Below are 70,984 nucleotides of genomic sequence, written 5' to 3' on the forward strand. Positions count from 1 at the left end.
TTTTCAGATATTTTTAATTTTTTCGACAACAAATATCATTACTAATTATATATGGTATTTTATATGATTGGGATAATCACTGTAGTTGCGGTGTGTCACAGAATAAGTTATTATAAGATACCAAGCATGCACAATATAGTTATATTTACTTTTTTTTCTATGGTAAAGTTTAAATTGGTCTTTCTGTACTTTTTAACAGTTTTCATGTCTTAATTATTCTCTAAATATTATTGTTAACTATGATTTGGTACCAAATATAAATCAATGCCTGGGTACCAGTATTTATTGTTTCCGTTTTCTCTTCATGCATTCTGAAGACGGCGCAACAAAGTTGGGGTTGATTCTCTACCATCGCTGACCTCGTTGCCCATTTTTCGCAGTAATTCTCTGCAACTTGTTCTGCTCTCATGCTTTTTGGTGTTTCTTGGATTTTCTTTCAAGAACAACGAAAGAACCGTTTCCTTCAAAAGATCAAGAACTTGTCTTGGTTCAGCATGTTTCCCCATTAATTTTTCCTTAAAGGAAATAGGCTTAACCATCGATATAAGAAGATAACGAAAAGGTCATATTATTACAGATACTTATCGAGAAGATTTCTCTGTGATAGGTTATATATTTTTTCATATATGGGTTATGGTCATGGTTATAGTCATCGAGAGATTGTGGTTCTATATAGTTATATGACATTAGTCTTACCCATATAAGATCTTAGACACCACTTTAACTCCAAAACCTTAAGGCAATGTTGTTATGGGTCTTTATTCTTATATAGTGTTTAATTTTGTCTTTTATATTCAATGTGGGACTTTAACTCACACTTGGACTATTCCCAACAATCTCCCCTCAAGGGTGAGTCCCTTGTTGTTTTTTTCATATGGTATATTTCCCTTCAAGTATATGAGTGACCCCTTTTTGGTTATGGTTATGCGGTCAGTCACTCCGAACCATCGGCTCTGATACACTGATGGGTTTATATGTTTTCATATATAATATGGTTATGGTCATAAGCATGTTTATGGATATTGAGAGATTGTGATTCTATATGGTTATATAACATTAGTCTTACACATATAAGACCTTAGACACCACTTTAACTACAAAACCTTAAAGCAATGTTGTTATGGATCTTTATTGTTACATAGTATTTAACTTTGTCTTTTATATCCAATGTGGGACTTTGACTCACACTTGGACTATTCCCAACACTCTGTAACCTACTAATACTTACTACCTCTATCGTCATTAAACTTCACGTAAAATATATTTGACATACCTTTTTAAAATATAATTACTAATTTACTTCTTTTATTAATACAATAATAACAATTTTATATCTCAATTACATTTATTTATGTTTATTATTATTTTATCAATAAAAGGATTTGCGTAACTTTTTGGGAAAAAAATCGATATAAAAATACTCTAAACTTTATAAAAAAGACTTACAATATCAAGCTTTTTGCATGATGAACGACGTCAGAGGACAACCTATACAAGGGACGTGCATAAGTTCAGCTGTTGATATAACATTTTATGAATAAAGCAGCAATCGCCAAACGCCTTTTTATTCATAAAAATGCTCTCAAACATTGACTGGGTGCTACATATCAAGCTTTCTTGCAGCAAGGTTTCACTCTGCAGCATTTATTTTCCCTAGTTGAGAAATGAACAATCTGCTTGCTAATGTGCTTCTGACTTGAAAGGGGTCGTAAAGTCGCCCACGAGCCATAGAATGTTTCCGCAGCTTGTGCAGAAAAACCATTATTGCTAAGGTCTAGTAATTGCAAGTTCTTTGCCTTACCAATAGCAATTGCAAACTGTTGCACCAAATGGCACTCGGGAGATGAATTTCTTTGACATGAACTGGCACAGCTGTCGTCAATTCCAGAAGCAGCAGCTTCCACAGGAATATCTTCACTATCAGCAACTTCCAGCTTGTAGTTGGCTGCGTTTAAAGAGCAAAGGACCTCTTGATTATCATCAACTTGCATAGTATCTAGTTTCTGCTCCTGGTTTTGTGAGCAGCTTTTTACTGATAAATCATATTGTAGAGCGGAATTTTCCTTTGGAACAGAATTATCAGCAATATTAAGTTCTTCAATGCAGCTGTTCTCTGATAAAAGAATAAGTATATTCATAAAATAGTGGTAGCTTTAAAAAACGAATTAACCAGATAAAATTTAATGACTGACTACCTGCAAGAGCCTCAATTATGTGAAGGATTCCAGTAAGCCCAAGTTGACACTTTCTAAGAACCAAAACTTTGAGACAGCACTGGGGGTTTACGAGAAGTGAAAATAAAGTATCGCTACCCTGTATTTATTAGAGAATTTAAACAAACCATGAATAACAAGACTGATTAAAGTCACAAAATTATCACTAAAACAGTCACAACTATACACCTAAATCAATAAATTGCAAACCAGTAGGTAATGAAATAGTATGAACAGCCAGATTCTGTTGACTGTTGTAGCAATACACAAATAAACTAGCCAAGGAAATATGCACTACAATGATATTAGCAATAGAGATCCAGTTACAGGCAACAAACCTCAGGCATGATAGGATTTCCTTCTAGGTTTAGCTCTAGGATGGAACAAAAGAAATTAACACTGGTGTTTAAAACAAAGTTACATGTTAGACCACAATATGATAGGTCAAGCTTCACAAGCTCTTCATTCCCTTTGAGCAAAGAATCTACTAATTTGTTCGCCCCTTCCTGCAGTGTATTGCCTTTATCATCAGTAGACCATGTGGGCAAGGCAAACTGGATTAAACAATAATAGTATAATAACGTGAAAGTGCAGTAGTAGGAGATAAGTTTTACTCACAGTTCCAATGCCCGTGCCTCCAAGCATTAGTCCTGATAAAGTTAAGCTCCCTGCAAGCTTGCAAAGGGTATCGACAACTGGTTTGCCTAGTTTTAGACCACTCATATTCAACTCAGAAAACCTACAATGGGCAAACTTATTTAAATTTATGTATGCTCTAAAAAAGTAAAATTTATTTAAGGATGCTGCTACACGGAGATGGATGGTGACATTGGTACCATTGATTTTACCTCTTCAGAGTAGAAAGCTTGCACAGAAGATTAACTGTAGCATTTCCTGATACAGGGCTGTTGTATCCTGTCAAAGTTAGATCATCCGTTACGCTGGAAGACTACTTGTATCGAGGATTTGAAGATAATGATAGATTCATCATACCTATACATAGATGGGCAAGGGCAGATCTGGAGTCCAATGCATCTGCTACTTTTTGAATTGTTCTGGATGTGACACAACAGTTCTCTATGTTCAAGCTACAAAGAGCTGCAAAACATATAATGTAAGTAAATAGAAGTAGAGGAATATCTACGGCAAGAATCCACATACAAGCACATTTGAGAGACCATAAACACTTCTCAGCATAAATTTGATATAAACATTTTCACAGCACAGAGCAAAACCATGTACACTAGAAAGGACAGAAGGGACAGATACGGCAATGATTATATTTTTAGAGATGGCAAAAACATTATTAAAATTGCCAGAGGTTTAAGTCATGTAGCTTACCTGTACAGTTTTTTAAGATTGTCGAAAGGTATGATCCACATGCATCAGTAAGACGGTTTCCAGATATGTTAAGAACTTCTAGTCTAGCAAATAGCAGTGAACACTCGCAAATCTGACAGAAACAAGCAAAGTCAATATATTAGTAAATTTGAGATTACTCGTGCAAAAGAAGAAAAGTGTTCTTTTATTCTATTAACCAAGAATTATAAATAGATTATTCATGTGTAAATACAAAATAGAATGATTTGAAAATCATTGAAAAAATGGCCTTTGGTTGGGACAAGGCAGTGATGATATTTTGGTGATTAAGACCTAATCATTCATTTTTTTTTTCAGAAAGTATCATAACTAACATCAAGCGTATGCATCCATTATATTTGAGTTCAAATTCGGGACATATTTTTCTTTTAATGAAACAATCATTTTAGACCTCATACCTAAACATCAGATTTAACAAGAACCAACTTTAGAAAAAGGAACAAGTGGACAAGCAAGGATCAGAAGGTTGCAAGTAGTATCATACCTGAAACAAGGTTGTCGGGCCAAAACGATTACAATGCAAATCCAGAGTTAAGCCACCATAAGATTGTCCCGATGCTGCGAACACTTTCTGAAGTTTTTCGATTGTTCCATTTCCTAAAAATATAATCAACTCAATAAAGGTTTAATACATTTCTCTCGTTATATTTTTATGTATTTTAATTCTTTCGTGGTTTTAGTTTCAAATATTCATTAATCACCAACAAAAGAACTTGTTACCAGATCTAGTCGATCTATAGCAAAACCTATAGCAAAAAGATCACAATCCAGAAAAAATGTACCTAACAAATTGTGAGAGAGGTCCAGCATCGCAAATGACTTTTGGGAATGCAGTGCATTTATCAATGGTGTAATTGACAAATCTTGCAGGTCGCAATCAGACACAACAATTTCGTCATCTGAAACCTGTTAAGGATAATAAGCCAAAACCAATTGTACATAAAAACAAGAAACATATTCAATCAAACATCTGAAAATGAGAAGGCATATCACTGTGCTGTGGCCATGAAAGAATCGAAACAGATAACATCCATCTTACCTCTAAATTGTAAAGCTTCGTCAGTACCTTGATGTTCGGTACCTCAGACAACTCCTTGCAGCAGTCTACGTACATTTTTATCAAGCGCTTGTGAATCCATCCTGTAAAGGATATAAAAATCATGCGTCTCACTTGGAGATAGATGGTGGAAAGCTAAAAGCTGATGTTAAATACAGTTTCAATACAGGATAAGCCTATAACTGTCTTCCGCTATCAACTCCCCATATTTATTGCTATTGCTACCATAAATTGCAAATTGCAATGATCAATGTATATCAAGTGATGAGTCAAATTAATTTTAATTTTAATCAATAGACAACAACCGATCAATTAGTCTAGATTTTCAAATATTTATGTCAACTGACCTGCAAGTAGTTAAATATCTTGAATGTGAAGTTCTTGACGAGAAACCAGATCAGAAGAAAAAAAAAATACTCGAGGACACAGCATAAAAAATTTAATGGTGATAATATTGAATAAACAAAGAATGCTAGTATCGACATACCATCAACAGAAGCTTCAACCATGTCATTTCCCATAACTTCTTTAAGATGTTCAACAGTTTCCAGGGATTCCATATTTCTTCCAGCACATTTCATATGCTCAATAATGGGCAACAAACCTATTCACAAAATTTGTAAGTACACCCAGTTGATAAAACATGGGAGTTGATAAAACTGCAACTTAATAGTAATAGACTAATATTGAAGAATGGAACTAGTTGCTTGATAGTTTGGTGTGGTTTCACACATTGGACACCGAGTATTTATTATATGCAATATGAATGCTTCCTGTGCCTTCTGCTAGTGTCGGATAAAATTCCATCCAGATCCATAAAACTCAGCAGGACAAGATTTGTCATAAACATGTTAGGCACAACCAAGTTATATATAGCCACATTTTTTGAACATCTATATGTTGGATCTTGCTGTGTGATTGCTCGTTTCTATAAGACTTATTGTTAGGTCACAAATTATGCTCAATATGAAGCTTAAAATAATGTAAGATATAAGACTACAATCAAAACATAGGCAAACTAAAGTCGTCATTTGGTGACACTAGCTACTCTTCCTCAATATCCGAGTTAGGCCAACCAATTGCTGCACCAAGATTAATTAATCCAAAATACTGGAAAAAAACATTCATAGTAAAACTTCCAACTAGCTAAGAAAGAAGAAAAACTCAACATATGCCAATCAAATAAAAAAAGACTGATCACTTAGGAAAATATATTGAAAATGCATCTATATTCACTTTGGGAAGAGTTAACCAATCCATGTTGAAAGTAGAGGTTAATCCATGTTTAAAGAATACACAATGGTAAATAAGAAAGCAACAGTAAATCCAAGCTTTGGTTAAGCAAACACTAAAAAATTGTACAAATTGTGTACCCTCTGATCTCTTTTCCGACGGAAATTGTAGATAATATAAGCATGCAACTACAGCCTTCAAAGAGTCAATGTTTAACTGATCACCGGTGGTACACAAGGTTGCTTCAACGTGCATTATATCATTCCCAATCCGACATGCAATACATTTCTGGGACTAGAAAATAGAGGCAGCAAGTTAGAAAAATTGCTATTAGATGAGCATAACAATCTGTAAATGGCATGAACTCCCAAATATATTCACACTCCACTCATAACAATAAAACTCACGTCATTTTGGGGATGATGCAACCTGGGATGGGAAATATCATTTTGTTTGCCAGAGAAATCAGTGTCACATTTAGAACCAGTACGGAAATTGGCTTCAGCAACTACATCATTGCTCAAAGACCTAGAATGTCTGCCAGTTTTTGTGGCTGTATGTGGACTTGAACATTTGAAAGAACTACTACTTTCTTCAACATTAATTGCACTCTTAGATCCGTGCTCGGAGATAACCTGCCATCCCAAAAATAGAAAAGGCTAGGCGTTCACATGGACATACTTGAGCAAAGGTCGCACACATTCAACTAAGTGGAGATATCTTTACCTGAATTTTACAAGGACTGGCTTTACTCTTAACTGCAATCACGACACCATCAATCAGAATACATTCTCGGTATAATGGAATATTTGCATCACAGCAAAGCAAACAACAAAGAAAACATACTGGCATTATAAGTAGGCAAATCATCTACCAGGCAATCATGATCTTTTCTGCTTGAACATTTCACCTCATCATCATCATCATCATCATCATCAGAAAGAATCACATGCGGACGTTTTCGACTAACAATTGTCTGATGATCACTGGTTTGATTTTTCAGACTACTGGGTGACTGCTCTGCTTGCTTGGTAGAGTTGAGAAGACTTTCTTTGTAGCCTGTTTTATTTTTGGATGAGCTTTTTATGGACTGATATAGGGACATAAGTGGTGCGTCATCTTCCGATTCTTCTCCAGTAGTTAGAGCTTTTGATCGAGAAATTGTCTTTGGAAAGCAAATATTATCAGACCCACTGTTAGACAGATAATCATCTGCTTCAGTATCAGTTTCATCTGCTTCAGTATCAGTTTCGGAGCAACAATCCTCTGACATATTTTTTGCTGCTGCCTCTTTTTCTTTGGATTTTTTTAGTTTATCAATTAGAAGTTTCAACCTCCTATAAAAATTACAATTGATCAGCACTAAATAACATGCCCATCAAAAGGACCCATGATAGTGGAAACAATAAAATGGACTCAGTTTGCATAGTACGAGATTTTTGCTTTCAGGGGTTTTAATACTAAAGGGGTCCAGTAGTAATTCAACAAAACTGCAAGAAATGTATATATGAGGAAACAGACTTCCATGATCCATTTACCTGGTCTCATCCTCATCATCAAATCTTATCATGTTGCTATAATGCATATTTTCCAAGGCAGAGAGTTGCAAATCAGGCAGATCTGCTTCAACAGCAATACTACACAAGATTGCAAGCAAATAATTAATTCAAATCATCAAAAGGAAGCCAATACTCAGATTCCATTATAGATAAAAAAAATTTCCTATTCCATCGGTTTTCTAATTTCAGGAAATAAAATCTTCCAGTAAAATTAAATGTATCGATATTATTACCTGTAACTCTCTTGAAACGCATCCAGTGCATCTCTCCAATTGTTTGTAGAATCCAAAACATTACCAATGTTAATTTTCCCCCGCGCTTGCCCCTATAATCATTATTAGCAAAGTAAAAGTATCAACTAAGTGACAATAGACACACAAGCAATCAAACAAACTCTTCTACATTACCACATTGACATGTGATAATGTTAATTTCTACCTTTATTTTAGTTATTTTACATTAACAAAATCAACTCTTCTTTAAGTTTTAACCTACTTAATCTTCATCTTTATCTTGCTTTCATAAATAGTTAGATTTTTATACCACTAATCCCCATACCTTTTTGTCTAATTTTGAACAGGAAGTTTTCTACATCAAGTCAAACAAGTTGGGGATCTTAGGAAAGCAGAAATGGACAACCAAAGCATGAATCAATAGAAGAACACTTATGTTGAAGGCCGCAGAAGCCCCGCCCACACTACCAAGATAGAGAGCAGACTCCACATGGCGTTCGGCACCACCTCTATAGCGTTGGACGCCACTACTTCAGGGGTTACCAGCTTTGAGCGCCACTTATTAACGATAAGCATCATGTTGAGAGTGGTTCCTCCTCTGTTCTTTGATTGATTGCACCTAGTAGGACTAGATGTAATCATTGAACTTTCATGCACCTTGCATTCATTTTATATATATATATATATATATATATATATATATTATATATATATATGCTTTTCCATTAAATTTTAATATTCTTGTTTCTTCGCTTAATGTTTATTATGGTTTGATCACTCATATTAATATTTTTGATTCATTAGATATTTGAAAATATCTTTTGTAATCTAGAACTGAAACAAAATACCTAATGAAGCTTGTATCTAGAAATACAGCTTGACTCATTAGTTGTCTTTAACCCTAGTCGTTAAAGCAAGTTTGTTTGTTAAGAGCTCAAAAAACTGACTATTAATAAGGAAATTTAAGCTTGTTCTACCAAGGGTTTTAGTAAACTTGTGGGTTGACTTTGACATTAAGATGGAAAGAAGTTGAATGAATAAGTCCATGAGAGTGAAGTCAGTGAAATCTAACCCCAACAATAACATTCCATTTCATTTCTAATCTTTTCTATCTTCTAAACATTGATAAAATTCCAATGTTGTTTTTAATTGTTTTTGCATAGTTTTAAATTTCTTGCACATAACACAAAATGGAAACATTCTTTAGTCTAAATTAGTTATTGATTGTATAGTTGGCTAGTATTGCACAAGTCCCTTAGCAATACTCAGACTTAATAATTACTACTTGTACGACTTGGTACACTTGCCAGGGAGTTAATAACATAAATACAAAAATATAGGTGTCCCATAAGGATATGAAGTATAATGTGACCCATCTCAAACTAACATGGAAGAAATTCTCGTGTACGCATGAATACAGTACACTAAATGACTACGATTTTATTATATAGCACTTCAAAATAAATCTTACAACAAAAGACTTAACTTTGGTGTCATGAGTTGTGTTGTAGTTAGATTGTTGTATTGCTTAATTTCTCTGGACATGTACATTGATGCTCTTTTGAAGGGTCAATGAATTGGCAAGCAACTAAATCTTATAATGTTCATCTTGTGTGTATATGGATGTATTCAAAATTACTTCCTCTTAACTTCGTGTATAAATTATAGGCTAAACCATATACAGATTTTGAAGATTGGATATATGATTAGTGGTTTGGAGTCTTTTAAACTCCCATTTACAACATACCCAGGGCCTGTTTTGTTCACAGCTTAATTCTAGAAAAATAATTGCTTACTTTTAGAAGGTCTTCAAGAAGCTAAAAGAAACAAGTGAAATTTTCTCAAAAAATAAGCTGAATCGAAAATACATTCATATTACCAATGGTGTGAAATCATCAAAAATATTTCTAAATTTTGATTTGTGTTATATTGAGTAAAGTAAGATTGAAGAGGAAAAATTGAACTAAATTTATGTTAGTGAGAAGTTACCTCTAAGTTACCAATATTTTTGAACATTTGCCAGCTCTTTTTGTACCATTTGATAGCTTTGTTGAATTTTCTCAGTTTCTGGTATGATTCTGCAACATCCGAATATGAATCAGCCAGTCTCTGCCTATCACAGAGTTCACTTGCTATTTTCTTCTTCTCCTTTGCAAATTCACAAAGCTAAACAAAACATTGTTTAGTAAGAAAGGTCACACTCAATAACTAAACATACCATAGCTTCAAAAAGTCTCTGCTCGGACACATGATACTAATGGATCATTGAATTATCAAATGTAAAGGAAAACATAATATATTACTGAACAAGTTTATCAAAAAGTCTCTGCTTGGACACATGATACTAATAGGTCATTAAATCAGAAAAGGCTTTCCAATTGAATAAATTGTTCAGCAAAACAAACCATGCTTAAAACAACAATGAATCTATACTTAATTGATAGCAAACAAACCGTGTGCATGTTTATATCTATTCCTGAAAGCAACAATAGTTGACCAAACCAAGACTTCTTCACGTGTAGCATACGAAGAAAAAGGTGAAATGAAGATATTGATATGATGGAACATAGCGATGCAGGTCACGCATCTCTTTCCTTAATATGATAAAGAAAAATTGAGGATACTAAATAAATGAAACCCACTTGGTGTGGCAAACATATGTATCGGATAAATTATGAACTGCCTCGTCAAATCATGAAAAGTCCAGACAAAATAATCATTCCAAGACAGACATATCAGTTAAAAGAATCATGATAAAAAAAACACGAGATAGAACACATACCTTCTCCAACGCTGAGATCGTCCTTGCTTTCTCAACAAGGCTTTCAAGTACTGCATTCTGCTGCAGCAAGAATTTCCGCTCATGCGATGTACCTCTAGCTGCGGCTATATCTCTCTTAAGCTTTTTAAGGCTTTGCTCTTCTTTCGTTATATCAGCCATTACCTTAACAGCTTTTTTCACAGTTTCAATATTCAGCTCAATTTGCTCAACCAAGGTTTTTTCATCCTCCAAGGACTTCGCCAAACCAAACGCTTTCTTGTAATAAGCCATTGCATCATCGTACCTCTGAGTCCTGTAATGCATTTCACCAAGATTAATATACCCCTTGGCCTCCCCTTGACAGTGTCCAATTCTGTTACAAATCACAATATCCCTCTTGATGTTTTTCCTAGCATCATCCCAAAGCCTAAGTTCCATATACACATTCCCAAGGTTGTGATGGAGCCTACTGCGGCCATCATCGAATTCAGCGACCTCCTCTTCATCACAAATCTCCAATCCAGTAATTAAAATCTTCTGCGCCTTGTGCAAGTTTTCAAGATCAATTTCAAGCATGCCTATGTTGTTGTGCGCGTCGATGTACTCCGCGAGAAAAGAAGACTTGCTGTTCGGAGGATTCTCCTTGAGCTTCACCGCGAGATCCATCGCGCACTTAAAGTACTTCTTTGCGTTGCGAATCGAATTGTGGTCATAATCCGATTGCGTGAACAATTCGTGGTAAGTCCGACCGAGTTGCGTGTTCGCTCGCTGCTGCTCAACGATGTCGTTTGCATCCCTGGCGAGCTCGAGGTGTTTTTTCTGTGAGCGGTAAGACTCTCGTTGTTAGAAAATAAAACATAGGTTAGGGTTTTGAGAGGTAGAAGTATTGACCTGGAAAATTAGGGCTTTTTCGAACTTATTGAGGCGGAAGTACACTTCGCCGAGGGATTGGCAGGTTGGGAGCAAGTGCTTGTCCGGTAAATGTTTGATCGAAATTTCGTAATCAATTCGGAGCCATTTCAGGGCCTTGCGGTACACTCCACCGTTTTTCAGTATGTCGCCGATGACGTTGGCCCATCGCGCCTCCTCCCGGTGGTTTCCCTCAGCATTCGCGATGTCGTATGCCGCTTTCGCGTTCCGGTACGCCGCTTTCGCCGCCGGCTTCAGCCTCGGGGCCATCTCGAAACGACGGAGAATGCTGTCGTTGTAGGTTTTCTCAGAAACTCTTTTCTTTTCTGTCTAGCGTGGGATTTGCGCAGGCAAATGTTGAGGTCCCCGCGCAATATATTCAAGGTCTGAATGAATTTGCTCTCTCCCGCCAAAAAACACTTTCATCTTGCTGTTCTTTTTCTTCTTTTTTTTTTTAAACAACGCTTTTCAATTAATTTTCCTAAAAGTTGCATACATATTTACATCAACAAATTAACATATTATTATAAAATTAAATAAACAATAATTTGCAACTTTAAACTTTATATTAATTATATCTTAAGCACTTATTAATTTTTTTTTTCATTTTAAAACTGTGTTCTTATTTTTCCACGAGTAAAACAATTGAGTATTCTTTAAATTTCATTTTGTAATCACTTGAATTATTTTTTATAAAATAAAACAATTCAAATAAAAAGTTAACAACGTAAGCACGAGTTTGATAATGCAAAAGGCAAGTCCAACAGAAACACACATGAAGTCATGGATGCTTGTCATAAATAATTAAGTAGTATTTACTACCAGTTTATTTTAGATTTTAAGAAAAATAATTTTGAGTTATTAAATATACTTAAGAAGAGATAAAATTGATCTCAATCTTGATTATGTTTGGATGAGTTTCTTCCTAAAAGCTTTTAAATAAGAAAAAAAATTGTTCACATAATTTTATCAAAGTTCTTATTTTTACTTTTATGTAAATTAGTTATGATTTATAAAAAATAAAAATAAAAACCATTTTTCTTTTTATTATTTTCTCCTAAAAGTAGTTAGGAGAGAGTTTGTCTAAATATATATCTAGGAAATTATTGTTTGACAAAGTTAATTTGAAAAAGTTTTGAGTAAGTGAGGTGATTTTTATTAATTTAATGTTTTAATTAAAAAATATTACATGTCTGATTGAAAAAGCGAAGGAAATTGCAATTCATCTAATTGAAAACGTAATTGTGATGGTCGTTAAGGAAATGAAAAGTTGTTCCCGCGCCTGATTCAAAACCCTAGGATGTTACACTATTAAAACCAACTCGTCTTTGCAGCTTGAAAATCTTTCATCTCATCTGCACCAAAGTCGCACAAAATCCTTCGTCCCATGGTGCTTCATTCCACGTGCACGAAAGCCTTTGGTCCCACGATATCCTTCGTCCCACGGTGTTTCACCAAATCACACCACAACCAACCCTATGGTGACTTACGGAAAACCCTTTATCGTTCATTGGAACTGGAAAGTATCAAAGTTGCAGGTTAGCTTTTTCGATTCGAAAACATTTTAGGGTTTGAGATTTCGATCGGAAACCATTGCAACATTTTTAATTTTAAAAATGAAAAAATTTATAGAAATTTCATTATTATTTTCGATTTGAGGGTTTAGGATTGGAAACCATTACTTTATTATAAAAATGCAAAAAATTATGGGAATGACAAAACATGCGGCAATGGTATACAATTGAACTCCTAAACTCAAAATGATTTGAATCTAAAACAAGTAACGAAATTCCCATAAATTTTTTCATTTTAAAAACTAAACATGTTGCAATGGTTTCGATCGAAATCCTAAATCCCAAAATGTTTTCAAATCAAAAGTTAACCTCAAACTTCAATGTTTTTCACTTGCAACTAACGACAACCATCACGGGATTGGTTTTGCTGCGATTTGGTGAAGCACCGTGGGGTAAAAGATTTCGTGCACGTGGAATGAAGCACCGTGTGGGACGAAGGATTTCGTGGGGGCTTTTGTGCGGATGGTATGAAAGATTTTCGAGCTGCAGCAACTAACTGATTTTGATAAAACAACATCCTGAAATTTTGAATCAAGCATGAGAACGGCTTTTCATGTCGTGAACCACCATCACTGCTATTACATTTTCAATTAAATGAATTGCAATTTTCTTCGCTTTTCCAATCAAACAAGTAATATTTTTTTAATTAAAACATTAAATTAATAAAAGTCACGTCACTTTGTCAAAACTTTTTCAAATTCACTTTGTGAAAAAATCGATTTCCTATGTCCTTAATATGTGTCAGATAAGAGTATAGATTTTCCATAAAAAATCGTGTCTGTAATTAAAAATGAATTTCAACAGAGCAGAGGAACTATATATCCATGAAAAGAAAACTTGTTGCCAAATAACAAGGAACATTCAATCACACCGCAGTATTTACATTTGAACTTCACCGGCATGAGAGAGAAAAGATGGGACACAACACAACAGGTAAAACTATTAAAAAGACTAGTAAAACCTGCTATCTCTCGCCTCATCCCAAACACTGAAAAAAAAAACTATGAAACTATACTATGAGACCATCTTTTGTGACATTCTCCTTCTAATATCCAAGATGGCCTGGTATCTTCTTTGGGATAAATCATTCATTGCCTCTTGATACTTCTGTTCAATCATTTGTAACTCTAATTTCAACTCACCCACAGGTTCAAACGAGGAGGAAGCAATGTTGAGACTATTAGAGAAGCCTTCCATGTCCAAAAACTTGCTTTTACAATCAGACAATGCCCCAATTTCAGATGCAGATGAGGTTTGACTCCCTCTACCAAATTCTGATTTAGCAGACATATATGAAACCGTGGAAAACTTATTATCATTGAAGTCGATTGTTGCAGATGCATGCGACTTCTCAGAGCATAGATCATCTGCCTTGGTAGCTTTCTGAAGACCACTGCACTCGTCACATAAAGCCCCATCGATATCCATATTATCAAGGTTTCCTTTTGTAGCTAATGTTGCAGATGAAGTAGAGGGACCTAAATCTTCAGTCGAATCTTTTGAGCTGCCTGTGCATTTTGCCAACTTCAATTCTCCCTGTTGGCTCACAAGAGTTTGTTTATTACTAGGAGAAACCAAATGATCAACTGCTACACAGGGTTTCCAGTCAGCAATCAAATTCATCAATAACAAATCTATTAACTCAGCTATGAATTTAACATTCTGATCAGCAAGCTCAAGTTGCTCTACCATTTCGCTTGAAACTGAGACAGCAGTGTCACTGTCAAGGTAGAAAATGAAATGGATATTTCTTGCTCGCCCTGGCATATAAAAACCAAAGCATATAACTTTTCACCAACAAATTTAAAAACAGTTGTTGCAGAGTAGAAACGAATTATAAGTTATACACTGACCTCCTTGGTCAGCTATCCGCAGAACCAATGATACAGAGTTCTTATCATTTTCTTCACCTTTTAGAAAGAAAATATCACCTCTCTTCTGCCTCCTTATCTCAACACTTGTAGAACATGATGCATCATCAGTGGATTTATCAAATATAGTGATCGGTGGAAGCTCACAGGTGTCACCAAGATCCATTGAAATGTCTCCATTACGAGCACTAGAAGGACCTTCTGACACCATACAACGACTTTCAGAGGCTCCCAATTTGGGAAGAACAATATGTGGCAATGGAAAAGGACCCTTCTTTGTTGAAGCATTCATTTGAAGAAATGGGTCCATCAGAAGCTCCTTGGCTGACAATCTTTGAGATGCTGGGACTAGACATTTCTCAATAAATGATTTCATTTCTGGATCTTTCACTTTAGAAAGCGCAGCAGGTTTTATACCCTGCAAAGTGAAATATGGTGTGACCCAATAATCTTAATCATAGCCTGCGGAAAAAAAAAAAAACAAAGGAAACTTGTTAATTATGAGATACTCACGGATGAAACTTTCTTGTATATCTGAGCTGAGTTTCTGCATTCACTGTAAGGATACTCAGAAGTCACCAACTCAAGCATGCACATGCCAAACGAATATATGTCAGCTAATTCATTGTAATTTTCATCATACAGCTCGGGTGCCATAAACTCCGGGGTTCCTACCAGGATTAGGTAGGTTTAAACAGAACAAGTATGTTAATCAAACAGCATTGGGACAAAGAATCAAAATCTATTACTACTGCTATAACTGTGATATGAGAAAATGATTAAATTTTAATTTTAACTTGAACTCAGTAAAAGACCAACACATACATATATGAAAGAACAAGAAAGCGCAGGGAAACCGAGGAAAATACCAATTACACTCTTGGCATTACTTCGATCCAAGAAAGTTGCTAGCCCAAGATCTCCAATTTTAACTTCTCCTTGGTGACCATTGATAAATATATTATCACATTTCAGGTCCCTGTGAATAACTGGTGGGTTGTGACCGTGGAGATAGCTTAGACCCATTAAAATTTGTCTTGCCCATCCTTTAACGGCCTTCAAGTCGACCTTCTTGTGTCTTTTACGAAACCTATATCATGCATTGCATCCACTAACCAAAAGGTTGATTTCACAATAAAAAGCACAAGGATGTTAAAATTATGTACAAAATGGAAGGTGAACGTACTGTTTGAGGCTACCCGAGGTAAACAACTCCGTGATCATATTAACGGTCTTGCGCCTGTCATCAATCCAGGAATTGTAGAATCTTACTATGTTATTGTGCTTCAGTGATCTCAAGAGGTGTAATTCTGAATATAGCCTATCTAAGTCACCGGGGGATTTCAACACCTCATCAATCTGAACCTGACTCCATGCAACCTCAATTCCATTGACTTCATCAAATGCCTTGTAACTGATTAATCCAGAGTCTTAAGGAAAACATATATAACCAGAAACAATCAGGTCAACCCCAATCATAAAATTCTTTTTCTTCTTAACCACAAAAAAATGCATAGCATTATATGGAAGACCTAGACACCTCTGGCAGTAAACAAATGTTTTAATTTCTGTAGCACAGTAAAAACAGTCCACAATAAAATAAAGCATCGTCTCCTAGTTACAATGACGCCAAAGAATCGAAAGCAAACATGTATATTAAGAAATTAACGGATACACAGTTTTAAAAGCTCCTCTGCCGATCACCTCTTTGTACTGTTGTGAATGCGAAAGCAGAATTAGCTCACTGTATTAATATGTAATTGTATTTTTGTCCTAAAGACAATAAATATAAACAAAGATATAACAATCATATTACCTTGATGTAGGTGCAAGTTGGATCAATTTCAACACAGTCAGGATCAGGAGGCTCCAGATACCCTGCGCCATCTTCTGAACTTTCTGTCCCCTCCAAACTCATTTACACGGCACTGTGATCCAAACCTACATTCAATTCAAAATCGCCAAATTGAAAACGCAAGCTAACGAAGGATGAATTTAAAAATTGCACCAGGTCAGGAAATTACGTGAATGTAGGAAGAGAAAAAAAAAATTGAATGCAGCTCAGTTTGTCCTTTTCACCTTAAGAACGGCTACGAGAACCTGATCGTGAAAACAGAACCCTAAATGAAATAGAAGAATTAGTAGAACAATGGAGATACGAAGTTTGGGGAATGATAAACATGACTCTTTTTCTGTTTCCAGAAAACACTGCTCTCTGTTTCTAATTATCTATCTTAATTCTCTTCCTTGTAAATAAATATCTTCACAGATCACAATCATTGTTTTTTCCTGTCTCCGTCGTCTACATTCCACATCGCCGTCACACTCCATCGTACACTGTCCTTGTCGTGTTCCCTTTCTTTCATGGGACTACGTATACTACTTATACTACTATATACTGATGATGCTGATGTGTGTATATACTAATAACTGAAAACATCCTTAATGGGCCTAGCAAATGAAGACCCTTTGGCCCAATAAGATGCTGACCCCAACATATTGAAAAACGTAAACGATGGCGTTTTATGATTTTAGAGTTTTGTTTCAATTGGGTGTGCGAGAATGGAGTTCCTGGACGAGGACGCGAGGCCAAGGTTCGTGTTCCAGTCCGGTGCCGTTGCAAGCACCGAACCACCGCACCCGGACCTCAAACCTACCAAGCCGTTCCTCTTCGTCACCATTTCTCTCTCTTCGCTCTTCCTCGCTCTATCTCTCTTCTTCCTCGAATCCGAGCCCTTCAAATCGCTCCTATTCTGGCTCGCGCTCTCTCTCCTCATCGGCCCCTTCGCTCCCCCGTCCCTCACCGGCGGAGACGTCCGCGTCGGCCTCGGCGAGGTCGTCAACTTCCCTGATCCGGAGCCCGAAACCGACGACGACGCTAGGAAGCCTTCGCAGCGGCGATCCAGACAGCGGAGGCCCGAGGAAGTCGCCGCCATCGGTCCAGTGGTGTCCGTCGGCGCGGCGGAGAAGAGAGGGGGAGGCGGCGGAGTGGAGAAGGTTGCGACGGTGGTGGAGGAGAAGGATTGGAGAGAGGAGGATGTGGAGGTGCTGAAGAAGCAGCTGGTGAAGAATCCGGTGGGGAAGCCGGGGCGGTGGGAGGCGATAGCGGCGGCGTTCGGCGGAAGGCACGGTGTGGAGAGTGTGATAAAGAAGGCGAAGGAGTTGGGGGAGAAGAAAGTGGATGATTCGGATTCTTATGCATTGTTCTTGAAAAATAGGAAGACGTTGGATAAGAGGGTTGTGGAGGAGAATGGGGGTGAGGATTCGGTGACGGTGGATAAAGCTGTTGATAATGGTTGGAGTTCTGGGGAGGATATCGCGTTGCTGAATGCATTGAAAGTTTTTCCTAAGGATGTCTCAATGAGGTGGGAGAAGGTTGCTGCGGCGGTTCCCGGGAGATCCAAAGCTGCTTGCATGAGAAGATTTACTGAATTGAAGAAAGGGTTTCGGAATGCAAAAGCTGCAAACGAGTGAACACTCTTCTCCCCAAGATAATTTTTTTTTTGTTTAATTTTGATATGATTTATGTTGTTTTTGGCTTTGATGAGGCATTCTTTGCTCCTTCCTCTGGGTAATACTCAAATTCCGTTCGTGTAACTTTATGAAATGCATTGATCTGAACAAGATCATGTATTTGGAATCTCTTATAGTGAAAAATAGATATTTGATATTGACTCTTTTAATTTGGAACTTAACGGGTTTTCTTGGTGAAGCAGAATTGTACTTGTACCCGTTCTCTGAGGTCTTTCTCTTTGTTCATTTATGCTGACGGATTTTCATGTTAGAATCCAGGTTTCTCACATCTAGGCTAATCATTTCCATAGTTTAGTTTGTGGGACTTTGATTTAACACTTTCTGATACATTTAGGTTTTGAATCTTTTATTACTTTTGGAATTTGGGCATGTTTGCTGTAGAGAGATTTTTATTTCAGAGCATATTCTGTAATCTGTATTCAGTTCTTTGTCATTATGCATAGGGCATTGACCTTTCAGTTACTTCTGCAAATAGTTTCAAATATTGCTAATTCCTGAGAAAGTTATGTTGGTTTGGTTTGGTTAGATGAAAAGTTTGGACATTTGATGTTTTACTAGCTGGTTGGTGGTAGTCTTTTCTGTTAGCTGGTAGTAGCATAAATTTCAGTTATGGGTTCCTCATAGAAAATTACACTAATCTCCCATGCTTTGTAAATATAAAAGTAAAATATAAAAGTAAGGTAGATGTATGAAATTCATTTGTCTAAATAATCATTGTTAACGAATACAAACAATAAGATGTAGTTCAACCACTACTCTTAAACTTGCATCCTTCTGCATTACTATTATTTCATATTTCTTTTATTAAAGTCCATGAATTGAACTGTTCAATTCAGATCTTAATTTTAGTCAACCAAAATAACAATTGTCATTTAAAGCCTGATCTGGTTTAGCATATTACTTCTGATCAACAGCTTGTCATTCAAATAACACAATTTTTAATGTGCTTATGAGTCTGTCGTATATTGATTCAATTACAAAAATGGGGATAGAGATAAGCAATAGGAAAGGAAGACTGTCTCTATCCCCACGAATGAGGAGGCAACACTACTGGAAAAATCCTGATTACAGACATATATTTGTATGAAAATATTTAAGAAAGAAATTCATGCATGTTCTTCTTTTAAATGTCAGAAAATTTAAAAATTGTATAGTAAAAATTTTTCTGCATCAAATACAGGTAGATTTTCTTATTTAAAATTATTTGCAAACAGAGATGTTATAATTACCTACAAATTAACTTATGTATATGTCTATTATATAACTTTTTTTTCTAATAAACTTTGCAGGAAAAGTATTAAAAATTGAGAATTATTTATTAAATATAAATTTGTAGATAATGATACTGTAAGAGTTGGAAAAAATTAGTTTGATAATGTTTTCTTTGCAAACTATTTTTGCGCAAAAAAATAATTTAACAACCTAAGAAAATAGAATATCTGTACTCTCTTTTATTCTTACAATTGAAGTATTAAGTAAATCTGGTTCTATGAAGTGAAGAAATATACACAAGCATGATAATAGAGTGTAATTGGAGTCCTTTTACTGTCTAAAGTATTTCCATATACATGAGATTGATAAAATCTTTCAAAAGGCAAAATGACTAATAATTTATACCATATTAAATACCTAGGTACATTACTTCCAAAAGAAACTCACTCAATATACTAGCTAGCATCATCACCCTGCACCATGCTCATTGGAATCGATCATTACAAAAGAGACACGACCCCACAAACAATGCAGCTAATGAAAACTTTGAGTAAACATGACATTTAATAAAATTCTAGCATACATTATACAACGAAATACATCCTTCATTTATTTGAATTCATGCACTGATTCAAACCGAAGTCCTGCATTTGTCACCAAAAATTAAAATCCGTAAGTGTTATCTGTCAGAAGTGGTACTGGTACTGGGTAAAATCACTATAACTTAAAAAGAAAAAGCTCTTGGACTGCATGATCCTAGTGAGCTCAACAGTTCAACTCATGATTTCAGCCTTTTACGGTAAGCTGTTGCATGGGTTTGATTGATCCTGATTTCAGTTTTTAGTTGGTTTGCTTTTATAAATGTACTAGTATTCTTACCCGTGCAACGCACAGGATATCGAATTTTAAAATTAAAAATTATAGTATATTTATTTTCTTCTATATTTATTAAAATTATAGTATATTTCAAAAGTTGGTAAAATTATTAAAGTATAATTAAATTTAATATAAATTTTATTTTATAAAATTAATTAATAATATTTTAATCGATTTTATGATAAAAATGTATTTAAATTATTTATATATATTTTTAATATTTTAAATAATATATTAAGATTTAGTTAATTAAAATTAAGAAATTAAATTAAATTTTAAATGAAATATTGAGTAAAAAATGTAGAAAAATATAATAGTTAATTCTCTAATAATAAAAATGATGGACGATATAAAGAGTTAATAAAGATACAAACGTTAAACGATACAAAAAATGTGAAGAATAAACTATATAAAGGCACAAATGATAGATCGTGGTACATATAAATGTAATGTTTAATTAGTCAGATAGTACTCACTCTCTTCATATGTGTCAGTTTAGTACTCGCTTCTTTTAAATATGTGTCAATCGAGTCCCAACTTTTGAAAAAATGTCTCAATTAGGTTCCTTTCACTCTTGTAAATATTGATACCGTTAATGACGTTAATACTTTTTTTTTCAAAGGGACCACCTAATTGACACCTTTTTAAAAGCGGGTATCAAACAAAAGTGAGTATTATCCGACTAATTACACCTAAATATAAATAGTAGATTCTTTAAAGATACAAATGTTAGAATGCAAACAAAATATAAATAGTAAACAACCAAAACTTACAAAATGTAGACTATGTAGACAAATATAAATAGTACACTATGCAAAAATACAAAGGTTATACTCTGGTAGACTCCTTTATTGAAGTCTTTTTTTCACAATTTTTTTGAATTTTGAATTTCAAATTTTAACTTTGGTCCCATATTTTATAGCTTTTAAAATTTAAAATTTAAATTCAAACTTTATTACTATATATTTTGAATTTCAAATTTGACAAAATATATATATATATATATATATATATATATATATATATATATATATATATATATATATATATCTTAATTTAGAAAAAAAAATATATTGAAATCGAGATCATTAGTGATTTTTATATCTTTAAATTTTTTAAGAATGTATAATTTTAACTTGTAATGATATACCAATGTCTATGTTATAAAAATTATTTTTTAAATTATTATTTAAGTTTGTGTAAAACGTAAAAAATATTTAAAAATTCATATTTAAATTTTACAATTATTTATTTATTATTTTACACCATATTTTAATTATTTTTACTATTGTTATTATTATATTATTAAGAACCACGAAGCTTTTATTCCTAAATATTATATTACTTGTTTATTTTTTATATCATATTTTTAACTTTTATTATTTTTAGTTGTGAATATTAATGTATTTCCATTAAATTTTTTCAATTTATCATTTTTTAGATTTTGATAATATATTAAATACGAACCTTTCTTATAAGTTAAAAATATTTGAAAGTTGTTTAGAGACATTATAAGAATCTATTAAAAAACTTACACTATTTCACAATTTTTTATTTGAATGTCAAAATTCAAATTTTATTAATATATTTTTGGTTTAATTAGTAAATTTCACACAAAATCCTAATTAATTTATTATATTACAATTTTTAATTAGATTTATTTATAAAAAATAGCTACCTTCTCCAAGAAACTTTGTAAAAGTTTCTAAAGTTGTTATTTTGTAATATTTACTTCAAAATATTAATTATGAAGACCACTAATTATGTATTTTTTGGGACAATGCACATTGGAACTCAAAATAGTATTGTTAGTTTTGCAATTGTATATAATTATATATTAGATTAGATACTATTAGAAATTTTGGTCATTCAAAATGACTTTTACTCTATAGGAAGGTGATAAGATTTTTTGAAGCCAGTATAAAACTTTTTCAAAAATGTATGTAGATCTTTTAAAAAAAAAATCCATTTATAATTATAATACAATAAATTCAAATATAACATTGTATTGAGACACTAAAATTGGTTTTTTCATAATTAATGCTAATTAATTATAAAGATGTGTTGGAAGAACCAACATTTTATCTTGAAAGTAGTGTGGAAAGAAATTGAAAAGTTGTTTTTATTCTCCTCAACATCTTTTAATTTTTTGAAGATGAAAAATATTTTTTGAAAAATATAAAAAACATATTCAGTAAGCCAAGTAAAAAAACAAAAGTCTTAATTTTTAATTTAGTAAATAAATGTATTTAAAGTAAATAATTTTATTTGCATTTTTTATTATTATTTCAAATTTTAAATCCAAACATTATTATTTAATATGTTAAAAGATATTTCTCACTGAATTAAAAAGTAGAGAACATCTTCGTTTCTAATAAACTAATTTTGAAATTTAGTTTCAATAAACATTTTATAATGCATTATAACATATATTTGAACATGTATTCGTGAATGTTGTATATATTTGAATATTTCAATTCAATATATATATGCACACTTATTTAATGAAAAATAAATTTATTAATAAATGTGTGCAATCAGGTTTTTTACTTTTATTATTTATTTATTGACAAATTTATAAAGTCTAAAGTAAACGTATTTCTTATATATTATATATAATAAATATTTATTTATTTTGTTATTTATTCTTCGTTATTTCTCTTTTTATCTTTGTTCTTTATTATAATTTAATTGTTGTTTACTATTCACTATTTATTCATTTATTTATAATATTTACGTTTAATAATGGTTAAACTTACAACTCAAAAGAATATTATTAGCTTTGCAATTGTATATAATATTATGTATTACATATTAGATTAGATACCATTAGTTATTTGATAATTCAAAATGACTTTTACTTAATGGAAGGTGAGAAGATTTTTGAAACCAGTGTAAAAATTTTTCAAGAAAGTAGGTAGATTTTTTAAAGTATTTTTCATTGAAAATTATAATACAATAAATTCAAATATAACATTGTATTGAGATACACAAAACCTCTTTGGTTTCTTCATAATTAATGCTAATTAATGACAAAAAGACATTGGAAGAGACCAAAGTTTACATTGGAGGTTGTGTTGGAAGAAACTGAAAAGTTATTTTTATTCTTCTTAACATCTTTTAATTTTGGAGGATGAAAAGTAAGATTTGAAACTGAAAAGTAGTGTTGGAAGAAACTGAAAAGTTATTTTTATTCTTCTCAACATCTTTTAATTTTTGAATAATGAAAAGTAAGATTTGAAAAGTATATAAACTTCTTCGATAAGCTAGGTAAAATAAAAATAAAAGTCTTAATTTTTAATTAGGTAAATAAATAACTTTAAAGTAAGTAATTTTATTTTCATTTATTATTATTATTAATTAATTAATAAGAAATTATTAATTGATCATATTCAAAAAAATATGTCATATTTAATGATTATTCTTAAAACAAAAATTATAAAATACCTAATTTTATCTATAGAAAGGAGAAACTATTATTATTTATATAAAAATATTTACAAACTGAGTCATTATGTATTTCTTTTAATTTTAAATTATAAATCTTTTTTTTACTATGAAATTTTTAGAATGTGTGTTATGGATTTAACCTATTAAACTGTAAGAAATATTTATTGGAGCATGAGGTTTATTTTAAGTTTGTTTGTTGAAAAATTTAGAAAATTTGGATTCCACCTTTATGATTTGCATTTATTTTAAAAATGAATTGTAGTTTATAATTTTCATTTACTTCACTATTATACTTCTCAAATACTAAATATTATCTTATAAAATAACATTAAAATTATATTTGAAATTATTCACTCTCAATGCTGCAAAACGTTTTAGTAAATATCGTGTAATATTTGTAAATTCCACACCAAATCTTAATAAATTTGTTTTTACAATTTTTAATTTAATTTATTCTAAAAAAATTAGATACCTTCTCCAAGAAACTTTGGATTTTTAAAAAAAATTGATTACCTTCTTAAAGAAACTTTGTAAAGGTTTTTAAAGTGTCCTGATATGATACTTACTGCTTTAAAACATTAATTATGCAGACCACCAATTATGGTTTTTTTTACATGCCACTCCCTCACTAATTAAATGAATGTTGTATCTTCCCATGCAGACCTTCTCCAACATGCCATTTCCAACCTCTGTCAAACATAAATGTTCTACCCAAAGATTAAATTTTCTGCATTAGTTTGTGTGCTCTTTTATTCTTAGGAATTGCATAAATGTCTCGAGCACAGCTTTGCATCTTCAACAAACATCTTTTGGCTCCCTTATTCTTCTCAAACACCCACCATATTCATCCTTCCAAAAAACATTGCAGGTCTCTTATGTGAAGAATAAGATTTGGAAGAAAAAGACAAAAAAATAGAATGAAGTTTTAAAATTGAAAAATTGTTATTGACTATTATCAATATATTAATGTCATTTAATATTATATATAAAATAATTTCATAAGATAAAATAATTAAATATAAAAAATATATGTTGATAATGTTCAAAAATGCAGCTTTGAAGTATGTTACTACACTTTGTTAATTAAAGAAAAAAATAAATGAAGTTTTAAAAACGAAAGATTGTTAGTCAACTCTGTTAATAACAAAATAAGAGAATTTTGAAAGATAACTATTGATTAAACAGGTTTAAAAAATCTAAATCATCTCGCAGATAACTATTGATTCAACCGGTTTCACCTTTCTTATGTTGCTCAATGAGTTCATTGAACTATTTTGCCCAAAATCTTGATGGATGTCCTTGCCTCAATTAGTTAATGAATTTGACAGAGAAAAACTTGATCCAACTGTTAAATACTACAAAGAAAATGAGTTAGATATTACATAGGGTAGAAGAAGAAAAAATCGGACAGAAGAAGAAAAGCATTGACCTTTTTTGGTGTTCTTCAATTAGTTAATGAATGACAAAGAAAAAGATGGGTCCAACAGAAGAATAATACGAAGAAAGATAGTTAGATACGTAGAAGAGAAAACATTGGATAGAAGAAGAATAACATATACATTTTTCGCGTTCTTCAATAATTTCATAAATCTCACAAAAAGAACCTTGATCTAATAGACAAATACTACAAAGAAAAATAGTTACATATGATAGAAGAACAAAGAATGGAAGAGAATAACAAAAGTTTTTACCTTTTGGATGTTTTCAATGTGTTTAAGAATCTGACTGGAAAACATTCATCCAAAATAGAAATGCTACAAAGAAAGGTAGTGAAATATGGTAGAAGAACTAAAAATATGAGAGAAGACGAAAAATTATTACCTTTTTTGTGTTATTTTTCACAGTGTTCATGAATCTCACAAGAAAACATTAATCCAACAGAAAAATACTATAAAGAAAAGTAGTTACATATGGTAGAAGAACAAAAAAATCACAAAGAAGAAGAAAAGTTGTTACCTTTTTAGTGTTCTTCACCGTGTTCATGAATCTCACAAGAAAACATTCATCCAGAAGAGAAGAAATACAAAGAAAAATGTTTAAATATGGTAGAAGAACAAAAATCGCAAAGAAGCAAAAAAGTTGTTACCTTTTTGGTGTTCTTTGTCGTGCTCATGAATCTAAGCAAAACATCCTCGAACAGAAAAATACAACCGGAAAAAGTAGATCTGATAGCAAAACATTCATCTAACACAAAAATACAACAAAAATAAGTAGATATGAGAGCAAAACATTCATCCAAATATGGTAGAAAAACGAAAAAATGCAAAAAAGTTGCTACCTTTTTTGTGTTTAAGAATCTGACTGGAAAACATTCATCAAAAATAGAAATGCTACAAAGAAAGGTAGTGAAATATGGTAGAAGAACTAAAAATATGAGAGAAGACGAAAAATTATTACCTTTTTTGTGTTATTTTTCAGTGTTCATGAATCTCACAAGAAAACATTAATCCAACAGAAAAATACTACAAAGAAAAGTAGTTACATATGGTAGAAGAACAAAAAAATCACAAAGAAGAAGAAAAGTTGTTACCTTTTTGGTGTTTCTCACCGTGTTCATGAATCTCACAAGAAAACATTCATCCAGAAGAGAAGAAATACAAAGAAAAATGTTTAAATATGGTAGAAGAACAAAAATCGCGAAGAAGCAAAAAAGTTGTTACCTTGTTGGTGTTCTTTGTCGTGCTCATGAATCTGAGAGCAAAACATCCTCGAACAGAAAAATACAACCACAACCAGAAAAAGTAGATCTGATAGCAAAACATTCATCTAACACAAAAATACAACAAAAATAAGTAGATATGAGAGCAAAACATTCATCCAAATATGGTAGAAAAACGAAAAAACGCAAAAAAGTTGCTACCTTTTTTTGTGTTATTCACTGTGCTTGTGAATCTGACTGCAAAAGATCCATCGAACAGAGAAATACAACAAAGAAAAGTAGATCTGGGGTGCAAAACATCCATCCAACACAAAAATACAACAAAATAAATAGATCTGTCAGCAAAAAAATCATCCAACCAAGAAATACAACAAAAAAACTTAGTTAAATATGTTAGAACAACGAAAAAATGCAGAAAAATTGTTACCTTTTTGGTGTTCTTTGCCGTGCTCATGAATCTGAGAGCAAAACATCCTCGAACAGAAAAATACAACCAGAAAAAGTAGATCTGATAGCAAAACATTCATCTAACACAGAAATACAACAAAAATAAGTAGATATGAGAGCAAAACATTCATCCAAATATGGTAGAAAAACGAAAAAACGCAAAAAAGTTGCTACCTTTTCTGTGTTATTCACTGTAAACATAAGATCAAGCGAAGAAACCATTAGATCTCAGTAAAAAACATAAAGAACAATAACAGTTCGCTTGAGAAAGCAAACAAAAAAGATATCCACAAAAAAAATGGACAGATGAACGGCAAATCTCAGATGCATGTCTTTGTAAGCGTTAGTTGAAGCCTGTAAACAAAAAAAAAATGATGAACAGAACAAAACTCAGAAAAAAAGGAGATGAACTGGATCAAAAGAAGAAGATGAACAGAAGATGAGAAGGCGGTGCCAGAGAGAATGAGAAAGAGAGAGAAAGAAGAAAGAAGGCGGTGAACAAAGCTCAGAAAAAAGAAGATGAACTGGATCAAAAGAAGAAGATGAACAGAAGAAGATGAGAAGGCGGTGCCAGAGAGAATGAGAAAGAGAGAGAAAGAAGAAAGAAGGCGGTATGAGAAAGAGAGAGAAAGAATTGAGAGAGTGGAAGGTGAGAAGACTGAGGAAGAGAGAGAAAGAAATTTTAATTAAAAGTTTCGGATTTGAATTTCTTTTCCATTTTTTTTTCTAACTTCAAAATGCTGAGAGATTGACACATCAGTGTTTTTACCTTTTGTAGATAAAAATTTGAATTTAGAAGTAGGTCAGATATATTATTCAATTGAAAAACTTACCTTTTGTTAGTTTCCAATTGTATATAGTATTAGATTACAGAAATCTTCGTCTTACTCTATGCCTCATTTCAGCATCTCGTCATGCATTTTTAAATTTTTTTAGCTTAATTTCTTGACTTTCTTTTACAATCCTAGACTTGTTTAATCTTTGCAAGGTTAATACACATTAGTTTAGATATAAGATGATTTAGTAGTCAGGAGGTTGTAACTTGTAACCCTTGGATTATTTATATGCCATTAGTTATTTGATGGGGTAGAATGTGTGTTGAGTTTCTTTGGACGTTGTTTTCTCAAACGAGCTAGAAATCAGTAACACTTTCTTAAGATGTTGTGTGATTAATTCAGTATGGAGGGGGAAGAGGTTAACCAGTTTTATTTGTATTAGTGGTTGGGTTTTTCTTCATCATGGCCTGGGTCTGACCATGGAAAGGGACTGTTGTATATGCTGGCAACTTCTAAGGTAAGGTTTTAATGCACCACCCAAGAAGATGTTATGGGTTATGTAGGTCGCGTGGGTCATATCATAGTTACAGTTTCTAATGTGAATCGAGATTATTGAAACAAATTCAAGGATATGATAGATTAGAACTTGCTAGTTTTAGTTCTTTTTTTTTGCGATTTCATCAGTCTTGAGGTTTGTTACAGTTCTTGCCGAAGGATCTAGGGTTGGATTGTTCCAAAGTTGTACAAAATTGATTTCCAGAAAATAAACTAATTTTGAACGAACTCAGGTTTTCAACATTCAAACAATATAATCTAGTTCGATAATGTTGGAATTGGTCCATGGCTTTTATGTTCAGTTCGAGAATGATATGGCCACTGTTGTCGTCCGAGATCCCACAAAGATGCTCTATCCTTAAGATTGCGCAATCACTATGGCCAGTAAACTTCGAACGTTTGATGTAATCCTAAATTAATGGTGGGGGTTGGGGTTCAATTGACTTTGAACGTTTCTTGTATGAATTTTTTTGCTTGTGTCAACAGGAATCAAGCACCACACACCCATATCTATCGCTAAGTTGTTAAAGGAATTATGTATTATGTTATTTGTGTTAAAATTTATTGTGAATATTTTTTATAGAAAATTTTGAAAATAAATTTTACTAATTTTTAAACTTTGCAATAACTGATTATTTACAAAGAAATTATATATTAAATCAAAATTTATAGAAAAAATTACTGAAAATTTTCACAAAAATATGAAAGGTGCTTAACCAGTATAAACAGCTCCAAACTAAAAATAGAAAGAAAAAAAAAAGTTTGACAACTGAAAAAACAAAGAATAAATCTATTAGACTTTGTGAGTCTAATAACCCTTGGGTACCCAGATTGAAGCCACAGTCAAAGGCCGTGACTTCCAACACAAGGCCAACCTACCCTTCTCGAATTGGACCCAATACCCTCCACCAAAGAGGCTCACCAAGAACTTGGCTTGTGAAATATTGCAAGTACTCATAGGAACACATTTAAACCCTTCCAAGGAATAAAACCCTTCTTCCCAAACCTTTCTCTCATTTCTCTCACAAGGAAACTGCCTCACACTGTCCAATATTCTGAGCCCCAAAATCTCTTTCTCTATCACCCTCAACTCCATCTTGTGGCTACCCCACACACTACTACCAAGTGAATCACAAACCGCAGTGTAGTGATGCAAAGCCTCACAGAAGAACTCCACAAAGGACATAGATTTCAGCCTAGAAAAATTAAACAGTTCTTCTTCCACCAGAACCACAAGCCTCGGCCACAACTTGCTCACACCATCCAAAAATGTTTTCACCAGTGAGAAGCTCCTGTTAGGCATCCACTGGTGTATCATACAGTTCACTACCAGTGTCTCACCAACTTCAATTCCTTGAATATCTTCTTCCCTTTCCATCATGATTTGATCAAACATGAAAGGAAAGTTGATAGAAGCTGCAAACTCTTTGAGCCTTCTTCCTGTTTGTTGAGCAGAAGCAGCACCTCTCTCGTCCACTGTGATGGCTGATACTCTGAGCGAAGTACCACTTTTCCTCATTGCAAGATCCACCATCAAGGGTGGCCACTGGATTCCCTCCATGATGTCAAAATCAACGATGTGAACACTCTCAGCACCTTCTGTGGCTTCTAAGATGGCTTGGTTTGCGGTGAAGTGAGCAAATTTCACATAGGGAGATAGCTCTTGAAGAACCTGAAACACACAGAAAGCATCTGTGTGTGTAGAAACAGCACCACGCTGCAGCAACAGTTCAGGGTCATTTGTACTTTTATAATACAGACCCTGAGCAAAGAAAAGAGCCAACCTGTTCAATAAACCATCACCGTTTTCTAACGATGATTCATTGTTGAGTTTCTCGATTATGTCTGAAGCAAGGTCCCAGTTCTGTGCCTCTACAGCTTCAGCTCCTGTTAACAAAAGATCAGCTAAACTAGTCTGTTCCATCAGCTCTGCTTGGATTCCCTTCAAATAAGAATCCCCTCCTTCTTCTTCTTCTTCTTCTTCCATTGAAACATGCACATTTTCCTCGGCAAATCCATCGCAGAGTTCAATCTCTGGTGGATCATTGTGATTCATGAAACTAAAGTCCTGGTTGTTTGTGTGTTGCAGAAGCAAACCCTCCAGAGATTCTTGACCAAACATTTCATCCATGATGGTATTTGGTGATGATATATCTTCTGTTTGAAATGGGAATGCATTTTCTAAGCAATACTCATGGAGTTGGTTCATGTAAGGAGGGCCAAATGAAAAATCAAATTGCTCGTACTCCATCACAAATGATGAAAAAATAAATTAAAGGTAGAGCTTGGTAGAAACTAAGTTGGAGTACTCTTATATATAGACAACCTAGTATTGAATTATAAAATAACTAAACAAGTAGATAGTATAGTTCTAAACTCTAATACCTGTATTGAAGTCATGACGTGTATCAGAAGTTGACAAAACTGCCTTCTAGAAGTAATTGAGGTTTAAAGTTAAAAAAATGATAATTAAAGATTAAAAATCCTTCTTTTTTAAAAAAAATATGTTTTTATAATAATTTAAATTTAGCAATAACCATGAAATTTGATATGATAAACATAATTTTTAATAATTTTAATTAATAAAGAAACGTGTTAATAAAATATTAAATACTGTCATACTGTCACAAGTATTGAAACAGTTAAGTAATCTGAATACATTATTATTACTATTATTATTATGGTGGTGTCGCTTTATTATTGGTCCCGTACTAGTGGCGAGATTGTTTGTTTTAATTGTGGTGACGATTTACACAAAGTAAACTTTTGTTTTTGTCTATTTCAATTTTAGTTATTCAATTTAATTAAAATTAATAATGTGTTTCAATTTAATTTAAAACAAAAGACAATTCGAATCTTTCTAATGACTACAAGTAAATAAATAGATATAAATAAAATTATATTGTATGGCCCATGCGTGTTAATTTTTAATCTTTATACTTACAGTACTTCATTTAATTTCCATACATACATACATATATATATATATATATATATATATATATATATATATATATATATATATAAATTAAGAGAAATTAAAATAACATGTATAAGAACCAAAGTTTATACAAATAATATTTATAAAGATTAAAATAGATGATTTTAAGTATAGAGATTATAAAGTAAACATTGTATTAACAGATCAGAGATTAAATAAGTAATTAAGTCTTAAAAAAAGTTAAATAAGAGTTCAAGAAGTCATTGTCGGTCTTATTAAGTTAATGTGTTGTAATTCATCTCATGTATTAAGCATTTAATTTTCAATTCATAATTTTATTTTGAATCTAATTTAATTTAATAACTATTTCAAATCTTAAATCACATTCCTTATATCATAGGAATCCACACTGAGTTAGTCATAAACATATTATTAGTTAATATTATGAATAATGATGTGATAAATAAATACATTATTAGTGAGAGTGATGGAAACAAAAGTGGGGAAAAGAAAAGAAAGAATTTTAGCAGCATCGAAAGGCAACAAAAAATGATGAATGTATGAACAGGGTTTGGTGGAGTTTTGGGAAATTTAGAATGGGAAGTTGCTGAATATGAAAAGAAGAATTGGAGTATATTCTTTGTACCCTTTTAATTTAATGGTTTGAAATTGTCTCCTACGATTTGTTTGGTGAGTGGAAAAGGAGATTCTGACTGAGCTTACGCAATATCAAAAAGTACGTTCTTACAAAAAATCCATCACCTGAAAGTTACAGCACACACTTCACATTATAGGAACTGTTAATTAAACAAAATTGCTTACGCAACCCAACCAAACAAGTCATTAACTTTAGCCAATTTTAATTTTCTGGTGTTGGATGTTTAGTGCTATGTTTTCAGAATTAGTGAATTTTCATTTTTAACAATATTGTGTGTTGCTGCATAATACCACTAGTGATGACATCTATTGATATTAATGTATTACATACATAATTTTCGGGTGATTTTACAAGTTTTCCCTTTGTCTGATTCCTATTTCATATAATAAAATACTTATTATCAATAAAGAAGCATCTATAATACTCTTATATAATTTTGTTAATAAATAATATTTTAACCATTTCAAACCTTGTCCCAATCAGTTTGCTAATCATATCATCATAACCTACTAAAAATAATTACAGATTTTCAAATTTTCCCTCTTTTAAACCTTAGCCCCCTATATTACAACGCCATCTAATTTTAATACAAAAAATTATATAATTCAATCAAATGTTTACTTGTGTACATTTAAAACTAATTTAATCTCAAACTTGTTTTGAAACTATAATCTTTGACTGAAAAATAATAACCTTGATGTTTTAGATAAAAAGAAAGTGATAAAAAATAAGAAAAATTATTCTTTAACTTTCATTTTTTGACTTTCATTCTTTATGTTCTGAAGTGATTTAGTGTAAGTCATTGATTCTTTTAAAGAAAAATATAATAGTATATTAATCAATAACTCACATTAAATCACTTCAGAGAATAAATGATGGAAGTGAACAAATTGAAAATTATAGGATCATTGTAAAAAAAAAAAAACCTGATTTAACAACATTAAATGAAAAGTTAAATTTAGACATCATTAAAAAAACATTAAAATCAAACGTTAATCTTACTAAAACAACTTGTGTGATTGATTTTTTTCAGTTAAATTAACTAAAAATTGAGACAATTATGGCATTTAAAGAATGAGAAGTAAGATGGTTAGGGTGGTGATGATGTAACATTGGGCATAGCAAACTTTTGGTAAAAGGACAAGACAAAATCCTTAGCCCTATGAGCCAATTCAATTAACCATGTGCATGCGAATATTCTCCCTTTCAATGGGTGATGCTTCTTTAAATTATGATCAATATATATTTAAATATAGAAATTTGTGATTTTTTTTTTCAATAACATTTGTTTTTTGCTTGTTGCCACACTTTAATTTTAATATTTCATGCATTAGCTAAGCCATCATCTATTACTGATTTCATCATTACTCAAGCATTTGTTAACTTCGTAACTTCATTTTAGTTGTGGGACCAAATTTATGGGCAGATAATCACCTATCAAATTTATATATTATTACTTTTATTAATACAACAAACATATTACATAAACTAATATAATTACAATAATAGAAAAGAATCACACGTATATTTAAAGAATTGTTTTTCTTTTTTTATAATTATTAAATTTATTAATTAAATTAGATTTGAAAGTATAGATTCGTAATTATAAATAATAAAATTTATGATAAATAAATCACATTTAAAAACTAATTATAAAAAAATATATAACCATTAAGATTTCATTTATAAGAACACTTTACTTAAATTAGTTAAAGTGTAATAAATTGAAAAGAAAACTTTAACATCTCAATCATCCGGACACTTTAATGTTCATTGTCGTCACATTAATTTTTATTAAAATAAAAAGAAAGATAATGAAAATTAGGCATGGAAACCGCCAAATCCATAATAAAAAAGTTAAATTTTCTTAATATAGACAAACTAAACTTATTATGAAAAAATCTAAATAAATAGATCATTTAATTCTAAAAAAATCTTATTTCTTGTATTTTTAGTCTAAATAAAATTTCGAATCTATTGTTTCACCTAAAAAAGAAGTTTAACAAGTCATTTATAAACTTGGAAACTATAAACCAACAATCATTGAATTTACTAATTGAATTCTCCCTATTATACTATGCAATTTTCCTTTTCAAAAAACAAGTTTATTACGAATCTTATCAATCAAAGGCCGGAAATATTGTGCCTTAAGAAACCTAATAAAAAATTAACACACCCAAATAAGTAAAAGGAAAAGATCATTGATTACAAGAGAAAAACCTCTTAAGATATCTACCACATGAAGAAGAAGCATAAGCAATGTAAATTGACTTTTAGGACTCACTCATGTGTCATTCTCATGTAAGAAACATGTCAAATGTTCTAAAATTCTATTATCTCATTAAAAAAATGCATCATCATATAGAGAGAGTATGAGGAATGAAATTGCACCCTCTTAGGATCATATTTTTAGAAATAAGATTAAAATGTCCCTGTTAAAATGTAGGTTTGAATAAATTACTATATTCTAACTACTAGAATATAGACTATGATCCCACATAAAACCTAGTCTATACTTTGACAAAAATTTCAAAAATATTATTGCGTTTTTATAGAGCGCGTATTTTTTAAAACCATAACTTATATAGATAGTTAAATGCAATATTTGTTCTATAGTTAACTTTAATCTACATCATCATATTTTAGACTAAATATAATGAGTTCTCCAAAGCTATAAATACTTTTTGTAAATTTGTCTCGAAATTGTCTTTTAAAAAGAAAGTGACAAATACAAAGTTGTTAATTTGAATTTGATCATTATCTTTTGGATTAGACTATCGCATACCAACATTTTTTTTACTCTATCATTGGATCAGAACAATTAGTTTGAACTAATTTTAAAATGTAATTAAATTTTCTGAGTAAGCTCAATCATGCCCCGAACCAAACGGATAAACACGTGCATTAGTTTCCTTCTAAGACAATAAAAAAATAATAAACAAAAAAAAACTCAATATATTTATAGAGAGAAAACTATGAGACTAATATTTATCAATGACTACGAACCAACAACAACAGATAAAAAATATATTAATCTGTCATTCAATGTGTTATATATAAAATATGAAGTTACAACTTACACTTAAACTCCAATACCAACCACCCTGAATATTTCGAGTTTAAATTATTACAACCTAAAATGCAAGAGTAGATTCAACTCTTTTAAAAGTTTGAAACGAATTTCTACGTGATGGTGAAAATTTATTTTTTAAATTTAAAATTTAAAACGAAAACATATTAAAATAAAAGTGAATTAATAAGATCATTAAAATTTTGATCTCATTTTTTAAAAGAAAAAAGAAAAAAAGACACTACCAGTTTTAAGATTTTAGATTCTATCATATTCTTCATTCTTCTCCATTTATCTAATCTTCTTTAGAGATAAAGTTAGCAAATAAGTAGAATGAACTACTCCAGTTGAAGCTACCCTATAATAAGTGGTGTTGTTGGAATAGTTAAGAGATTTTATCTTCAAATCTATTATTCTAATAAAAACTTTTGTTATTTGACATGTCACATCATATCAATGTCTTGTTAACCACCACTTGTTAGTCATCAATCATATCATTCTCATGTTACAGCATCATCCATTTTTTAAGAAATTATTTCTAAATTTTTAAAATATCATATCAAAATTAGAAATAAAATATAATATTTGTATGCATTAAAAATTTATAATAACTTTTAATTCATTTTATATATTATATTATTAATATAATATAATATAATATTTATATTTTCTTTCTCTAAGTTAAAATAATCTAAAATTGATATATATATATATATATATATATATATATATATATATATTAAAACTTACTTAAATTCACTTTTTCGATTCATAAATCATGCCATTCCATATAACGGAATTTTTGAAAATTGGATTTGACTCCTGGGAATGTCACTTCCACCACTCACATCACATCATTCTACATTTAATCATATTTACATCTTCAAATATTAATTATTAAAATAATATATTTAATAACAATAATAAAATTTATTTTAACATTACTGATATTTTCAATTTGGTATGAATATGAAAAAAAAAATATATAACTTTTGTGAAATTAGCATGTGATTTTATCGTGCAGATATAATTAATGATATTTAATTTTATTATTTTTATATTAAAAGTTAAAATAATTAATTTTATTAATTAAAATAATATAAATTTATATAATAAATTTTAAAGATAGAATTATTTTTTAGAATTTTTAAACAATATTTCTTAAAAAAAATAAATATTTTGAAATTACTAAAGTTTTTATTAAAATATAAAAAAAAATATTTCTCTCAGAGCAATCTTTTAGTAAAAGTTCAAGACGTTTTAAACTTTAATTTTTGCAAAAATAAGAATCTCTTTAAAATTTATAATTTTTTCAAATTCTTATGTACTAAAAATATTATATTTTCATATGGAATTTATTTTTTTTTCTTCATAATATCTTTTTCCACTACTTCAAAATAATTTTTTTACATTTAATTGTATTTTAATTTTTAACGATATTAAATATAATTAATTTATTATATAATTATTTTTTAATTTTTTAATAAGTGTGTATAAAATAAATTTACTAATTAGAATTGTATATCAAATATTTAATTATTTTTAATTAGTGTCCGATATATTGGTAAGCAGGACCATAATATTATTACAATCATTTAATATTTATGCCACTTAAATCAATTTAGTTATTTGTGTCACATATAAGTGAATAAAATAAGTTATATTAACTTATTTGTTTTAATAATTATCAAACTATGAGTGTGGAATATTAGACGTAAAATCAATATCTAACAGGATCAGGTGATTTAAGATTATGAAATTAAAATAGTAATAATAATAGATGGTAGCATTTATTATTTGTGGAATAAGATAAAGATGTGACACATTTAATGTTATGAGTAGCCTAATAAGAACAAAGAGTTGTAGTTGTTGGTGACTCAGTGTTGGTCCCCATCATGGAATGAGCCAAAGTAAGGGTTCGTAGCCTTCTTTCAAAAACTTTAATCTTATGTAATTGTCACATCATGCACCTTCCTACTATTTCGGCATCCTACCTATTCTCGAATTTTCATATAAACAACAAAAGAAGAAGGAGAATCTGTCTTCATTCTACATGTGCACAATCAAATAAGCTAAGTTGCCATTATTTTTTTATTTTTTTTGTCTCGTAAGCTTGAATGCTTTAAATTTATTACACAAATTACATGACATGGAAGTTATAGGAATATTATGAAACTTAAGAAGATTAGAATGGTGAGTGTGTGTAGGGATTCTCCTTTTTGTGATTTGTGAAATTAATGAACATAAATCTAGGCTCTGTCTCTCATAGTTAAGATCAAGAATATTATTATAACGATAATTAACATGAATTGAATCTTGGATATAATCTTATATAAAATTTGACATTATAATTATATTCATAAATATTATGATTGTATTTAATATTTTATTTAATACTCACAAATAAAATTAAAAAATAATTAAATAATTATATTTTAATATTATTAAAAATTAAAATATAATTAAACATAAAAAAATTAAATTAATAAAAAATCAATAAAAAAATGGTGTTAAACATTTAAAAAGTTTAAAAAAAAATTAAAATATCAATTTTTTCATATTAATTTAACCAAATTCCAACAAACGGACAATATTTTAATATTTAAAATTATTAATTATAAATATATAAAATTAGCAATAAATTAAAATATATATCGATGTTCAAAACTAATATAATATCATGATATAACATCAATTAAAAGATGACTAATTTAATACAAAAAGTTCATTTCAAACAGAAAAAACATATATTACATCGGTTGTTCATGAAAATGTAACACCCCATTTAATTAAGTACGTAAAATTAAAGGAATGTTACGGGAAAAATAACATAAAAGTACGGTTTGGGAGTTTTAAACTCAACTCCATACAACCCGTGACACACCAGGATGCCCAAAAGAAACCAGAGGAAAAGTTAACCAGAGTACATAAATCTAAGGACGAACGGATACATGGGTCGTAACCCTAAATGAACTCATACAGACATGTAAACTAGTCCACGCGGACTATGCAGCGGAATCTCCATCTCTTTGCTGACCTCTGGAACCTCGCCCATCTGCTCCCATCAATCAAATTGATGATCATCGCAAAAGAAAAAGCCACACCACAAAACATACAACAAACAACAGAAAGGGTAAGCTAGAGCCAACAACATTTTCATCATACAGTTAAACATGATTTCACCATCCAATGTCCATACATCAACCAAGCATGTTATGACTCTTCAATCAATACACTACGACTCGACTCGACTCATCCGGATACGTATAACTTAGTCGGATTCAGCGGATGCTTGCACTTGTGGTGGATACCTCTGCTTGACCCTGAGCTGCTCACCCCCGAGCTATGTGTTACAAGTGTTACAATGAATCAAATCTCCCTCACCACAAGGTTAGCCCTTAATGAATTTCAGGCCTCCTGCTACTCTCACCACAGGAGTCAGTCTGCTCTAAGTGAGAATAACTAGCTCCTTAGAGCGTCAGGATGCAACCTTAACTTGAATCCTTATCTAGTCATACAGATGGGGCATCACCATGGACACCCAGTAACAGGGCCATGGAATTACATCCCGACCACTGAAGCACGACCTCGGAGGTCTCACCTAGAGACCCCAAGGAATTTACACGCTAACACGGACCAACAATCATAAATTCACAATATTAGAACGTTAAATCACGTTTGAAATTTCACACCAGCCCCTGAGGCCAATTCCTCATACTCATCCCATTTTGGATCCATGCTACTGATCATCACCATCCCATGAGTCTAGGACCTTTTCTTATATCAATACCATGTTACTTTAGTTCTAGTCCACTCATTCATTTCACATGTCAAGGTTCCACAATATCCGTCATTCACCATTCATGAATCATATCATACATACTTAGCAATCCATTGTGCACATATACATACATACGGACATGTATCTCATCACAACAATCATACCCAAACAATTTCCAATCATCCAAGAGCAATCAAACCACTAAACAACGCCCTGTCTCGCCCAACCCCTCGCTCAGGCCGAAGGGTCTCGCTTAGGCGGTACCCCTTCGCCTAGGCGAGGACTCGAAGGAGGAACAAGGAGCCAACACGGGATCTCGCTTAGGCGAGTCCCTTCTCGCCTGGGCGAGATGTTCACTCGCTCAAAAGTTGAGCAGGTCGCCTGGACGACTTTTCGCACAAAAAGGGGTTTGGGCGAGTCCCTGTTTGTCTCGCCTAGGCGAGACTGGCTCGCTTGGGCGAGATTAGCAGGTCTCACCACTGTTTTCTTGCAATAGCGATCCCAACCAGCCCATCCCACATATATTAACACATTCACAGCTCATAACCACATCATACCAGCTCATAACTTCAACACGACAGTTCATACTTAACGAAAACGAAATATGCAAGTGAGCTAGAGTTTCCCTACCTGGAAATGGGTTCGTACAGGTCTTTCGGCACAGAACTACAGAGCACAACCGCTCTAGAACCCGACTCGCAACTGGAACAATGGATAAAAACGAGTTATAACAGAGTTTCCACTACTACTGTGAAAACAAGACAGAGGCGGTAAGGGTTAAAGGTACTTACGTGAGCAGAACAAAGACCAAGCCGAACGTGATTCTGAACGTTGGAACCCTAGCAGAAGTAGAAGACGGCTGCGGCTCTAATGCAAGGATAACAATTTTCTGAAATGCCAAGAAGTGAAGTGTTTAGGGCAGACCCTAAGACTTTATCTGTTGGGCTAGCCTTAGGCCCACTTACAAGGACAACCCACTAACGATAATGTTTGAATGTTGATGAATTATGGTCATTCAACTTTGTTATATGACAATATATTTTTGTACTTCATCAATTATGAATATTGAACTTTGTTATATTACAATATAATTGTTTATAATAAATGGTTTTTGAAATTTTGTTTAAAATATATAATTCATGATAATTATTATAAATAATCCCGTGCATTGCACGGGTCAAAAAACTAGTATCAAGTATTTATTTTTTAAATACAAAACATGTTTTTCTGACTTTTAAACCTATAAATTTACACATATTCTAAAATAAATAATTGAAATATTTGATGATATAAATCATGTGAAACGGCATACAAATTTACACATATTCTAAAATAAATAATTGAAATATTTGATGATATAAATCATGTGAAACGGCATATTACAAGACAATAACATAATTCATTCACTTTAATTTCAATTGAAATCAATCAAATGTTATTTATATGTCGCATCCCACAATTGAATTATTGGACTCCTAGATAATAAAAGAAAACTAAACTAGGTAATAAAAAATAGAATACACAAAACTTACAAAACAAAAATTCATAGAATTGGATCAAACAATCATTGAGCATCTCTAGGAACACTCTACCCTTCTTTGAGTTGTCATGTGAAGCAGCCTGGTATGACTCAATTCTTGCATAATGGTAAGGCATATAACTTTGAATAACTTTATTTTTTTATGTTTTCATTTATAGATTTCACTTTTAATTACAAAAATGATATCTTATTTCCATTTTATTTCTTGTTTAGAAACCTGCTTCAAAAATAAAATAAAATGCAAAAGGGATAATAGATGCGTAACATTCCAACAAAATCTTACTACCTTTGAATATAAAGTTCATTTGCCAGCTTTTAATTTAAAAAAAAAAAAATCTAGAAATCTTGTTTAACTGGCATTTGGATTCATTTCAGAAGCACCATGTGTTAGGTTTCTTTACGAGGGAAAACCGGGAGAATTAGTGTGTCTTAGGTTTTTAATGAGGAAAGAATCGTAGGAAGATTTAGTATCAATGAGTCATGACCAGACTCATATCATATAAGTGAAATTATTATTATTATTATTATCATTATTTTATTTTAAATTTGTATTTATAATTTATTATTACTAGTATAACTAGTGTTTTTTTTATTGTTATAATAAAAAAGTAATTTGTATCATAATTATATAAAAAGTTAAATATTTATTTTATTTATATTATAGGTAGTTAACTAAGCTTAAAAAAATAATTATAAAATTTAAATGATACAATAATAAAATAATTTATATAAAATTAATAATAAAATATGTACATAAAAAATTATAAAACGTTACAGAAACTAAGGTATATATTATTATTTAAATATAATATTTTATTTAAAAAATATATATTATAATTGTTTTGGAAAAAAGTTGTTATCAAAATATCCGTTTCCAAAGAATATATACTCACCAAATGTTTCAGCCGCTACGACAAGATAAAAAAGCATAGTCTATCGGTTTCTTGTTTTAGGCTTTTAAACTTCTTTAGATATATTTTCCAAAACATATTTTATTTTTGACAAAAAGTAATTACTGAGCATTTTTGGATTATTTTAAGCAGATTTTAACATTTAAAAGTTAGAAGAAAAGAAATGGTCCTAAGTTTTGTGCGTATTTGCCAGTTTTTAATTGATCATAGATATATTAAGGTAATAATCTAATGAGTAGAATTGACCAATAACCTATTGAAATTATTTTGAGAAGTTTCACAAAATTTTCAGGCTGTTTCTTATTGCAACTCATCAAATCTCTCTCCGCACCCATCACAGACTTTAAGAAATTTTGGTTCTGGAAATTTGATGAGGTGTAGGAAGAAAACCACTTTTCTATCCTAGCTTTCGTCCATTTAAAATGAAAAAAAAAAAAAAAAAAAACCAAACAAAAACAATGGCTGAAATGACCCTTAGTTCACAATCAAATCAATTGTATTGACTTTTTTGTCCCAAGATGTTCTTTGTGCGAATTTAGGGAATGGTTCGGTAAAAGGTTAAGTGTCCAAATTAATAGAACAAATATAGAAAGTGAATAATCTGATTTAAAATTAATAATATTTGAAGTCAGAAAATTCAAGTGTCTTTATCTTTGATGAGTTTTTCTATCTATAAATGAAGTAGTTACAAATCATATATCTTCAAAAGAAGATAATATTTCAGTTACAAAATACAGAGATAATAATAAAATATAAATTATTTTATTTTTTGCTAAAATATCTTCTAGATTATAATATATGTTAACCAAATCAAGTTTTCTTTAAGCCTAATTTTTGAATATCGGATGGGACCTTGAACAAGACGATTCAGGAAACAAAGGTTAACCTTTGGACAATAGTTCCATGTCCCAAAGAGTGCACGTGAGAATTAGCTTATTTGAAAGAAAAAAAGTAGAAAAAAACACAATTTAATCTATAGTGTAACCTTCTTTGAATGTGCAGTTTTGAAGAAACTAAACGCCTCCTTAGTTCAAGAAGATGATGCTGATACATAGAATCAGAAAAGAATTTGATTGTATATACGACTGTATTAACATTACTGTCATCTTTCAGCTTATAAATAGTATATAACAAAAGGGGTAGTTAATCTACAGCTTATAAATGCTGCTTCTGCATTGTTATATACAATATGTGACTATTAGTAGCTTCAAGTATTTTACAGAATACAAGGCTGTAGTATGCTAGCCAGCTCAGACCTGATCATAGATCAAAACTCGACAGTCATAAAGACTTAATCATCATATTTACACGTATTTTCAAAATTAATAACATCTTCAAATGGATGAACCAACTTATCAAGAAAATTAAAAGGTTTATTAAAACTGTACATGTGTTCCACTGATTCAACATTAGCATTAACAGCAGAAGAAGCATAAGTGTACTATATATATATAGATATATATACCATGTGTTATGTACTATGTCTGGTGCTTACTATCTCGCATAAGCAACAGGTTTTTCATCTCTTTGTAACCTTGGAACTCTTCCAGTGCATCAGCTGTGGTTTTTCTGGTGGCTATGATCCCAGAAGACATTATGCTCACTTGTTTTGATGCTTCCAGGATCTGATTGGGCCCTTCAAGGTTGTTGTTCCAGGTTTCAGGATTTGTAACTCCTTGTGACAGGTGTTGTGAAGTGGAGAAATCTTGACGGAGTGGTGGTGCTTTCTTCAGCATTTGTACAAGCGCACCAACAGCAGCATCATGAGACTTTCTAACGGGAAAGAATCCTCCAGCTTCAAATGTCTCAACCAAAAGACCATGATCTAGAGATTCAGCTCTGCTCATGCACAAGGAATCATGTTAAAATTGCTAAATTAAAACACAGAAATAACCAGATTGTATGCTTTCTTTGAAGTTTCACTCAATACATAGAAATAAAACAAGAATTAGTAATCAGCACCAGAATCTAGGTGAAGTTGTAAAAAGTGTCATAAGCCTAAAAGTAGACCTCTATCTTGATGGATAAACTAGTTAACAGTCATTCAAAATTAAAATCAAAGCTTAATTAAATAAAATATTCAACTGTGAGATTAACAGGTGTGACTAAATTACATCAAATCAGAATTATGGGCAACAAAAAATGCAACAGTGTTCTCATGAAGCAAATTGTTTTTCATGCGTGCAACACTAGAGGCCAAATCAACCAATTAATCCCTAAAATACTATAAGTAATTCCTACTCTGATACAGAATATCACTTAATATCTTTGCCTTCAGTCATCTCTCAAACCACACTTAAACTATTTTATATCTGTTCACGGTTAAGCAAATCCTTTCTATCAACAAGGAGCATTCCAAATGATTAAATCTCCTCAATACAGGCTAAACAATAGGCCTAAGCAACTACTCTGAACAATGATGGATGTGTAACTTCTAAATCAAGTTTCATGATAAGAATTTGGATACAATAGAATGTTTAAATCTCACATCGAGTAATATTGGTGGAGATTTAAGTATTAGATTCTCTCCTCCAAACAACTAACTTTTGTGTTGAGTTCCCCAAATATCAAGTGTTTATCAAGGACGGCTCTGCCTCTTAACACAAAGCTTTTAATATGAGGTGATTTCCCATGTACTTGGGTGCTTATCATTAGGAATCCATAACTTCCTTTGAAGGAACACCAAGTTTTATCACTTATATTAGAAATTCATGGACCTTTCCAACAAATGGAAGATCTCCCAACCCTATACTAAAGAGAACCAGTTAAGATTTTACCCCAGATAAACCAGGGTTCTTTCTCATGGGAGGTCTAACTTCCACTCTAATATCAAGATTGGCTCCAATATCAATATTATTGATCCTATATCCAAAGTTGACATGAGGATGATCCTCAAAACCATGGCCTCCAATCCAGTGCAGGATGCTTCCATCTTAAAGGCCGTCTCTCTGCCTCTTAACATGCCATGGATCATATATTGTGGGTAGTCTCCTCATGGATGTTTCAGAGGAATTTCTACTTCAACTATTCAAAGATCAAGCAAAATTGAAAAACTATAGGCTTTTTCATATTCTGTGTATTTCCTTTATCTTTCTCAAAGGATATTTTAAGGCTTGTTTGGTTTGAAAAGATGTTCAATTCTAGTTTTATTAGTAATTACCAAAATGTCAACTTATTTTCATTTTATACTCTTAAAAAGTAGACGTTAAACTTAATTCAACTTTACAACATCAACAAAGTGAGGTTCGCACTTGCTTATATAATATAAATTTGTTTATATGTGGGATCTCCAACTCCTCCCCTCACATTAAGGCATATATACATCTTGGATGTAGGACAAGTCATTAATAGGTGGTCTAATAGCGGCCCGATAGCAGTGATACGATAGGTCCAACACAAACAATAAATCTCGCTAGGATATACTTCAAATGACTCTGATACCATCTTAAAAAATGAACTTTAAATCTAACTCCACATTCAAAATTGGCTTGTAAGACGAGGTTTGCAAACACTTATGTATTGTAAATTTACCTTATCTCTAGTCGATGTGGAATCTCCAACATATACAAAAGGTTGGTCATATATTTGAATCTATGGCATGACAAGACTTATGTTCCATAATTGTGGATTCCTTAGTACAATTCTACAATCAAAGGACACTAGGATACATATGATCCTGGTATTCTGTCTATCCAACCCTTTCTAATATTCAACCGGGACTTTAGACATAACTATTTGAACTATAAATTTTTTTGCCAGCCAGAGAATCAATAGTCCTGTAGAAGGAATAACATGAAGGAATTGTGCAACATTAAATAGATTAATGTTGACTGTTTAAATGTTTTAGTTTAAGAAACTGCTAAAGAAGAAAAGGCAGGGCCAACATATTCAATCACACTCCAAATATGACACATCAATCACTTATTTTTGGAAAGTATATCAATAAATACCAATAAAATACACTTTCAAAGATGAGGTAAAATAATGTAAACGAATCTAAACCATTTCAATAGTACAGTCATTGTCATACACATCTTAAAATTCACAAAATTTTGAGTAGCATTCGTACAGACCCAGAATATTACTAGAAAAAAGGAATATGCATAACTTTCACCAAGATATAGGCGAGGCCAAATACTTGTGCACATCAAAAGTTGGTGTATTTACCAATTAATGTGAAGATGCTAATCTCTAAAGCGGAAAAGAAGGAAAAGTTATAAACTCTTATACTACTTGGTAAAAACTCAGCTGAAAATTGAAATAATGAAATTAAAACAATCGAGCTCATTTCTTAATTTGCTCCTATTTTTTAACCTTTTTGTTCCATTCCTAGAGATATTGTTAAACATAATTTCTAAACCAGCCCACACAGAATCCCACAAGTCTATTAACCTAGACGTTACCAGACCACAAACATGAAATCCCAGTGGGATGGAAGTGCTCCTGTTCCTCTAACTTGTTCAACCTGAACTACCTGCTTTTAACCCCGTAACCGATCAGATTGTATCCTATTGTGAATAACAAAATATGGTCAAAGAGAAAGACACATTTTAATGCAAGGACCCACCACAACATGTCGTAGTATCCACTAGTCATATTTCTTAACAATTGTCGTTCTCTCTCAAAGAAGAGCATATATTTAGTCACTACTTATGAGCATATCTACTTTATATTCTTTTCTTATGCAATAGATCAACATGTAAGCACGCATAAATGCAATATGCAGTACCTGCTTCCTGGATCCGTAATATCATCATCATCGACATCAAATGGACAAGTAAAATCAGTATCATCAAAATCATCCTGATAAGACCTACTGGAGGGCGAGCTGTTAGTTGATATCTTGACTCCAGAATATTTTCGAGACTCATCTTTTCCAAGAGAAAACGACTGCAAAAAGCAGAAAACAACCTTAGGAAATCAAATATATTTTGAAGAATGGAAAAAGTCCATCGTGGTTAGCACACGGCATACCTTCTCAGCTGTTGCACCAGTTTGCATAGCATTTGTACATCTATCAATCTTAACAGTGCCCCTTGAACCTCTTAGGGGAGGAGACGGAGGCACATTATTATGCCTATTGGAATAACCAGGAAAATCAGCAACTTCAGCAGGTATGCTGACAGGAGCACTTCCAGATCGTAAAAGTGGTTTGCATGGTAATGGTCCTGAATTATCGGTTGAAGGTGATCGAGAGTGATAATAATCATCAAAATTTGTGTTCTTTTTTTGAATCAAAGACATCTCAGTTGGATGAGGAGGCAAACTTGCAGGAGGGAAACGTCGCAAATTTGCACTATACACTGATGAGAGTGATTCTGAATAAGTAGGGGAAGGTAAATAAGATGGAGGTGAAGCTCTATAATGATCGAAACTCATACTGCGCTGCCTTGAAGATGGCAACGATGATGGAGAGCCATGAGATGGCAAACCTGCCACAGGAACAGAAGGAAACCTCCTCCATGGATCAGCCAATGGACTCCCAACATAGTCTGCAATAACTTGTGGGGAAATTGGAGTTGAAGGTTCTGAGCTCACACGTGAGACCACGGGGCAATACATCACACTAAGACACAGTCTACCAGAAGAAGTATCCACAGGGGTGAACCCGAATTTCATCATTTCAGCCTCTTCTTTCCGGGTGAAGGGCTCAACAAAAGAAGACACACGATGAGCAAGGGTAAAGTCCCTAATTTGTCCACAAGAATTAAGCTCTCTGAATACTTTATAGGCAGGTAAAAGTCTAAGAGTGGAATACAAAGACCTCAGAAGCAAAGTTGATTTCTTATACGAGTTATGCAGAGAAACACTGCTTGACCTCCTACTGCAAGAACTAGAATCCCTAGTCTTCCTATTTTCATACTGCACAACCCATCTCTCCACAATCTTTTCACTCCTTCCCACAACCCCCAATTCTTCCTGATCAGTGTTCCAGCCAAAAGGGCATCTTTCCTTCAGCGAAGAACTCCTTGGGAGAACCCTTCTTGGAGAAAGACTCGCAGTCACAGGGTCCCAATCCAGAGGCCTCTGCACTAAAATCACATCAATCACTATGCACTCAATGTTGTTCTGGCGCCAGATGTCAATGTTTTCCAACGCCGCCGGGCACTCCCGGAGCGCCAAATTGAACCACTTATCCCTCGGCCGCACACTGGACGAAGATGAAGACGATGAACATGGAGACATAGCAGCTTGATCACCGTAGAAATTGCGAGAGGACACACAGGGTGCCCTTGATTCGAGTATTATATGAAGGCTCTTGGCAAAGAACTCAGTGATTATCTGTTCCATCTTTGCAGCATCGGAGTGTGCATTCCCATGAGAGGAAGCCATTACCTTTAGGCGTCAACAACCCAACACAACCCTCGGCAACAAAACAAAAGCTCCAATTTTCACCGTCAGCTTAGACCACCAATTGGAGTGTGTTTCACTGCATCAAACATCACACAGAACAACTTCAGAAAAATTCAAATGCTACACAAGAACCCATCAACTCTATTGCTATTAATAGTACTCTGATGCCCAAAAAGAACCCGACAATGTCAAAGGGTGTCCGATTCTAGTAAAACGACAGCAGCGTATAGGGGATTTCTTTTTGCGCAAGCAGGGCCATAGAATTGATAAGAAAGCGCGTGCTTTGTTAAAGGAACAGAATTGTGTATGCGAAGAGAGAAATTGTATGAGAGAATGAGAGAAGAGAAATTTGTTAGTGTGTTACCTGTGGCGTGCATGTGAAGAGGGTTGATGCAAGGTCTTATCTTTGATTATGTTGGGTTGTGTTTGTGTTGTGTGAGTTTACACAAAAACAAGGAAACGAAGGGAAAGCAAATATAATGAAGAGTGTTGCGAGAAGCAAAGAAAGTAGGACTGGTTGAAGAGTGGAAAAGTGGGTCCCTTTCGGAGTGGCCGTTGTTCGATATACAAGGATTCTTCCTCTTTTTTTCTCACTTCTGTTTTTATTATAACAACATGCCAATATACAAATAAAATAAAAAGTTATTTTTATAACAGATAAAATAAAATATGTTACTTCATAAAATTTTAAAAAATAAAAATAATATCCTTTTAGTATTTTATTTTTATCATAATAAATTATTCATCATATGGTAAACTTGTATTTATCTTTTTTAAGTATATTTCTAATTAACATAAAATCTCAAACTTGTAAGATTATTTGAAATAAATGTATACACTATTAAAAGATGATGTTATTTTAAAATACGGTTTCAAATGAGTAACTCATTATGTTATTTCACTGTATATATAATCATAATATTAAGGCACATATTAATAGCAATATACAAAAATTACAATGGTTAATGATCGTGTTTAGATTAGTGATATAATAACAAAACCTGCTCATTTTTTAACTTTTATAGCAAAATAAATTTTTAAATATATTCACAAACTAAGTTAAACTATTAAAAGAAATCACAGGACAAAAAGTCAAACTCAAACTTTATTTTTTTAAAGAGTGTCAAACTCAATATTAACAAAGTTTGACCTAATCTAACATACTTCCTCTTCACCTAAATACTAAATTTGGAAAACTAAAAAGAAAAATCAAACTACTTTTATCGTTAAATTAGAAAAATCAAAAAACTGATTTATTTTTGTTTATTTATTTTGAGAGACTGTTTTACAAATTTAGAGATCAAAGTTGAGTCATCCTAAAATTTATACTGTTAATCACTTTTTAACTTTAAATTATACTTTTAAATATTTGATTAAAAAATAATTCAAAAAAGAACAATGCTTCCTAATATTCTTTAAAATTCTATAAAAAAAAAATTAAAACACTGTCATTCAAATATAGTTGAATAAGCATCTAAAGCTATAGATTAACATTTCTAAATATTGATGTTTAAAAAAAAGTTGACTTTTTTTTTATATGTATATAGTTTCTTTCAGGATCAAATTTCTGATCATACGGTTAAGGATATGATTATATGTCAAAATGTTGGTTTCCGTTGAAATATATACAATTATTCAAATTTAAGAAGAAAACTGGTAGTAATAATACTATAAGAAAAATGTCGACAAAAAATTGATTGTGATTGTGAATTAAATAAAATTTAATAGATATCTTCATTTTTTTAATGTTTTTTATTTTTCATAAATTCTTTGAAATTTAATTTTATACAGTTTTAAAACAAACACCTTCGAATTAAAATTAATCAGTTACTCTCTTCACAACAAAATTAAATTACTGCAAGCCTAATAATATATTAAGAAGTCAGTTGAAAATTTAAAACAAAAATATTTTTAAGAATAATAAGACTACGCCCCTAATTATATGATTTTGTTATCTGAAAGCACAAATCTAAAAGAAGATATATTTTTAACTTTTAATATAAAGGATTAAAATATTTTCTCAAAAGCATTTTTAATTTAAATAATAAATCAATTTAATAAATGATTTATTTAAAACGAAAATTTTTAGTACTTTTATATTAAAAAGTAGTAAATAAAAAACAATTTTATGAATACTAAAATATTGTTTATATTAAAATTTTCAAATAAAAAGGGGTGAGGGACCAATACTGCCCAAGTTATAACCTACACTTTCCATTCCTGTCTCGTGACAGTTGAATAATTAAAAGGTTAGTTCTTCATATTTTCCCTACAATAACAACTTGCCATAAAACGTGTATTTTTTTTTTCTTATTGTTTTAGAAATATTTCACTATTTTAAAACCAGAAAATAGGTTTTAGAAGAAAAAAAAATGTTTGTATTTTTGAAGATTATAAAACAGTTGAAGGAAGGTATGATTGAGTGTGTGGAAATGTGTGAATAACAATGAATCTGACGTCCCACTGAGTCATAGCCTCATCATTTTCTCATTTCCCTAATGCCTCTATCCCATTTGTTTGGGTCCGCAGCCATATTTATATATGCAAGACAAATTTTCAACATTTTATACCTTTTAACTATATCTTTATATTTTTTAAATAACTCTTTTATGTAAACGTGATTATAAATTATTTGTTTCAAACAAATTTTAAGAATATGGATTTTTATATTTTATGGAATATGTTTTATAAACAAGTCTTTTAGAATAAATAAATAAATATATATATATATATATACCCATTCTTGAAAAGTTGCCATTAATTATGCTATAATTAATAATGAATAATGAACGTTCTATTTTTAACTTTCGACATCTACCAAACTACTAGTTGTGGCAGCAAGAGTGGTGTTGCAGTGATGGAAGTTACATTTTTTTTTCTATTCGTATGGAGTGCCGTTAGTAATAATGGAGTACAATAAAAAACAAAGCCATTTACAGAAGCAAATAGACTAAAATGGGAATAGTTACATGACACCAATTGTAAGAACCTGGGCTTATGGCACATTCCTTTTTTTTTTCTTTTCATTTTTTCCGTTCTCCTTCTTCTTCCTTGTCCGTTTTCCTTTTGTCTTGTTCTCAATCCCATTTATGTTTGTCTATCTTTTTCTTTTTTAGTTTCATGTTCCCAATTTCTTTTTTATTTTTCTGATTTCATTTTTCATTTTTTTTTCTTACAGACAAATCTTTCAGCTAATTCTTTTGTCATTTTTATAATTTAGATTTGTGAAATCAAAGTTGTTTTAAAATAAAATAATTTTATTTACGTTTATGCTTTGTAATGCAACTTATTGTTAAAAAAAAAAAAGAACTAGCTTTATTAGTAATAATATTCTAATATGTTATTTTATTTGGATTATATTTTAATATGATTTTGTATTTAAGATTATACTGTAAAAAATAATTTCTAAACATTCTTATTTAAAATTTGAAAAAAAAAGTATCCATGGTTAATTACTATCTATTCTCATCCCTACGAAAGAGTGTTCAAAAAAGAATGGAAGAATAATGATGTACAAACAAAAAGAAAGTGACAAGGTAAAAAAAAAGAAAAAAGGATGCACATAGCAGGAGTTATAAGAAAAACTTTCTTGGGCCTTAGAAGGTACTTTGGGCCCGAACTGGATATATGCAGTTTTTCTTGTAGTTCATATTTAATGGGTTTCTCTTCACACCCCTAAACTATTCCTTCAAAGAAGTCAATATAATTATTATGGACATACCCTCCTATTTTTATAAATTACTATAATATTTTTTTCATGTAATAATAAAGCTTTTTAACGAATTAAGATGAATGCAGTCTTTAAACAAAATCTAAATTATAAATTTGACCCCTTTTAATTATTTGATCCACATTTTTTTCTTCTATTTGTTTATAATTGTGCTCATCACATTTATCATTCTACTCTTAATTATAGTTTTTGTTTAATTAGTTTCTATTCATTTACTATTTGTGACTGCATTTAAGGGATCGTAGAATAAGTCGTGAATGGATTGTATTTTCATAAGAAAATAGGGATCATTACAATAATAGTTTCTAATGTGACTGTAGAGTCATTTCTCTAATAAAAAGTTAAATAAGAATTCAATTCCAACTCTAAAAACTTCTTTAATAACTTACATTGGATATACCTTCACTAAAAAAATGATAAATTTATGCCTGTAATTAACAGACAATTACAAATAACACATTTCTAATGGCACTTCAACTAACATATCAGCTCATTTTAATTAAATCTCTTTTTTTTCTTTTTCTAATTCTTGTAATTTAAAAAACAAAATAGCATGTCATTGAGTATTTTACAGTAATAAGATAAAATTAAAATAAATTTTCAAGCACACGATTTATATAATTGTTAATGGTGTAACTAAAATGTTTAACTATATATATGATCTAGATAAACCAAAATAAATATTTTCAAATTACAAGTACTACAAATATCAAATTTAAATTTGGAGAACAAAGAATAAGTGTTATCCGACTAAAAGAAAATTTAAATTAACATAAAAATAGAAAATCAACTTAAGCTCGGTAGAAAAGTGATTTGCAAAAGAAATTAATAGAAACTATAAGCTTGTAGCTTAATACTTCCAAGAAAAAAATGGACTTCATTGGAAGAATACATATAACTTGTATAGAAAGATTAATTAATTTGATTGTAAATGGAGGAACATGCAGAAGACACCATAAGGTGTAGAATGTAATTAATTAAAACTAAATCTTAACACTTTTTGATTAAAATAGTGAAATGCAATAGGAGTTTTTTCTTTCATAAAAACAAATAAAAATTGACACCATTGATCTCTGTAAGAAAAACACAAAGTTGTTTCCGAGAACCTCTCACATCATAATTCTTATCAAGAGATGGTGACAAGAAGATTTGATTTTAGGATCTTTGTTGAAAGAGATGTTCTTACGAAGTATAGATTGGTTGCTATTGGAATCTGAGTACGAGATTACGATCTTACTACTTGCATATATATTAACTCCATCATTACGTGTAGTCCATGTCATTTAAAGATAAAACACATGTAAATTTACGTAAACTCATGTTACAATAAATTTATTAAATTTCCATGGATAATTTTCTTGTAGTGCAAGTATATCACGATAACAGTTTCTTGGTCCAGTCTTGAGATGGTTTGAAAGAAAGAATGCAAAATGATGATAGGTTGGATATGGCGAATGGTTGTATGAGGAATTTAATTTGTAGGAAAAATAGGGTGTGTGTGTGCATGAGAATAATATGTTAAAGAAAATGAAAGTTTGATGGACGCATGGATGGTAAAGTAAAAGTATATATGATATGATACATCAAGTGGGATGACCTAATAAAGTGAAACAACAATGAGCAAACCACAGAAACAAAAAGAAGAAAAAAGAAAGGTAGCAAAAGCCAAAAAGGGATCATTCAAATACTAATTCAATACTCAAAAGCTCCACAAAAATCAAACATCAGATCTTTGGACCACAAAAATCAAACTCAGGTTTGCATTAACCACTCTTCCCATCTCCTGTTACCATCACACGTACATTGCGCAATTTTATGTATAAATGGCACACTGTTTAGGGTTTAGTATGAACGAAAAGTAGAAGTGGCGTTTCAAATGTAGACATGTGGCTGGGAAGTCCCATTCATGGCGTGTATAAGTGGGAGAAAAAAAAAGACCGAGGATTAAAGAGAGCAGTAACAGGTGAAGGATTATCCATTGCGATTATGGAGCTGGTAGCCGCAATTGCAAAACCCTAGATTAATGCATGTGGGTATATATATATATATATACACACACACACACAAGTTAAGCAACCTTTCACTCTTTCACTTGTTAAATCAAACCACTTGTGACTTCTGAGTGTGTCTGAACCGTGATGGATAGGATGAAATACAGCAAGATCTTCATAAGTATATATCACAAGCCTTAACATAAAATATATTTTTAGTTGCTGTACACAAATTTGAAATTTGTCTTTTTGATCTCTGGACTTAAAAAAAAATGCATATTGTTCTTTCTTTGATATATAATATTTTTTCATACTAATATCTTAGTTGTTTATATCATTTGACACGTTCTCGCTATATCAATTAAAAAAATACACATAAAATTTAGTTAAAATAATTATATCTATTCATTTTTAAAGTTTAAAAATAAAAATATATTTAAAGAAAACACCAATGAGACATGAGTCTAACCCATATATAAAAAATTGATACCACTTTTAATCCAAAATTTTAAGACAATGAGTTTATGAGTTTTTATCCTTATATGATGTTCAACTTTCTCATTTTTACTCAACGTGGGACTTAGACTCACACTTTAATTCCTAACTATCCTACCAATCGATATCAGAGCTAAAGTCAGGAGTTCGATTCCTAGTAGACAATTGTTAAGGTAGAGATTGTTGCATATGTCATCAATTGTCCTGTGATGGAGATGTGGTGGATCGAGTCATAATCGAATGTGACGTTTGGATTGTTACATTCTTAAATAAAATATAGTTACGTCGTGACTAGTGACTATAATGTTTGATCTAGTGATAAAGGATCTATCCTAACAAGATTAATTCAGAAACTAAAATAAAAAAAAATATTATTAATAGCGACGAATATTAATAAGCAGGGTGGATGCAACCCTAGTACAGATGTATATGTGTAATCCTTGATGAAGACATAGCATGTGCGAGAGTGCGGGTTGATAAAATTTTGGGCCATTATTATTGGACAGCAAAATGGACGCAACATAATCTAATATCCTGTTAAGTAGTATGTTATGCATAGTGGTTATACATATATATTGTTGAAAAGAGCATTGGCTCTGTCGGTAATTCCCTTATCTCTCTCGATGTGGGACCAGAGAAACAATAACAGTAGTAGTGAGATCCAACCCACCAAGATACGGATCAAAGTAGTGGTACTTCTAGTACTGCCAGAGCAAAAGCAAAAGCATTTTCTTTTAAAATGCCCAAACCCACTGTTCTCTCTTCGCTGCTTATTCACTGTACACGACTCTCATTTCTTAATCACTATACAAACAGTACACAGCTAAGTTAATAAAAAATAAATAAAGACAAAAATAAACCACTTTTCTCCTCGTACGTTACCTCATTAAATTTATAATAATACCCCACCCCTGAATCAACCACTTTAAATTTCCTCCTGAAAAGTACAACTTGTCGACAAATAAAATCAGATTGGAGATCAAATTTAGCTTAAACATGTTGCCAATTTGATCACTTGTTATCATTAACCACGCTTCTTTAATTAGTAGCCACATCTTGTTAAATCCACCAGATTCTGATCTATCTTATTGCATCTCTGAAGATTACAAGACCATTTTTCTATCCAAACAAAATATATCATATACGACAGCCAAATAACTATTAACATATCGCAAACATCGTATAATTATGTACAAGGAATGACGCATCACACGTACATGAGATCAGAGCTGTACCAGAATATACGTTGTGGCATACATATATATACAGATGAAGTTTCTGCAAGTTTCAGGATCAAAATTTTAACTATGTTATTGATTTGAATTGGAAACTTTTATTATAGTAAAACCTTAAATTGTTTATCTCATCAGGACAAAGCCAGTGACAACTTTAAATTAATGTAATAAGAACAGAGACACGATTTAATGACTAATTAGTTATATTCAAACACAAACACACGCAAGGAACCAGCTGTTGTTAGTTATGATTGAAAATGTAGGGGTAAAGTAGCATTATTCTTTGATAAAAATGTAAATGCCACTATCACTATCTGTCGGGTAAAGAGGTGTGAGAAAACAATTACACAACTTTCAGAACTCCTTTCGTTCTGTACCAAATAGATTTGCTTTTGAAAGAAAGAGGTTATATAATACTTTAATTGCAATTTTATTTTATTTACTTTAAGACTTTTATATCAAAATGTTTTACAAGTGTCCCGTGTGATTTTCCTTTTACAGGAAAATATTACCATCAGTATAAACTTTAGCAAGTGAGATTTAATTCATGATTTCTTAAAATAGCTCTACATGTCACACGTTGCAATGTATTTCTTTATAATAATATTCTCTCTTTTTATAAATATCTCCTTGAGAATTCTAAATCTTCTGCAGTTATATTATTTATGGTTTATTGATTGCGAAATATCTATAGGAAAAGAAAATATAAACATAATTTTTATTAAGAAGAGGTTAAAATAATTTAAGCAATCATAAAACTTACGGTATTATTCCTCGTATATTTTCCCTTATCATTCTATTTATCTTCATATACTTTTTTAGTAGAACATATTTTACCTTGCATCCATCCTGTGTTTTGCATACTTTTCAAATACTATAGATTTAAAGTGAATAGTATATTTATTGACAATGTAATTTTTTTTTCTTTTTTTATCAAATTATAAATTTTATACATGGTAAATTTATGGACTACGTTATAAAAAGAGTTCTTTAGAAGGCGTAATAAGAATGAGTTTTAATTAGTTGATAGTATGACAAAACTGCATTAACCATGTCATACAAGGGTGTGTACGGTTGAGAGGAAGAAAATAGAGAGAGAAGAGCAGAAATAGGTAAAAATTAAAGAGAGAATAAATAAGAATTACAGCAAAACAAAACAAAGATTATTTTATAAAAAATTTATAAGGAAAACAGAGTGAAAATTAAATAAAATATAAAATATATTTTTAATCTCTTTAAAAGTTTTAAAGTTGAGTATGAAATTCTCTGAAGAAAAAAAAATTATCGTCCAAGTGATTAACGTTAGTCAGTACAAAATATATATATATATATATATATATATATATATATATGTATGTATAGAAACTATGTGTATTTCAAAAGATTGATAAAAAAAAATGTACATTTTTTTAAGAAACTATAAAAATTCTATATTGGAAAATTTTGAAAAAATATATCACTGTACCTTCACTATCTTAATTAGGAAGTTTGGCTTACCTAACTAGTTCTCATGTTTGAAATCAAATTTGGCTCTTCATATTTCTTTGTATCCTTTCCATGTGTCAGACAATTGAGTTCAATGTAGACAGAAATCCGACATTAATATTTGTCCTAAACAATGGAAGAGGTATAAAAATGTTGTGTATCATAATCATATCTAGAATGAATCTCTTCTAGATATTGCACCTTTTTTGGTTATAGTATATGGGAGCACACTTGGAAGGGCCAGCCAAAAACACGAGTTTCTCCAACATCTGCCACATCCACCATAACACCATTAAATTAGTCGCAGCAGCTCCACATGGAACATCCACGTGAAACACTGCAAAACAAACGTAAGTTAAAACATAATAAGATCATCGAAAGTTAGTTTATAAGATATTTTGTCGGTTAAATTTTGAAGGAAAAATAGAAGATGAGTTTTGAACGGGTTCACCTGAACGAAATTGGCGGCAGGAGAAAAAACAAAACCATTTACTGAACAACTTTTTCATGCGAGTCAGTTCAACTTTTTATCACAGGAACCAAAAGATGGGACATTATTCCATCAATCTTGAATGATATCATATTTCAATTCATCTTCAAGCTTCACAACTCATTCATGGGTTCACTGTTCCACCTGGCATATCCTACTTCGTCTAAAGTGGAAATAAAATGGACCCATCACAGATAGCAGAAGAAACGAATATACAAAAGGCTCTCTCAGTGGATGTTCCATATCATCATATGCTTCTAATCTATCTCTAACAACCAAGATAAAAAAGTTTAATTTCCACTCCTTCCCAAAAACCCTTATTAGGAATATTCTAAAACCATCCACCACTCACCAAACAACAATAATACTTTCATTTTCTAATCAAAGAAAGCTACTAGTTAGATATCATAATCATATGTTATACCCTACTACTGTGCCAACTTCCCCTATATATATATACCTATAATTGCCTAAAACCTATAACCAACCTCAAGCTCCAACTAACTCTTCTTCAACATCCCATCAAACATGTATGCTTCAACTTCCTTCACTTCACAATTGCTTCATGAGCTTCTCATGGACTCAAGCTCCAGAAAGCTACTCCTTCAAGACCCAGTTCACGAATCAATCAACGTAGCTGACTTGCCCAAATCCCCAGATTCCATGAGTTACAACACGACAGACTCGTATTTCAAAGGTCGTGACTTCGATGCAAATGTTGTCATGATCCTGGCAGTGCTGTTGTGTGCTGTCATTTGCTCCCTCGGCTTGAACTCCATCATAAAGTGTGTGCTGAGGTGCTCCAACATAGTCATCAGCGACCCTTCAAGTGTGAGCAACCCTTCATCTCGTTTGGCCAACACAGGAATCAAGAAGAAAGCCCTCAAGACTTTTCCCACTGTGAGCTACTCAACAGAGTTCAAACTCCCAGGTTTGGACACCGAGTGTGTGATTTGCCTCTCCGAGTTTGTCAATGGTGATAAGCTACGCATTCTGCCAAAATGCAACCATGGTTTCCACGTTCGCTGCATTGATAGATGGCTGAGTTCACACTCCTCCTGCCCCAAGTGCAGACAGTGCCTCATTGAGACTTGTAAGAAAATTGTTGGATCCCAGCCACCAGTGCCACAAACCATTATAAGGATCCAACCACTAGAACATGAAGGTTTCGAGCGTAACTATAGGGAACTATGCTAGTTAATTTCTCACTCTGCTATGAGAAACAATCAATTCTGTTTGAAACCTCAAATGTAAGATATACTAGTTAATTTTTTGTTACTGCATTCTTTTCAATGATATTATGGAGTTCTTATTACTGGAACTAAGATTGCTAGTGTTTTCATGAAATTTAATTTAAAGATATCTATGAGGATGAAGATATAGAAGTGAATTACTGTGGAGCAAGATAAGGGAAAACACGAGTGTTAACTTTTTTTTATGGTCACCATCATTATTATTTCCACTTAACTAATATGTTTAATAAAGTAGAACTATAAGGTGACCATTTTGAATGAAACAAATGGAACACACTCTTTCTCAATCTGAAGTTCACTAAAAATTGCATAATCCAATTAACCTTTGCAGATGCATTCCACCACTTCTTTTTTATACAATTAAAAAATACACATTTTATTACCTTCACTTTCTCTATTTTATTCTTTTAAGTCGAAAAGAGTATTTGATATCAATATTTTAGTGTGTAATAAATTAATATCACTTTGCTTGATAACAAGAGAGTAACAGATAAAGCAACCTCCCAAATATTTCTAGACCCACAATTTAATAAAATGGTTTAATTTGAAATTCATATTAATTTGTCTAAGCCAACAAAATTTCTAGGACAAAGAATTCATATTTATTTATTTACATAATAAAACATCACAAGAAAATTATGGCTAGTGGCATTGCTGCTAACACAAGATTCGATTGATCTTGATTTAACCCCAGTTCTTCAATTAGGGGAAGTAATCTAAGAATTAAGATACACATCTTTTGGATTCAGATTTTATTTCAAAATGGTGCAAGTGAATAATAAACCGCCCCTGATTGTTGCTGTTAACAACTAAGAAAAGAAAAACAGAAAGCTGCATACTTTATCCAGTTCATAGAGCATGAATATATAATAAATGGAAGCTGATGCAGAAACCACTAATCAAGTTCCAATCAAATAAATGCACTAAAAGGGAAATGGTGTATCATAGAACTCATACATACATATACCATCTAAGTGGCTGAACTTTGATTTGCTATATAGAAGTTCAACGCATGATATATGCTTTGATCATGCCATAGCATTTTATAGCGTTGTAGCAAATGGATAGGGTAATGTTATATATTAGAGCTATCAAAATAGGTTGAACCCGCGAGTCAATCCGGCTCACCACGGGTTTGGATCGGATTGGATTGAAATTTTCTTACAAATTTCAATACGGGTTGATTTTATTTTTTACCCGATTCACCTAGAACCCGGCTCACTCGGGTTGAACCCATGGTGAGCCAACCTGGCTCACCAACCCGCAAATAAAGGGTCGCACATTTAGGTCATGTTAGGTTGTATTTTTCTAGGCAACACATAGATAATTTGTATTTTTATGATTTTGATTTGTATTTGGATTGTATTAAAGTTTATTTAGATTTTAATTAGAATTATAATTTATTTTTGACTGAAAAATAAATAAATAAAATATATTTTTTAATTAAGTGAGTTCGTGAGCCAACCCGTTTAACCCACCAACTCGCGGTGGACCGGACCGGATTTGAATATTTTTGACTCACTAATAAATAAACCGGATTGGTTTACTAAATAATCAACCCATGGTAAATCGAACCGGATCGGATCAGATTATCCGTTTTATCAGTTCTATTATATATTAGATTTTCTTGCCATGAACTATGTAAGAGCAAATCGGAGGGTAAGAAAACCAGAAAACCGGGAAAGCCAAAGGTATATATACAATATAAATTCATACATATAAAATACAAGAGAGAGACAAAGAAAAAGCAAATTCAGATTAAATATGCCAATAATTCACACCTGAAATCAGATTTAATTTCTTAAGGTATGTTTCTATGCATGTATCCCACTAGGTCTATAAGTGAGATTAATTGTCTAAAGTAATCATGGCCAGATCAAATTAATTGGTTAAGATCGAAATGGGTTTAATTTAAATTAGTGAATATACTTTAACTTTTTGCTTTTTGAAAAATGGGTTCAGAGAAGTTTTTAAAATAGATACAGTTTAGGATTATGTTTCTTTTTAACATATTGTTTGTTTTATTTCACTTTATAGGAGTAATAGTAATTATTAGGGCTGAAAATATGTTATCTCTTCCTGATTTGGATTACGCTGATGTAAAGTTGTTAATTGAATATATTAATTATCAAGCCTTAAAATTCATTCAACTAAAAGGGTCAAGTTTTATACTAACTGTCTTTAATCTACGGAAGAGATAACCAGTTAACAAAGATTTATGCAAACAAATATAAGTGATATAATAGTATTACTACAAAAATATCATTAAATAACTACCAATTTTATATACTAAAATAATTAGTTACTAGATTGACTAAATAAGATATTATTTTATAAATTAAAAATTATTAGTATCTTTGATATAAATAAAAAATTATAATTAATTTATAAATTTGAGTTTAAATTATTTTTTAACAAGCACCAAGTTTTAGCCACTCAATATTATTAATTATAAATTAGATTCTAATTTTAAATTAAAGATGATTTTAAACATTAATTCATTAATGACTAAAATTTTCTTGGTTAGAAATTAATTTAGACTATTCAATTGTAATTTTTTATTTTTAAAGAAACTATTTTAATATTAATAATTTTTAATTTAGAAAATGATATATTAGTTAATATAGTAATTAATTAATTATGTACCTTTAAAACTGATTATTTATTTAATGATTTTTTTAGTGTATTATTTTTCTATTACATTTATGTAATTCAAGTTTTGTGAATTCAAAAAATGCCATAAAATATAATTTTAATAAATAATATTTATATTTAACCGACAAATATAAATTAGGACACTTGTATTTTTTGGTATCACTCTTTTTTTTTTACTACCATTTAACATTACTCTTTATTATTATTTACTTTATTTTTCTTCAAAAAGTATAAAAAGTTGTGATTTTGATTTTGATTGATTCTATAAATTCATTAAATAATACTAACGATGAAAGATTGGTTGAAATATGAGAATGTGGCATGATACGATATGCAGAAATCAGAACTCTTGGACTGCATTCAGGTAAGTGCGGTGTGAATGCCTCACCACACCAACCATACAATGTTTTATAACTAATTTATTCTCTCTATTTACAAATCAACCTTTTTCTTAACCTATCTAATAAAAATTGCATCGTCGTCGCAAGTGACCGGGATTACTTTTTTCACCCCATAAGTTTGAAATTCCCACTTTCTCTTTCTTTCTGCTAAACAATAATGGAGGTTCTCGTAGGCACAAGTGGGCCGGGTAACTTTTTGTTTATAATAAATTTCTTTGGGCTCGTATTGGGCTTCTGTAAGGATTTTAAGCCCCATAAAAGAACCCGTTACTTTGTGGAGCGTAATAAACGAATAATTTCTTTATATATAAAATTCTTCATAAACGCTTTTTAAATATTTAAAATTAATTTATTAAGTTAATTTATGCATAAAAAAAGTTAATAGAATAAATGAAGACTAGATAAGAAGTGGGAATTTTGAAGTGGGGCCAGGGATAGCAACCACAAGAAGCTGAAGTGTCACAAAAGCAAAATGGTTGCAAGATATGCCAATAAGGAGTGAGGCAATCGCACCTTATCCACACTCCAACCACAACCTCAAATTACGTTACACTTATCGTATCCACTCCTTATCACAAAACCTCAGCCTCAAACAACACAAGAAAAACGAATTAAAGAAACAAAAAAATAGAGCCACTAGGATTAAGAAGCACACAATTCGAGTTGGCCTTTGGTCTTTTCAAATCAACCTAGTTTTCTTTTCTTTTCTTTTCAACTTCGATCAAAACCAGAAAACTAATTGCATCCACCATGTCCGCCATGAACTCCAGTGTCTTGGCCTGTAACTATGCCAGATCAGGATGCTCCGATCTGAATGCGAAGCTCGCCTCCATGCCTTCGGTTGCATCTCCTCAAGTTTCTGCACTCAAGTTGCCTGTGATAAAGGCTCATCAAGCAAAGGTTACTGAATCTGAATCAAACCAAGGAAGAAGAAGTGCCCTTGTTTACTTAGCAGCTACCCTTTTCACTGCTGCAGCTGCTGCTTCCAACTCTTCAGCCAATGCAGGAATCATTGAAGAATACCTTGAAAAGAGCAAGACCAACAAGGTCTTTTCAAACCCTTGGTTTCTCTCTTTTTCATCGTAATTCAACTAGTTTCTAATGGATTATATTGTTACAGGAACTTAACGACAAGAAAAGATTAGCCACCACTGGAGCCAATTTTGCAAGAGCATACACTGTGGAATTTGGCACTTGCAAGTTCCCTGAAAACTTCACCGGTTGCCAAGATCTAGCTAAGCAAAAGGTAGTTTTGAACTTTCTTTTCGTGAATATTATGAGTTTTTAATATGAAGAAAAAGGTTGTGATCTTTATCCAACTTGTGTAACACTGATTCAAAGTTTTACTCTGGTTTCTTTTGATGAATGCAGAAAGTGCCTTTTCTTTCTGATGATTTGGAGCTAGAATGTGAAGGGAAGGACAAATACAAGTGTGGTTCTAATGTTTTCTGGAAATGGTGAAATGGACAACATTTTCCCGTGTCAAGCTTCTCCTTGACAATGTGCCATAATTTTCTGTGTTATTCTTAATATTATCATTGCTGCTGTTTATGATAATCTATGTTGGTTGTAAAAACATTAGAAATTAAATCTTACTCGCCTCTTTCGTTTACATGAAGCCATTCCAAATGCCTTCTTTGTTCTTCTGAAATTCATAACTTTACTGATTATTTTCCAAATCAGAACTCCAGGAACAGATATCAAACTTATATGCTTTTTTGTTTTTTTTGCAGTTTGTTGTTATCCGTTGTGTTCTTGGATATAATTTCAAAATATATATTATACTAAATCATACTTTAAAACCTCCGATTAATGAATAAGTTACATTCATTGCTGAAAACTCGTTCTCAGAGCATAATCACACGCTAATTTTGCCTTTGATGATTCAAAAAGCTAAAGTTTACATGGGAAGCATATGACACATATACTGATCATGGACGTTTTATATTTACAATATTTATGAGCGACATTTTCTATCACAACTCTTTTCTTATATTTATATTTAATAATCTTTTTAATTAATATGCTAGATTATTAAAACGCATGTGAATCAAATAAGCATCAAACAAAATTTATTTTTTGTTCCTTTTTGTTAAGCCTTTTGCATTAAACCGAAACAATTCAGAGAAGATGAAAAATAAAACAATTAAAATTATTATCTTTTGGAATTTTGATGTATTTTTTCTCCATCGATAAATTTAGTTGGGAATTTGGATTAAAAATACTCATACTAAATTAAATCATTTCGGATTTTTGGATTAAAAATGTTCATAGTATATGAGTTAAACAACTTATTATATTAAATTATAATCTTATATCTTTAAAGTTAATTAATAATTAATAAATATGTGTAAATGTATACTTATTTAGAAAGTTACAATTTAATTATGTTACACTACCAATATTTTTATATTTATTAAAATATAATAGTATTTTAGTGATAGAGAAACCTATTTGTTGATATGAGATAAAATAATTATATAAAAGTTGTAATATATTTTTTATACAATGAGTTTTAAAGTTTGTTGATTTAATTGTGTGGTGGGACGTCTAATATTATTGGGGATTTGATCGGACTTAATAAACATTGATGGAAGGTTTCACAAAAGATGCTAAGGGTGGGACAATTAAGAACGACAATAAATGTGAATGGCAGAATTAAAGAAGATATTTGGCAAAAAATAAAGGAGGCAAAAAGTTAAGAGGTCGACAAGGATAGATGGACAATCAGTATTAGGGAAAAGGCATATAACTCAATATATGTTCTGGTTGATCAAATTTTACTCTTTTGACTATAATATTAGCATCCAACATGGGGCTCGTGACTATCGTGTTCCATAAACCCACCACGTCTAAAGGAAAAGTGTGCCTTCCCAATTTGCCTTTTGAAGCACTATCACCATTGTACTCCTTAGGAGCTTTGGAAGACAAGCAATGGACATGTGGTTTCATAATTCATCAAATTCCCATAGATTTTTAATTTATAATTTATCTATTGTTCTATATTTTGTTTTATATTCTTAAATGTATCAACTTTTGTTATTAGTTGTAGATTTCATGAGTTGTTATTCTTTAAAGCGATTTGTGGGGTAGGATGTGAAAATGGTGGAAGGAGATCTCATGAACAACGCATAACTAAATTTATAGTGGAGGGCCAAAGAATGTCAAATTTTAGCACACGATCATGACCACTTGATTGAATTATGATCTTTTATCTCTTGGCAATTGGATTATGGTGATCTTTAAGGAAAAGACTAGTGAATGTGTGGTTGGTTGTTGAAGTTATAATTGTCTTGTTACATGATTTGGTGTTCTTTACTACTTATTTTTAATCTTACATTTGATTTTGTACTCACATAATTATAACTTACAAATTTTGTGCATGTTGGCATCCGCTTTGTTTGGCTCTTTCTAGTTACTTTTAATTAGATTTTTGTTGGATAAATGTTAAAGAAGACAAAAAGGAGCATTAACTCTTCCAAAATACGGAAAGGTGCATTGGTCTCCCAGAAGACGAAAATGAGCATCAGTCTCCTAAAAGACGAAAAGGAACATTAGTCTCCCAAAAGATGAAAAAGAGCATTAGTCTCCCTAAAAAAAATACAAAAAGAAATATTAGTCTCCCAAATGATGATCTACTTGTTGGTTAAGACTCCCAACTAATCTGGTTGAGTAATAGATATCCAATATGACAAACTACTTGTTTGTTGAGTAGCCAAACTTTAACTAATTTGGTTGAGCAATGAGTCTCCAAAATGTCAGTTTACTAGTTGGTTAAGTAGCCATACTTCCAACTATTTTGGTTGAGTAATGAGTCTCCCAAATGCCAATCTACTTGTTGGCCGAGAAGCCAAACTCCCAACTAATTTGGTCAAGCAATTAATCTCCCAAATGGTGTTCTGTTGTTGGTTGGGCAACTAGACTCCCAACAAATTTGGTCGAGCAATTAGTCTCCTAAATGACAATCTACTTGTTGGTTGATCAACTAGACTCTCAACTAATTTGATCGAGCAAATAGTCTCCCAAACGACGATCTACTTGTTGGTTGCACAGTCAAACTCCCAACTAATTTGGTTAAGCAACGAGTCTCAAAGATGACAATGTACTTATTTGTTGAGCAGCCAAACTCTCCAAGATATCCGTGTGCAATTATATGAATTATTCTAGTTTCTCCATGTATGACTTATAATTGGTATGATCTAAATGGTCTTATGATAACTCTATTGTATATTAACCTACCCACACATTTTATGGTCTTGTGTTGTTTTCTTCTTTTCCAATAATCACCATTTTTGTGTGAGCAAATAGAGATACAAGTTTATAGACACCTTTGAAGGATGGGAAATCTTTAGTTAGAGTTGTAAGATTACAGCAAATGCACAAGTGGTTAATACGTTATTTATAAAAATATTTTTGTATATTTAATATTATTATATAAATAGTATATTTTTATAATTTAAATTCTTAAAAAAATGTATTAATATATTTTTTATTCTGTTCAATTACCTTCGAATATTATTATGAAATATATTATTTTATTAGTTTTCTACTGTAAAATAAAATATTACAAAGTAGATAATCTTAATAGTTAATGAATTACATATTTTTCTCACAGGCATGATTAAACATTAATGTATTGGATAATCATCTATTGATTTTTCTTCATAATATCTCAATATTATTTGATATAAATTGTGTCAATATATTTAGCTTTATTATTCATTCATAAAATCTAGTACAATTTCTAATATTTATATGGATCTATCTTTATGCTTATCTCTCTACCTCCCTCTTTTTCTGTCTTTCTATATATATATATATTTTTAATCATACCAAAACAAGTAAAATAATCAAATCACTCTTGAATTAATTTTGAAGAACCAATAAGATATTATGTAATCATATTAAACTGTTTTTTTATTCAAATTCCAAATCAACATTAAATTATATTGATATGCAGTTTGAGTAAATATTTTTTAATTAATTTATCAACTACTTTTCGTAACTAAGCAATTATATTGGAATCGGACAGAAATAAGTTATGTATCTTTTTAAATACTTAGACAAATTTCTTTATCGTTTTATGCAAGTAAATTTGAGTATATATTCACTCTATTCTTGTTTATTTTATGCAGGTAAATTGTATACACATCAAATTTTGAAAACATAATAATAAAAAAATATATTAACAAAATTAATTAAAAAATAATTTTTAGTATTTAAACTTATATATGATAAGATTAAAAGGTAAACTTTTGAAACAATGAATACACCAAATCTTTTGCTGGCGCCAAACGAACAATAATATGGAAAAAGATGAATCCCCGTTATATCGTGACCGTCCGATAAACCCATACACGGATCACTCCAAATGGATTTTGTTTTCCCTCCAATTTTCAAGCTCTCACCTATATAATTAAATCCTCTGTCCTTCACCCTCATCCATCTATACCCAAACAACTATCTTCAGAATCTTCTATAATCTTCCAAATGGCCCGTACTAAGCAAACAGCCCGTAAATCTACAGGCGGCAAGGCTCCCCGGAAGCAGTTGGCAACGAAGGCTGCTCGAAAGTCTGCTCCGGCAACCGGCGGTGTGAAGAAGCCCCACAGGTTCAGACCAGGAACTGTTGCTCTTAGGGAAATCAGGAAGTATCAGAAAAGTACAGAGCTTCTGATTCGAAAGCTTCCTTTTCAGCGATTGGTTCGAGAGATCGCGCAGGACTTCAAAACAGATCTGAGATTCCAGAGCAGTGCTGTCTCGGCTCTTCAGGAAGCTGCTGAGGCTTATTTGGTTGGACTCTTTGAAGACACTAACCTCTGTGCAATTCATGCTAAGAGAGTCACCATTATGCCTAAGGATATTCAACTTGCCAGAAGAATCAGGGGCGAAAGGGCCTAGTTTCTTTGATTTTTGTTTTTTAATTTTTTTTTGTTTGGCTTTAGGGTTTGCCATTTGTTAGTATAGGTGACGGTACGTTTGTTTATGGATCTTGAAGGGTTTAGTATACCATGTTTTGATCTCTGTTTTCTGTTCTTCTATGTGTAGTACTCAAGTTTTTTCCTGATTAAAACAAACAGAGACATTACTTACTAGTGCTGTTGACATTCGAAACCTGTTAAGTTTCTAATGATTTTTTAGCTTTTTCTAAGTACAAATTAGGATACTTCAATTTATAATAATTGATTTCATTATTAGTAAATAAATAATGATGTTTTAATTTATTTTTTATCCGCTTTTAATTCATCAATTTAATTATTATTAAATCATCACATTACATTATTGAAAAAAATAAAATAAATGATAGTAATTAAAATATTAAATTAAAAATAGATACAAAAAATGGATTAAAATATATATTTTTTTAGTAAATAAGCAATATATATTTCAGTTAGTTAGTGTACAATAAAAGGTCAATTTCGTTTTTCAGTCAAAATAAATATTAAAACTTAAGTGAAAGGTCTTTCCATATTTGTCTGACCAGAAGAGAAATTCATTTATGATTTTATTTTTCTTTCACACCATAGGTTGAATAAATCATGCATTTGGTATCATTACTCACATTTATTTAATTCTGAATTCTTCTGTTGATTTTCAAAACCTAAAACCTTTTGGTTTTCTGATTCAAAGAATGATTTTTAATGAACGGAAATGAAACTATTCATTAATTTGTTGGAACGTATATCAAGATTTCTGTTAAAGAGGATCAATATAGATATTATTTATTATTATTTTGTTATAAATATATAAAATATAGAAATTGGATAATAAAATTTTCAATATCATGTACTAATTAGAAATTTTGTTTTTAATTTTGTTTTTATATTCTATTTATATTATTTATTATATTTACAATCATTTAAAAAAAATATATTGTTTTTCATAAGTTTAAAAAAATCTTTTAAAGACAAAAATTTAATGAAAATATTGACAAAATATCTTAAATTCAGAAGTCATTTCCAATACTGTTATTTTAAAGGATACGTAGCTTAAATATTCATCGGTAATCAATATTTTTGTAGAACATATTTTGATCAATTTTCGTCAGAAGCATAATATTGTAGAAAATTAATCTTGTCTAGTTAAAGTTTCCATGAATAAAATAGAAGTTTACTTTTATAAAATTAAAAATTAAAAATAAAATATTTTTTTGTAATAAAAGTAACATATAAATATTGTTGTAAATACATAACTTTGTCTTTTAGAAGTATTAAAATTTGGGGATTATGGTTTTTAAGAATATAATTTTTTCTCCTATCAAACTTTCTGTTGTTAAATATAAACATAAATATATATATATATATATATATATATATGTTAATAATAATATAGTATTTTTTTATTCTTACCGTCCATTAAAACCAAATTATTATTATTTTTACTATTATTACGTACATAGGTGCTGTCCCGTTTATGTGTACGCATCTTTTAATTATATGTGATATTAATAGATAATGATAATATAATATTATTAAGTTAATATATAAAACAAAACTAATATTTGTTAAAAATAAAATAAAATATATAAAAAAGATAAGAGAGTAATTGTTAATAAATAAAAAAAAAATTGTAAAAGTAACAATCAATTTTTAAAAATTTAATAAATAATCATATTTTAAATGATAAAATTGATATTTTGAGATGTATAAAAAAAAGAAATTCTCGGATAATGATTATCTTTTGTTTTTATATTTTTTGATATATTGTTTACATATAAAAATATTAAACTAAATAGATTAGTTTTAGATAAATTATTAATAAACAAAAACACTTTATAGTATAATTGAAATTATTTATTATATATTTAATACATAGTTATATATTTAAAATATCTGCCTATTATGTAGAAAAATGTTTATCCTATACCATAGACAAATTAAAATACTTAGAGAATTTCATTTAAACCAGCTTAAAGTTATGATTTCAATAATTTTTCTAAAATTATTGAAATTATTTTTACCAACTAAAGTAGAATCCTTCTTACCAAATTGAAGGGGACAGATATTCCCAATCCAATGAACCCGAAAACTCGAGAATATTCTCGAGAAAAAAAAAAGCCTAAAAGAAAATCTAAAAGATGGAAAACATGAATCCGGGTGATACGTCGAGACCGAATCTTGACAGTTGGATCCAGTCTCACACGGATCACTAAAAATCCAAAGCGCTCAGATGAAAAAAAATCTCCCTCCAAAATTTGAGAGTCTCACCTATATAATTGAACCCCCTCTGCTTCTTCTTTCACACCAGAGTCTGCTTCTTCCTTTACACCAGAGTCGTTTCCAAGCTTCTCAGCTCTTCCACTAACCAACACACAACCCTTCCAGAAGCTTCCAAATGGCACGTACAAAGCAAACGGCCCGCAAGTCCACCGGTGGCAAGGCTCCCCGGAAGCAGTTGGCCACAAAGGCTGCTCGGAAATCTGCTCCGGCAACCGGCGGTGTGAAGAAGCCCCACAGGTTCAGACCAGGAACCGTTGCTCTGAGGGAAATCAGGAAGTACCAGAAGAGCACAGAGCTTCTGATCCGAAAGCTCCCCTTCCAGCGTTTAGTTCGTGAAATTGCTCAGGACTTCAAGACGGATCTGAGGTTTCAGAGCAGTGCCGTTTCGGCCCTTCAGGAAGCCGCTGAGGCTTACCTGGTTGGACTCTTTGAAGACACTAATCTCTGCGCCATTCATGCTAAGAGGGTCACCATCATGCCTAAGGACATTCAACTTGCTCGTAGAATCAGAGGCGAAAGGGCTTAATTTTAAACATTGTGTTATTACTTGTTGCTTTTAGGGTTTGTGTGTTTTTCTTCAGTCTTTTGTGGTTTCTATGTGTGCATCTTAGAATCTGGAGTTGGTGACTTCTTCCATTGACACCCTTATGTACTTAATCATGTTACATAATTTTAGTTTTCAAATATTTGTCTCGAGCATCTTTAATTTTGTTTTTATTCAAGGTATAATTCTCTGTTCTTACAAATTATTGTTGCAAGAATTAAAAATAAATTGTTGGTTCTCTGTTACGCTATCAGTGGATGGGAGAGTAAAAATTGTTCTCATTGTTTTTATTTTTATAAAATACTCACACAATGTTCCGTCTTCAATCAGAAACAGAGTATATAAAAGCTAATTCAACCCTTAGAGGGTACCCAATTGATCATACCTTAACCAACACTCTCAAAATTACACTATTATGTGATTCTTGGAGCAGTATGCAGAGTAAACATTTTCAATGGTTATGCACCAGATAATGTAGATATTTTCGGTTCAAGTTTCCTTGTCTTCTGCTGCTTCATTAGTTTTATAAATTCTCCGAAAGCTGCATAATGAACAACAATATTTATAACGATTGCAACTGGAATAATTATAGCAGCAGTTTGTATTTCATACCGTAATCAGAATCATGAGGTCCTGGTGAGGCTTCGGGATGGTATTGAAGAGACATTATTCTTTGAGCAGGGAAAGCAAGGCCTGCGCAACTTTCATCATTAAGATTAACATGTGTAACTTCCACTCCTTCTGGCAATGTAGCAGGGTCAACGACATAGTTGTGGTTCTGTCATTATTTTAAGGTTCTGTCATTATTTTAAGATCAAATGTTACTAACCCTCTTTCTTTTAGTGTAGAAAGTTCATCAGATCGCATACCTGAGCACTAATTTCAACATGGCCTGTTCGAAGGTTAAGAACCGGATGATTCCCTCCATGATG

General features: G+C 31.3%; 9 protein-coding genes and 1 long non-coding RNA gene across 17 annotated transcripts in view; 4 read left to right on the forward strand and 6 right to left on the reverse strand.

Moving 5' to 3' along the window:
* Nucleotides 1–1,406: 1,406 nt before the first annotated feature.
* On the reverse strand, nt 1,407–11,719 carry LOC114175694 (protein TONSOKU). The gene is made up of 20 exons (XM_028060476.1): nt 11,328–11,719; nt 10,458–11,255; nt 9,665–9,841; nt 7,676–7,767; nt 7,422–7,520; nt 6,730–7,220; nt 6,610–6,641; nt 6,291–6,518; nt 6,024–6,177; nt 5,138–5,254; nt 4,633–4,733; nt 4,376–4,499; nt 4,078–4,190; nt 3,555–3,666; nt 3,207–3,311; nt 3,062–3,128; nt 2,832–2,952; nt 2,552–2,719; nt 2,196–2,313; nt 1,407–2,113 (listed from the first exon to the last, which is right to left on the reverse strand). The coding sequence occupies exons 1-20, from the start codon at nt 11,613–11,615 to the stop codon at nt 1,608–1,610; spliced, it is 4,011 nt and encodes a 1,336-aa protein (XP_027916277.1). The 5' UTR covers nt 11,616–11,719; the 3' UTR covers nt 1,407–1,607.
* A 2,019-nt stretch (nt 11,720–13,738) lies between these two features.
* On the reverse strand, nt 13,739–17,228 carry LOC114178152 (probable serine/threonine-protein kinase WNK6). Of its 7 annotated transcripts, none has more exons than XM_028063896.1 (9): nt 16,870–17,228; nt 16,607–16,731; nt 16,466–16,503; nt 15,977–16,204; nt 15,660–15,880; nt 15,304–15,461; nt 14,773–15,208; nt 14,609–14,679; nt 13,739–14,455 (listed from the first exon to the last, which is right to left on the reverse strand). In XM_028063896.1, exons 2-9 carry the CDS (start codon nt 16,706–16,708, stop codon nt 13,934–13,936), a joined length of 1,776 nt encoding a protein of 591 aa, XP_027919697.1. In that variant the 5' UTR covers nt 16,709–16,731; nt 16,870–17,228; the 3' UTR covers nt 13,739–13,933. The 7 variants fall into 7 exon arrangements, with proteins under 7 accessions (XP_027919697.1, XP_027919693.1, XP_027919694.1 ...); XM_028063899.1 differs by having other exon boundaries at nt 14,280–14,505; XM_028063892.1 differs by having other exon boundaries at nt 13,739–14,679.
* An 81-nt stretch (nt 17,229–17,309) lies between these two features.
* LOC114178154 (transcription factor MAMYB) lies at nt 17,310–18,508 on the forward strand. Its single transcript, XM_028063900.1, has one exon. It carries the CDS (start codon nt 17,353–17,355, stop codon nt 18,262–18,264), a length of 912 nt encoding a protein of 303 aa, XP_027919701.1. The 5' UTR covers nt 17,310–17,352; the 3' UTR covers nt 18,265–18,508.
* A 5,980-nt stretch (nt 18,509–24,488) lies between these two features.
* LOC114175673 lies at nt 24,489–25,360 on the reverse strand. Its single transcript, XR_003602874.1, has 3 exons — nt 25,292–25,360; nt 25,101–25,207; nt 24,489–24,711 (listed from the first exon to the last, which is right to left on the reverse strand). It is a non-coding gene; the product is annotated as an uncharacterized LOC114175673 (long non-coding RNA).
* A 3,657-nt stretch (nt 25,361–29,017) lies between these two features.
* LOC114178996 (nodulation-signaling pathway 2 protein-like) lies at nt 29,018–30,593 on the reverse strand. The gene has a single exon (XM_028065171.1). It carries the CDS (start codon nt 30,548–30,550, stop codon nt 29,108–29,110), a length of 1,443 nt encoding a protein of 480 aa, XP_027920972.1. The 5' UTR covers nt 30,551–30,593; the 3' UTR covers nt 29,018–29,107.
* Nucleotides 30,594–42,340: 11,747 nt separating this feature from the next.
* LOC114179016 (autophagy-related protein 13b) lies at nt 42,341–48,069 on the reverse strand. Its single transcript, XM_028065199.1, has 4 exons — nt 47,919–48,069; nt 46,175–47,630; nt 45,930–46,090; nt 42,341–43,039 (listed from the first exon to the last, which is right to left on the reverse strand). The coding sequence occupies exons 2-4, from the start codon at nt 47,531–47,533 to the stop codon at nt 42,679–42,681; spliced, it is 1,881 nt and encodes a 626-aa protein (XP_027921000.1). The 5' UTR covers nt 47,534–47,630; nt 47,919–48,069; the 3' UTR covers nt 42,341–42,678.
* Nucleotides 48,070–57,448: 9,379 nt separating this feature from the next.
* Nucleotides 57,449–58,301, forward strand: LOC114177320 (RING-H2 finger protein ATL78-like). Its single transcript, XM_028062612.1, has one exon. It carries the CDS (start codon nt 57,509–57,511, stop codon nt 58,175–58,177), a length of 669 nt encoding a protein of 222 aa, XP_027918413.1. The 5' UTR covers nt 57,449–57,508; the 3' UTR covers nt 58,178–58,301.
* Nucleotides 58,302–61,885: 3,584 nt separating this feature from the next.
* LOC114178351 (photosystem I reaction center subunit N, chloroplastic) lies at nt 61,886–62,911 on the forward strand. Of its 2 annotated transcripts, none has more exons than XM_028064192.1 (3): nt 61,886–62,336; nt 62,410–62,535; nt 62,661–62,911. In XM_028064192.1, exons 1-3 carry the CDS (start codon nt 62,040–62,042, stop codon nt 62,748–62,750), a joined length of 513 nt encoding a protein of 170 aa, XP_027919993.1. In that variant the 5' UTR covers nt 61,886–62,039; the 3' UTR covers nt 62,751–62,911. The 2 variants fall into 2 exon arrangements, with proteins under 2 accessions (XP_027919993.1, XP_027919994.1); XM_028064193.1 differs by having other exon boundaries at nt 61,889–62,336; nt 62,410–62,556; nt 62,695–62,909.
* A 3,817-nt stretch (nt 62,912–66,728) lies between these two features.
* On the forward strand, nt 66,729–70,225 carry LOC114178497 (histone H3-like centromeric protein CSE4). Its single transcript, XM_028064434.1, has 3 exons — nt 66,729–67,189; nt 67,338–67,344; nt 69,594–70,225. The coding sequence occupies exons 1-3, from the start codon at nt 66,780–66,782 to the stop codon at nt 70,032–70,034; spliced, it is 858 nt and encodes a 285-aa protein (XP_027920235.1). The 5' UTR covers nt 66,729–66,779; the 3' UTR covers nt 70,035–70,225.
* Nucleotides 70,226–70,315: 90 nt separating this feature from the next.
* Nucleotides 70,316–70,984, reverse strand: part of LOC114178352 (carbamoyl-phosphate synthase small chain, chloroplastic-like) — a 2,509-nt gene continuing 1,840 nt past the window's right edge. Inside the window, exons 8-10 of the mRNA XM_028064194.1 lie at nt 70,922–70,984; nt 70,665–70,830; nt 70,316–70,593 (exon numbers count right to left, since the gene is read on the reverse strand). The exon at nt 70,922–70,984 is cut by the window's right edge and continues 285 nt beyond it. Coding sequence (XP_027919995.1) covers nt 70,511–70,593; nt 70,665–70,830; nt 70,922–70,984 — 312 coding nt within the window. The 3' untranslated portion in view covers nt 70,316–70,510. The remainder of the gene's footprint in view (nt 70,594–70,664; nt 70,831–70,921) is intronic.

Source organism: Vigna unguiculata, chromosome 3, assembly GCF_004118075.2.
Source record: "Vigna unguiculata cultivar IT97K-499-35 chromosome 3, ASM411807v1, whole genome shotgun sequence".
NCBI classification, from domain to species: domain Eukaryota; kingdom Viridiplantae; phylum Streptophyta; class Magnoliopsida; order Fabales; family Fabaceae; genus Vigna; species Vigna unguiculata.

What these genes read in the sequence shown, in the direction of transcription:
- LOC114178351 (XM_028064193.1), top strand. Translation starts at nt 62,040, where the DNA reads ATGTCCGCCATGAACTCCAGTGTCTTGGCCTGTAACTATGCCAGATCA. An exon ending in AAAAGAGCAAGACCAACAAG is followed by an intron (nt 62,337 to 62,409) that starts GTCTTTTCAAAC and finishes ATATTGTTACAG; the next exon opens with GAACTTAACGACAAGAAAAG. An exon ending in TAGTTTTGAACTTTCTTTTC is followed by an intron (nt 62,557 to 62,694) that starts GTGAATATTATG and finishes ATTTGGAGCTAG; the next exon opens with AATGTGAAGGGAAGGACAAA.
- LOC114177320 (XM_028062612.1), top strand. Translation starts at nt 57,509, where the DNA reads ATGTATGCTTCAACTTCCTTCACTTCACAATTGCTTCATGAGCTTCTC.
- LOC114178497 (XM_028064434.1), top strand. Translation starts at nt 66,780, where the DNA reads ATGGCCCGTACTAAGCAAACAGCCCGTAAATCTACAGGCGGCAAGGCT.
- LOC114179016 (XM_028065199.1), bottom strand. Translation starts at nt 47,533, where the DNA reads ATGGCTTCCTCTCATGGGAATGCACACTCCGATGCTGCAAAGATGGAA. An exon ending in CTGGTGCAACAGCTGAGAAG is followed by an intron (nt 46,091 to 46,174) that starts GTATGCCGTGTG and finishes TGCTTTTTGCAG; the next exon opens with TCGTTTTCTCTTGGAAAAGA. An exon ending in ATTACGGATCCAGGAAGCAG is followed by an intron (nt 43,040 to 45,929) that starts GTACTGCATATT and finishes GTGCATGAGCAG; the next exon opens with AGCTGAATCTCTAGATCATG.
- LOC114178154 (XM_028063900.1), top strand. Translation starts at nt 17,353, where the DNA reads ATGGAGTTCCTGGACGAGGACGCGAGGCCAAGGTTCGTGTTCCAGTCC.
- LOC114175694 (XM_028060476.1), bottom strand. Translation starts at nt 11,615, where the DNA reads ATGGCCCCGAGGCTGAAGCCGGCGGCGAAAGCGGCGTACCGGAACGCG. An exon ending in GCGTTTCAAGAGAGTTACAG is followed by an intron (nt 7,521 to 7,675) that starts GTAATAATATCG and finishes AATCTTGTGTAG; the next exon opens with TATTGCTGTTGAAGCAGATC. An exon ending in GATGATGAGGATGAGACCAG is followed by an intron (nt 7,221 to 7,421) that starts GTAAATGGATCA and finishes TAATTTTTATAG; the next exon opens with GAGGTTGAAACTTCTAATTG.
- LOC114178152 (XM_028063892.1), bottom strand. Translation starts at nt 16,708, where the DNA reads ATGAGTTTGGAGGGGACAGAAAGTTCAGAAGATGGCGCAGGGTATCTG. An exon ending in AGAGGAGCTTTTAAAACTGT is followed by an intron (nt 16,205 to 16,465) that starts GTATCCGTTAAT and finishes TGGATTAATCAG; the next exon opens with TTACAAGGCATTTGATGAAG. An exon ending in TATACAAGAAAGTTTCATCC is followed by an intron (nt 15,209 to 15,303) that starts GTGAGTATCTCA and finishes TTCACTTTGCAG; the next exon opens with GGTATAAAACCTGCTGCGCT.
- LOC114178996 (XM_028065171.1), bottom strand. Translation starts at nt 30,550, where the DNA reads ATGGAGTACGAGCAATTTGATTTTTCATTTGGCCCTCCTTACATGAAC.